Source organism: Ixodes scapularis, unplaced genomic scaffold (genome assembly GCF_016920785.2).
Source record: "Ixodes scapularis isolate PalLabHiFi unplaced genomic scaffold, ASM1692078v2 PGA_scaffold11__112_contigs__length_91849675, whole genome shotgun sequence".
Classification (NCBI taxonomy): Eukaryota; Metazoa; Arthropoda; class Arachnida; order Ixodida; family Ixodidae; genus Ixodes; species Ixodes scapularis.
The window spans coordinates 12,315,297-12,387,385 of NW_024609837.1; the positions used below are offsets into that span (position 1 = coordinate 12,315,297).

General features: G+C 46.4%; 2 protein-coding genes across 2 annotated transcripts; both read left to right on the forward strand.

Moving 5' to 3' along the window:
* Positions 1-308: 308 nt before the first annotated feature.
* LOC120838173 lies at positions 309-19,202 on the forward strand. The gene is made up of 5 exons (XM_040207961.2): positions 309-416; positions 5,584-5,741; positions 6,886-6,977; positions 16,902-16,979; positions 18,997-19,202. The coding sequence occupies exons 1-5, from the start codon at positions 309-311 to the stop codon at positions 19,128-19,130; spliced, it is 570 nt and encodes a 189-aa protein (XP_040063895.1). The 3' UTR covers positions 19,131-19,202.
* Positions 19,203-23,070: 3,868 nt separating this feature from the next.
* Positions 23,071-47,253, forward strand: LOC120838175. The gene is made up of 5 exons (XM_042289144.1): positions 23,071-23,130; positions 29,835-29,992; positions 32,015-32,106; positions 37,791-37,868; positions 47,050-47,253. Exons 1-5 carry the CDS (start codon positions 23,071-23,073, stop codon positions 47,181-47,183), a joined length of 522 nt encoding a protein of 173 aa, XP_042145078.1. The 3' UTR covers positions 47,184-47,253.
* The last annotated feature ends 24,836 nt before the right edge of the window (positions 47,254-72,089 follow it).

Sequence of the window (72,089 nt, forward strand, 5' to 3'; positions counted from 1 at the left end):
AAAATATGATCCGAACCATCATTGTAAGATTTGACGTGGAAACCCTTGTGTTCTATTCAAGTTTCAACAAACGTCCAACGAATTTAGAGCTTTTTCACAACAAAGCGCACATACAGAACAACAGATGTTATCTTGAACATGTACTCCTGTCGCTGAACTGCGACGCTGGGAATCTCGCAATACACGAGATAGCTATAACTTTTTTTTTTTATGAACTTATTTCCGGTTTCCATGAGGCTGCTGTATATATATGCATATGCAGAGCACCCCTTCGACCGGCGCTTTCAAGCTGCGCTTCCTTTGCAGAAATGTTGGCGACAGGCTGGAAAATAACTCCGCTGTTTGTCGGGTTTTGCATGGTATTAATTTGCAAGGCCGGTGATTCTTCTCCCAGTGCGACATATGATTTATCTAAGGTGTGTATTGTCCAGTGTTTATCGATGAAAACAAATTAACATATGATTATTGATGTTTATTTATTTTTAAACGCCGGCGTATTTCGGTGAGAGTAACTGAGGTTCATTATTTTGAAGAAGCTCAATGGGCACGTCAAATGTTGATCTTATTTTTTTATACGCAGCATTAACTTTAGTTTTAGGATCGGCGAAAATACGTACCGCTTCAATCTGTTTCTTAGTTCAGTTTTTGTTATCGTAACTTGAGTAAAGCCGTACGGAATCTGCGTTTTAATGGGGAAGGGGCAGGATTTCGAGAGCATCTTCTACGCTAGAACTACCATTATGGTAGTTCTAGCGAACCGAAGACAGGGTGACACCAAACCGAACCCGTAGCCCCGGAAACCCATCCCCAGAGCCGTATATAGGGAGAGTTTGGTCAATGGGAGGCGCGGGCAGAGCCAGGGCGTGCACCAGAGTCCAGACGCAGAAAGTGGGCTTGGCATGCTTTCTTGGCCAACCAGAAGCCGAAAAGATTCCCCTAGCGGTGGTAGCGAGAAACCAATTTGGTCGTTTTAATAAGCGAAAAAAGTTAAATGTAGTAACCCTTCGTGGCTGAAAATAGGGTTCACGTGATGTTTCCATCATGATCATGCAGACAGATCTAAGAAACGAATGCGCCACTCAACTCTGTTTTGCTTGCACAGAGTGTGACCGCTCGGAAAGCAGATTCCCGGCGCTCGGCGTACGGATTATGTCGATCATTCCGCTAGTCGCACCCTTCCACCATGATTTTGGATGACCGTGATTGAAACATAACGTGCACCGCATTTTCAGTCACCAAGAGTTACTCCGATCCACTTATCAAGTTTGTTTCTCACGACCACCGCCAGGGTATTATTTCCGGCTTCTGGTTAATCACATTTGAATTTTTGAAGACGCCCTGGAACGCGCCCAGCCCGCTTTCGGCCAATGGCGCCTCCTCATTTGTCTCCTATACTTCCCAACGAATGGCCAAACTCTCTGCCCATCCCCAGGCAAAGAGGCGCGTTCTGCAAGGTTCCTGCAGGGCCCTGGACCGCACTCATGTTGACAGTGTCTTCCAAGAACTACAGTGACCTCTGAATAGGCACTGCAAGACTGCAGGATCCACGAGATAACACGCTTGACGAACCTCTGCGAGAGAGGAGTTTCGAAGAAAATAGTAGTCACTAAGGCGGAACCATTCAACGGCTGGTGTTTTTCGCTTTTAATCAGGGCAGAAATATTCAAGCACCGGTGTGTTCCGGTTTTAACCGATTTTGTATTTTCGTCACCGGCAGATGTTTATCGGTGTTTTTCGCCTAAAACCGGAAAATGCGGAGCCTAGATATATCTGCGGTAAGGTTATGTTTACTGTTTTAGTACATTCTAATTTGTTGCACTTAAATGCCGACCAACAAGCAGAAAGAAGGAAACCCTCCCTCAATTTACTCTTTTCGTTCGAGAGCGAGGGAGATCCTGTTTCTTTCTGCGGTGAGCCCATCCCCAGGCAGAGATCATCCCCAGGCGGAGACCAACACCTCTTAAAAACTAGGGCCGTAGCGCACCGAGTCGTGACGTCACAGCGGCCGGAGAAGGGAGGCCACGTCGAGAAGAGGCGCCCACTCTGGTTCTCTTTACCCTGGCTGCGTCGTCTGCTCCCTCGGGTCACGTGGTTTGTTAGTACGCGTTTATCCGACAGTAACATACGTTTTAGAAGCGCAGTCTTGTATTATTTATTATATATATATTATAAACGTAATATACAACGCGTTACCAAGGTTGAAAGTACCAAATTTATATTTATGATTATCCCCGTAACCGCGGGACCACTGCAGTCCCGCAGTTCTCTAGACTTTTCGAATGAACGGGCTCGGTGCAACGTTTTCTTCCCTCATACGGGCTCCGATTTTGGTAAATTTACGTTGTGAGTGAGCTGCTGACTGACTGAAGAGGAACGCTGAGAGATTTCAGAAGGGAAGGGAACCGGAAAAAAAATCCAGTCATCGCCGCAGGGAGCGCACACGAGCAAGAGATGGGTCGACAACGTTAAGCCTTCGTCCCGCACTGGTGCCACTGCTCTCGTGTGGGGTTCTTTTGATCCTTCTTCACGTCGTTTTATTGTCGTCACCGCAGTCTCGGGTAGATTTTTTTTTTTGTTTGTGTGTTCGTTTGATATACTATGGCATTTACGCGGATTCACGGAACAAGTCCTGCTACGGTGTAAGTGACATGTGTGGCAACTAGTCAACTATGACACTGGTCGATTATCGATAGACCTCTCTCTCGACGAAGAGAGAGATTTCTTGAAGTTCGTGCTCAAATGTTTTCGTGACGAATATTGCGGGACGTATGGATACGATCGACAGGTGAGAAACAACTTATTTGCTGGCTTCCTTGGTCATGTAAGACGTAAATAGAGTGCTACGGTCTTTTTTCTTTTTTAAATCTTGTGATAGAACGGAATCTCGTTCTACGTCGTTACCTCTGTGCAGTTGCGTTGAGATTTGTAAATATGCGTGGTAATATTCTAGTTTTCACTGGAAAGTGAATAACAATTTTGTGTGATTATTGAAAGTGCGTTGTTTGTGCTGATGTGTTTATTTATACTAATGTTATTTTATTCCCTTTACCGCGTTTATACTATAATCTTGACTGTAATAATGTAATAGTATTATTGTATACAAAATAAGTTATATTTTATTCTGACGCAGCTCGAGCCCATAGGGAGAATATTAGTTGATTGTAAATAATCAGTTTAGTACCCCTGCGACACGGAAAAGTTAATATATTTTCATTAAATGATATGGGATTTAATCAGATCGCCGTCTTGAGTGATTATACGAGCGTCACAACCTAATTTGTCGACCTCATATGTCATTCTATTGAAATTACATTAATTTTGCCACGTGGCCGGGGTATACTGCAAGAATTCAGTGACTGCACGCGATAACATCGCTTACATAATCGTAAAGGAAACTTGTGTTGCCTTGTCCGCGTTGACTACGCCTACTTGGTTTTTAATTGCGATCTGTTTTGCTGTGTCCAATCACTGCGTGTCTGGCCATTTTGTCGAAGTATTTCTATATAAAATATGCATTTCTACAGCAATAATTGCGTGACTCAATGTTTTTTTACTTAAAACAATCACATTTTTCTATAGACGTCTTATACGCATACCTCGTGCCATTTTGTATCGATTATTTAGCGGTGTAATATTTTGCCCGTGTAATCAAATGTTTTATAGCCCCGTTAATACGTGCACGTTTCATTTTAGCTAATAAGACACGCGTATGTGATTAAAAGCACGTTACGACGGTCGATCCACGCGTGTTGCCTTCGCTTCGACGCGCGCCCCCGATGGCCTTCCTTTGCAACGTCACGAGAAGAGCACTACGGCCTTGTCTTCTAGGAGGTGTTGCGGAGACCCGCTCCTGTAGGGAAAGGAGGAGAGAAGACGGTGAGAAGGAAGTGAGAGAAGGAAACTGGGAACCGGTTTTCTGCCCGGCAGAGGGCGATTCTAATTAAAGGCAGTATACCATATTTAACTACCCAAATTGAACATATTTCTGGAATACTCAGGCCTTACTACTATCGGCATGCTCTTCGTTATCTCTGATTTCAAAATAGCTATTGTGAAAGCGGATGATTAAGGTGATGCAAAAACCACCGTTGAAATTTCCCGCGTTTTCCAGGGTGACGCAATATCACATAGAACACAAGTCCTGCGCGTTTAATACTCTAAACGTCCCATCGCCTGCTTCAGTGGTCATGCTCGAAATGAGCTTCCATTAATAGGCTGCTAAGACAATACCACCTAGAAGACAAGGCCTGCGCGTTTCCTAGTCTAAATTTCCCATCCCCTGCTTCAGTGGTCGTGCTCAAAATAAGCTCCCATTAATAGGCTGTAAGCCAATACCAGCTAGAAGACAAGACCTGCGCGTTTCTTCCTCTAAACGTCTCATCGGCTGCTTCAGTGGTCATGCTCAAAATGAGCTCCAATTAATAGGCTGTTAAGGCAGTACAACCTAGAAGACAAGGCCTGTGCGTTTCCTCCTCCAAACGTCCCAGCGCCTGCTTCACTGGTCATGCTAAAAATGAGCTTTCATAATAGGCTGCTAAGACAATACTACTTAGAATACAAGGCCTGCACGTTTCCTCCTCCAAACGTCCCCTCGCCTGCTTCAGTGGTCATGCTCAAAATGAGCTCACATTAATAGGCTGCTAAGACAATACTACTTAGAAGACAAGGCCTGCGCGTTTCCTCCTCTAAACGTCATCACTAGTAGCTGCCCCCAGCGACCCCTAGTTGTGACGTGGCCCATACTCTCGCTAAGCTTCAACCTGTTGGGCGCTTGGGGCGTGTCGGGAATCTACTAACGAAGCTTCACACGCAGGCCTTGTCTTCTAACTGTTATTTGGTGACGTCACATGCTGTTTAATTTGCAAGTTGAGCAGGCAGTCTATAAAACAGTAGTTCGCACATGTTTTTTTTATTTTTCTGGCGTGAACTTAACAAGAGTTTATTTCCCTGCATCGTACTTTTTGTAACCCGTGGTGAACACGTAAAATGCACCCATATTGCAGCCTCTGAGACCAAGTTTAGAACTTCACTTAAGTTGCGCGAAAAGAAAAAAAAAAAAAAAACCTGTTGTGACTGGCAATGTGAGTTACTAGTTCAGATGTGTCTATTAATCTGTTAAGCAATTTTGAGACAAATCAGTGACTAGCCAAGATTGATTGATTGGCATATTTTATTTTGACACCACTGTCAGGGCGACTGGGACAAAAGGTGAAGACCGTAAGGTGCTTGTCCAGATAGGGACAAGACGAGGCGGCAGTCGAACCCAGGAATGATCCCTGTGCTCTCCAACGCCGTTTTTTATTTTTTTTTATTGAGACAAAGCATTGAAGATACACGTTTTGAAACGTAATCTGAGGTGCCGTAAAACGTTTAATGGCCGAAAAATTAACCCGCTCAAAGAATGTACTCTCGAGCTTTATTTTTGTTCTCTTGATTGAGAAAAAAAAAAAAAAAAAAACACGGGGACATTGTTTTTTTTTAATTTTTTATTTGTATAAAGTCAAAACATAATCACGAAACCACTTTTAATCCTGCCAATTATGTGCTTTGATAAGATCAGTAAATTTGTGTTTCTTTTCACAGCTTTTACAACGTGCCACAAGCTATTTCCTCTACGAAGGTACATTTACGGAAGATAAAATCCTACCGGGAAAACCTCTACCTATATGCGGAAGATGGTTCATAGTAACTAGTGATCTATACGCGAAGAGGCTGTATGAACCTAGCGAAGAAGAGTATGCGTGAGTTTCTCAAAATCATTACCTCTTTTAACTAGATGCGATTAAATATGGGATGCAAACCATTTTAGACGGAGGTTGGCAATATACGCATGGCTCCACCTATACGTCTCATTACCACCTACCCTTTTTCACACAAAACTGCCACACACAGGGTGGTGTGTCGCTTATTGTCTAGATTATTCTATTGCAGCTTAATGCAATAGAATAATCTAGACAATAAGAAAAAAGCTAGCTTCAATTTGATGACAAAAACCGGGGGGCACAAAATCTGTTGAGCACGCACAAAGTGTGTGATATTTATGATAGCGCTGGAGAAAGTTCAAACCGTCGGTCATTAGGAATGACCCTGTGCGGTGTCTGTGCGTGATGGGGAGAGGGGTTGACGTAAGCGCGGTGCTATAGAGCAACCAAACATTTCATAGTGTATGGTAGCTCCACACACTCTGCGTCCCCCGGGGTTTCGCAGCGTGATCAAGCTAGTGTACACCCGCCGGCAATATGAAGGTGAACGCCTTACCTGGTTTCTTGCCTGTTTTACGGCTCCCTAAAGCTGTATTAACTCTCAGCGTCTCAAATGGTACGTGGCTTGGGGGTCTAAACTTTGCGTTCTAGCCCTCTTCTGGAACAGAGCTTGTTTCAAAACTTGCAGGAGCGTCCAAAACAACAAGAGGGCTGTTCACCTTCATATCGCCTCACGGGTGATTTTTGACCGTTTGGTAATAAATAACTTTTGTAATAATATGAGGAGTCCACCAATTTATTTAAAATAAATGTATATGTAACTGTAAGTTGCCCTAAATAATATTGTTTGTTAATTGCGTTACGCGTCTTTAATCAAACCTGTCAAACATGGCACCTTGTTGCAAACATGGCACAAGTTGAGTAAAAGGAGAGACTAACAGGTAATTTATTTCAGAGGCCCTAGCAATCTACATATTTATTGTTGCTGTTTGCGTAATGTCTCATATGCTTTAAATGCAGTTGTTGCTTCGTTGTGGGCGTTCTTCGCTGTGTTGCCTGTTTCCGGGAAACTAACTTAAACATACAAAGCCAAGTTTGATATCTCAATAAAAAAAAGGTGCTCTCCTACTATGCTACAATATTTAGTTCATTGTAACACTCGTCTTTTTTATTATTATTATAGGGTCGAGAAAAAGGTTCAACTAGTACTTGAAGGAACGCCAGGATCTTCTGTGAAAAGCTCGATGAAAGTTAATCATTATGATGGACCAAAAAGTAAGCCATGGCATGTTCTACTATAGGCTGATAAGTTTAGGTGTAGATAACAAACGACTACATATATATATATAATGGGAATGAGTGAAGATTGACAAGTGCAGCCGTAGTAATATATATATATTGGCTGCACTAGTATATATATATATATATATAGAGAGAGAGAGAGAGGGTGTCCCAGATGGCTTGCATTAAACTTTACAAAAAAAAAAAAAAAGAACGCAGCGCTCTGCGAGAGTGAACCCACGTGTATGTTGTTAGGAAGCGTTTTGGGAAACTGCACAATATTGTTAATGGGCCTAGTTATTTAGTTAATTAGCTATTTTAAATTACTTGTTAAATACCCGGTTTGTGCATTGGAAAGTTGTAGAGCTCATTGAGTTAAACAACCAATTAAGGTGTTTCCTTTATGATACACTTTGCGCGTTTCTTTTTATTAACCTAAAGAAAAAGCCCACGAAATATATATAAAAAAAAAAAAGATACACGTGACAACGCGCCCGTGCGTAGCGCTTGCAACGCTCTCAGACGTGTTCTGAAGGAACGAAGTCCACCTTATCGCTGGCGCGCTTTCCGAGACAGAGCTTCGTGTTGGGGTTAGTCCCCGTAGATAATAATAATAATAATGTTTATTTCCATCAAGCACAAGTACATGATGGAAGGGGACTGAGGAAAAAAGCTGCATTTGTGCAGCTTGACGAGTCCTAGCTGAGCCCCCTCCCCAATTGGCAACAACGGAAGGTCACAAAAGATATGCATCACTTTGTAAACAAAAAAACAAAACAAAAACAAAACACAAAAAAAACGCAGGTCAGTAAATCAATGTACAACATTTCAATGTAGCAGATAAATTAGCACTGCTAAACAAACGGTTTATGTGCAAATTTAAGGGTTCAAGATATTCAAGACAATCAAGATTCAAGATATATAGCACGAGTATGTAATACTATACTCATCCACTAAATTCATTCGAAACAAATATAAATGTAACATATAAATGAGGACATTCAGTGGAATATTCACTTGCTATGCAATTCACTCTACAAGAAAGAAAAATTCTCTGATATATTTTACTGTTGATGTTAAAGGATCAATATGATGAGTATTAAGGTAATTAAGTAGGGTCGGAAGCACGTTGGATAGCATTTGCTCACCATAGGTTGTTCTGCAACCGGGGACTTTCCAGTTGTCTAGGCTACGAGTGGGATATGTTGTCAATTTCAGCGATAAGGACGCTAGTTCACTAAGATTGATAGCATTATTTTTTATTTCAGACCTATAACTTAGACATAACCGATATTTATAGATATTGTAAATATGCATTAAATTTAACTTAGTGAACAGAGGTTTACTGGGGTAATCGTATGAAACAGTAGATATTATTCGCAGCATCTTTTTTTGTAGCATACGTATCTTGTCCAAATTCGCCATTGTATTTCCCCAGACGAGGTGACAGTAATGTATATGTGAAAGAAATAACGAGTTAAAGATTAACAATTTAGCATTTTTTGGAAAAATAGAGCGGTGACGATACATTATGCCAATCACATGTGACAGTTTTATCAAGATATGGTTTACATTTTCATCCCAAGTCATATGTTGCGTGAAAACAACTCCAAGAGTTTTAAAACTGGTCAAAACTTCTATTTTTCTTGAATTTAAAACGATATCTCTTGTAATAGCTGCATTTTTATTTTTCGGTTTAAACAAAATAGCCTTAGTCTTGTTCACGTTGATCTTTAAAGCGTTAGCTTGGCTCCAACTACTAAACTTCTGCAGAGTTTGATTCGCCTTATGTGCTAAGTCATCACAGCAAACACCTGTGAAAAACAAACTTGTATCGTCAGCATAGATGATATATTTGGTATTTTTATCTACGTTCGCGATGTCATTAATATATAAATTGAACAAAAAAGGGCCTAAAATACTGCCTTGTGGAACGCCAGATATGATATAGGTTGGATATCTGAGGAGTACCCGTTGATATGAACATATTGTTTACGATGAGCAAGATATGATGAAATGATAGCTGACGCTGGTCCGCGAAATCCGTACCTTTCAAGTTTTTTTTTATCATCAAGTCATGGTTTAAATAATCAAAGGCTTTCGTAAAATCAACGAAAATACCAAGAGTCATCTGTTTATCCTCAAAGCTACGCAAAATTCATTCCTTTTGTTCCAGAAGGGCCAGCTCTGTAGACCGGCCTTTACGAAATCCGTATTGCGATGAGGTGATTATATTATTTTTGTCCGCAAATGTTACCATAAGGGACAACAAAAGTTTTTCAAAACCCTTCGAAAAAACAGATAAAATTTAAATAGGCCTATAATTCCCGAAATCGTTTTTGTCACCCTTTTTGTACAAAACCGTTACCCTTGCGATTTGTATTCTCTGCGGGAAAACCCCGGCCTGCAAGCACAAATTAAAAATATACGTCATACAGGGAGATATGATGTCCAACACGTATTTTATTGGCCCTATTTGCATAAGCGCGAGCACCTCCTGCCGCAAAGCCCTGTCTCGGGCAGAGCGCCAGCGATAGGGCAGACTTCGTTCCTTCAGAACTCGTCTGACAGCGCTGCAAGCGCAATGCGCCGGCGCGTTGTCACGTGTATCTTTTTTTAATGTTCCGTGGACTTTCTTTTTAGGCTAATAAAAAGAAGCGCGCAATGTGTATCATGCAGGAAACGACTTAATTGAGTGCTTCCCAATGCGCTCTAGAACCTTCCAATTCCCACCTAGCTCTTAAACGAATAACTTAAAAAATTAGCTAATTAGTCTTAATTCACTAAATAACTGGGCGCACTAAATCAATTGTGCGTTTCCCAAAACCATTCCTAACAGCACAGAGTTTCTTTCACTCTCGCAGAGCATTCCGTTTGTTTGTAAAATATGGGGCTAGTTACCTGGGACACCATGTATGCAGGGGCAAATCCAGAGCTCCATTTTTTTTTTTTTTTTTTTTGGGGGGGGGGGGCGGAAAATTTGTAAGGAAATTTGTAAGTTTTGTAAGTATCTCCCTTTTTTTGTTGTGCGCCGGGGGGTGCACCAATGGCAAATTGCCCTCCGAGAGGGGGGGAGGGGGGGGGGCCGCCCCAGTCGCCCTTCCTCCCCCCCTTGAATCCGCCACTGCATGTATGTACATACACCGGGTTTTCTTTCTTTTTTTTTTTTACTTAACAGTTTTGTTTAAAAAAAGCCGCGAATGTTACACTTGTGCCGTTGGTTCAATTGAGTTATACGGCCAGGGGGACATAGTATAGGGGGCTAATCGTAACGACCAGTTGGCTAATTAAGTAAAATTTGTTAATTTTTAGTTAATGAAAATAGACACATGGTTCCAATTAGAAACTTGCTGAACGTCATCAAAAACCACTAAATCAGTCATTTTTAGAAAAACTTTGAGCGCGTGAGAAGCGTAGTAGTGCACTAAAGTTACCACTCGTGAAGAGCCTTACCGCAATCGCAAGAGCGGTTGCGGTAAGGCGCCCGCGCGATTTTTCCGTCTCTTATCTAGCCCCTGCCTTGTACCTGCTCCACAAGTGGTAACTTTAGTACTCTACTACGCTTCTCACGCGCTCAAAGTCTTTCTGAAAATTACTGATTTAGTGCTCTTCGATGACGCTGAGCAAGTATCTAATTGGAACTATATGTCTATTTTCATTAATTACGAAGTTAATTAAATAATTTTTATTAATTAGCCGACTCATCATTACGATTAGCCCCTATACTATGTCCCCCTGGCCATATTACTCACGTACACAAACCGCATAAGTGTAACTTTCACGGCTTTTTCAAATAAATATGTTAAGGAAAAAAAAACCCTGTATATATATAATACTGTTTTAGTCATTTTTCTTTTAAACGGTAAAAAAGTTTGGTGCTTTACAATAAACTCTGTAGCTGTCAAAAAGTGCCTCAAAATTTTAGATTAAAGCATAGTTGTACAGTAAATTTAGTATTGTCTTGTGCACTATAACTAGGGTTCTGCGTTTTCGGTTTCTATTTTTTCAAAATTCGGCGTACTTTTTTCGGTGTTTATTTTAAAATTAAATTTTCGGTTTCTTTCGGCGTATATTTATGCCCACAAAAGTTTATCGGCTATTCTCGGTGGATATCAAAGAAACACCAGCGGACACCGGATCAGATGATCCCTGTTGCTCTGATATTTGTGATTACTGAAAGTATAGTGGCACAGATACGTTGAAAAAGAAATGGACACTTTATTTGGAAAATGTGGGCAACTGTAAAAGAAACAAGAAAAACTTGAGAAGCACAAACAAGTCAGATATGAAGCCTATGCGCAAATAACATGAAACTTCACTTTCTGTAGATCAGGATTACGTTATCTTATTATATTTACACACATATGTACGTTCCCAGGTTCTCCTCGTTGATCCGCACTCTTTCTTTCCTGTTAATATGGCCCTGAGCTTTGAGAATGCCCTCTCAACACTAATACTGGACACTGGCAGGCTGAGGATATGAAGCGCTGCCTGAGCCAAAATCGGCCAATCAACCAATTGTGACCGCCAAACGAGAGACGGTGCGACTTTTTGAAGCTCAACACAACACGCAAAGCTTGCATCAAGTCAGTGTTCCTTACGACGAGTTTGAAAACACGCTCGTACATGACGAAGTTATGGGGCATTTCGGACTTCACGTTCCGATCGATGATGCACAGATTAAACCAGAACGTCGTGATGGCACCCGTGTATCCCATGCATTGGGACACGTTTCGATAAATACTGTCGTTCCACTTTTTTCGCCACGGCTCTGCGGTACGATTGGAAGGTCAAAGTGACCTTTTCCGGTTAAAACTGAATTTTAGAAAATAGATTCGACGTACTTTTATCGCTTTTTATCGATTAAAATAAAAGATGCCGCACCTAAAAACTGACCTTTTTCGGTTAAAACCGAATTTCCGAAAATGGATTCGGCGTACTTTTATCGGTTTTTATCGGTTTAAACCGAAAACTCCGAACCCTAACTATAACTTGTCGAATTGTAGGTTTTTGCTTAAATGTGAAAATAATTTGGAAGCTAATAAAACACTAACCGCGGCATAATATGAGTGGTCATTGCACATTGTAACAATCTAGTAACTATGTGCACGAGCATCTATGTGACGTGGTACCTATTGAGAACTACGACTGTTACTGGATGATGCTGGTCGTGTCTCTCATTCGCGTCTGATATATGGCGCAGTCGATATCGAACGCCGAAGGTTCTCAAGGAACCTACTCCCGTGTGTTATGGAAGATGGACAGTCTGAAACCACCGCCAAAACTACGTCTCACGGGGAACTTAGAAGGAAACTGGAGGAGATTCAGACAGCAGAGTTGCTGCATCCACAAGCAGCAAGAAAAAAAAAAAAACTGAGGAAGAGCGAGACAGAGATTTCTCGCGCCAGGACAGTCAACAGCTAGGAACGACAGAGTCACGAGCTCTTCGAACCGAACAATCACTGCGAGAGCAGCTGAACGCTACACTGCAGTATCCCGGCAGGGACTCCATCGGATAGGGGGGATCGGTGGTTGAGTGGGCTAAAGCGCACACCCAGCTCGACGCGCGTGGAGCGAAAGCTCGCGCTGCAGAACCCAGGGATCCTGGGTTCGAGCCCCACCCCTGCCCGTTTCGATCTGGATGAGCATCGTACCGGCGTGCGGTCGTGTATCGCTACTGCGTGGTGCACGTTAAAGACCCCAGGCTAGCGGTTGTACTGCACTGGCTAAATTTCTCATCTACAGCTGGGAGACTCGTCGCAACTTTAATGGCAGACCAACTACACGCTGTATAAATATCCCCACAACCCCAATTATTATTACTCCATCGGATGACTTTGACATCTTGCATGCAAGCGTCTGCTCACGAAAGAGTCACCAAGATCAAGAAGCGGCACCGCAGACCTTCAAGGTATGAAGGGCTCTCCTGACCTAAAATAAACACATCATATCATATATATCGCATCCGTGGTCCAAGGCTCCGGATCGCGTTCAGCCGTCAGGCTAATAAGGTGGACACCGGAACCCAGGCGAACCTGATTTCGTATTCGCTTTACCAGAAACTCTTTCGAACGAACAAGCTTCGCCCAATGCGCACGACATTACGAAACTACGACGGAGGCGTTATAAAACAGCTGGAACAAAAATCGGAAAAGATTTTGTTGGGAAAAATTGGCGCCAAACTCTAGGGCTACAATCATCGGAGGCCTTCGGACTGGTTACGCGCGTGGTAGGAGTGGAAATTGAGAACAACTACGTACCCCAAGAATTCGCTAGCGTCCTCTCAGGTACTGGTTGCGTGGGCCGCCGCTACCACATGGTCCTTCAAGAAAATGATCAACCGAGCGTGCAGCCGGTCAAGTGTGTACCTCTAGCCTTACGCGAACCTCTAAAGGACAAACTTCAAAGGATGGTAAAACACGGCATCAGATTGGGTAAGTCTGTTGGTTATAAGAAAGAAAAGAAAGAAGGAACTTTAAGGGTATGCCTAACCCCTCGACGCGCTAATGCACAGTTGAAAAGAGAACATTATCAATTGCGTCGAAAGAAGGATATTGAGGACGAGCTAGCAGGAGCTCAATTTTTCACAACATTAGATGTGAAGGTAGGGTTACACAAAATTCCCTTGAATGAGGATACGTAAAATGTATGTACGTTCGGAACACCATTTGGAAGGTACACATTTTCTAAGACTACTCTTTTGCATTGCATCCGCACAGGAGGGTATCGAGCTTAATCCGAGCCTTTTCAGCAGTCTAACTTTTATGACCGCACGTGAAGACAAAACAGCAGTCCTGCGCCTGCTGGGAGCAATAAACTATTTTGGTAAATATGTACCCAGCCTAACTCAGAAAACAACAACTTAAGAAGCTTAAAAAGACCATATTTACTTTTCAAATGGCTGCCACTTCATCAAAAAAATGAAAGACGTTTATAATCCCCTGTAACGCCGAATTAATGCGCAGCTCTTGAGGAGGAGGGGAATTAAGGTACGGAGAGGAGGGTATGCCCCTCCTCCTTATGAGAAAGTCAATGCAGTCATTCTGCCAGGGTTGAACAAATCTTCATTAATAGCGCAACATCCGTCAACTGTGCTTGAGGTCAATACCATTTGAAACCAATCTGAGCTCTTTGCGACGCCTAAAAAATACTGCCCAGGCCACAGTTTCCTCTAGAAGAACACAAAGATTTCCACCAAAACCACTTTCGCCAGTAACAACTAAAAACAAAATATCTAACCTTGAGTCGCATGTATTGGCGTGGAGCGGTCTACCGCTAAACGTACGGCTTCATGCGTATTCGCATCGAAAAAAAGAATTGAAAGTGTCCTCAGAGATGGAAAGCATGACGGCCTAGTCCTTTGTCCATGTTGGGTAACCGGAAGTCACAAAACAATAAAGTTTCCGTATCGCACTTAGCGGCAGAGCGTTCATGCCCTGGGAATGCTGAGAAACCGAAACTCAAAATACTTGACGCTGCCAAGATGGCCGCGTGCACAGTGCTGCCAGACCACCAGGCAGTTTTGCATATCGTCTACTGCATACTCGTCAAGGGTTTTAACAGAAGTCGAATCGCGCTATTCTCAAATAGAAAAAAAAGAGGGATTGGGAATAGTAGTTGGCTGTGAAACAATCCACCAGTTTGTCTATCGTATGAAAATAACGATCGAAACTGGTCGCCAGCCACTCATAGCTCTCTGTAAGAAATCCATAGGCGAGATGCCACCAAGTTTCAGAGATTTGTTATTCGTGTTCTAAAATACAATTTTACAGTGCAGTTCTCTTCAGGCAAGAAACTGTTAGTGGCTAATATGCTGTCAAGAGCACCCGTCAATAAAGGGTCGAAAAACGCCACTGCTGATGTCGCGGTTCATGCAACCAGTGTTCTGTGTGACTTAGTGTTAGCAGCGACTCTGACAAGGTTGTCCAAGGAAACCGCAAAAGATACACTATTGCAACAGGTAATTAAGGTAATTACCAAGAACCTGCCTGTCGAAAAAGTTTTCAAGTCATTTGAGTCGGATCTAACAGTAATAGAAGGAATTGTCTTCAAAGGAAATATAGTGGTATAGTACCACAAAGGCTTGCGTGTAGAAATGCTAACACGTTTGCATGACAGACATCAAGGAATGACAAAATGTAAAGCTAAAGTACGCACTTATCTTTTGGCCTGGGCTAACTTGCTCGACTTGCCAACGCCAAGATGCTCAACTTGCCAAGATGCTCAACTTGCTAACGCTATGCTTACGCACGAGAGCGTGAACCTTTTATGATGCGAGAAAACTTAGAACTTCAGCAGAGTCGTGTGGAAAGTTTATTTGAGTTTGCAGGAAAGTCGTATTCAATTGCATTTGATGCTTACTCCAATTATCCTGAAGTTGTAAAATGAGAAGACCTGACAGCCACGAAGTTTATTGAGAAACTTAAAGTTATATTCGCAAGATACAGCATACCGATGGTAGTCGCTTCTGACAATTATCCGAAGTTCTCTTCACACAAATTCAAAGCATTTGCGTCCTTCTATGAATTCGAACACAAAACTTCCAGTCCCAGATTCCCACGCTCAAATGGTCTAGCTGAAAAGGGTGTTCAAATTGTAAAGCGTATTTTTAAGAAAGCCAATAGCATCAATGAGAATGCAGGGATTGGTGTTCCACGTGCCATACGCATTCTGCATTCTCCTTGATGTTTGGGTAATATCGCAATAGGTCTATTCAGCTGGTAAAGAGAAGTGGCTAGGGCCCCTTCTATATGATGGATCGACACCTCTTGAGAATGGTCGCTCGCCGAGCGAACTATTTATGAATAGAAATTTAAGATGCGGGTTGCCCAACTTCTCTTGTATGGAAAAACACGTTATAAAGAAACATAAATTTAAGATGCGGATTGTCCAACTTCTCTTGTATGGAAAAAACACGTTATAAAGAAACATAAACAGCTAAGCAGCGGAACTCCTCTGAGTGAACATCACCATGGTGACATTGTAAGGATTAAGAATGCTGGAACTTGGGAGCCAAAAGCAAAGGTTGCACCGCGTTCTTTTGAAGTCTTACCTGAAAACAATCCTATATATCGTAGGAACAGGCAGCATCCCCGACGGACACAAGAGACGTTCCAACTAGATACTGACGCCACGGACAGCGAAATGGAAGACTTTCCCGATTCGAACACGGAGCAACACGCATTTTGCCAGCCCGACACCGCCAGTACAGCACCTGGAGGCTGGAGTTGCTAGTGCCACATCCGGCTCACAAGATGTCCCGCTAAAAAGAATTTCAAGACAACGCAGACCGCAAACCAAACTGGTGTACGACGAAAACTTTGAACAGAGTGTCTAACTTATTTGCTTTGCTTTGTCTCGACGTGTGTAGTGCGTGTTTTCTTTACCGTTTTGGTTGTGTTTTATCATTAGTTTCTTGTATATCAGTTTTTTTTCTTTTTCAAGAAAGGAAGACGCACCATGTAGAAGTCTGGCAACCATGTGTACCTGTATCTATAGTGACGTGGCACCGATAAAGATCAGAACTACGGTTTGACTTGTTGGTCGTGTCTCCTCTTCGCGTCTGATACAGTTATGCGCACCTTAAATTGTTAATTTTTACATGCCCCACACTTCAGTTTCTATTTTTAGTTCCTTAATGTGTACGGGTTTATTTTATGGGGGTCACATCAAACGACTCTACTGTACACTGCTTCTTTCGTTCCTTTGACCCGTGAAAAATCATCTCTCGGCTCGAGCTTTTAGCTTTTGCAGGTGGTACGCTGTCAGCATGACGTGTTGCTTGGATTTTGTTAGTGATTGCGTATGCCGGCATAAATTGCATTGTAAAGCGGTACCTCGCTAATTACGATGAGACACCTCAATTAGTCTTCTTTCTGCGCTCATCAATTCGTCATGTGCTGATGCTATCGTTTCTAGAGGGACAAACGATAGTGACCATGGATTTGAAGTACACGGACTACAAAAACTGCGCTCTGTTGTACTACAGGGGCTCAGGTAAATCAATGCACTTTACTATGATAGTCAGTGTCTGAATAGAATTTTCAACATAACACATAATTTTATGTTTTAACATTACAGGTTTTGACATAATTAATATAAAAAAAAGTCTGCGTATTGTGGTGCTTCGCTGGGGATTACGTCGAAATGCGAAAGCATTCCGACGTTTCTTCTGTGAAGACACCGCTACGTCGATTAAATTGAAACCAACCTCGTTCACTAACTCGGCTCTCGGTCGTAGCAGAACTAGCCCACCTTGCTTCTTTGTCCCCAGCCTAACGCTATCGTCTCTGTTCCGGCGCCTCATTGGCACAACGAACCTCAGTGGGCCACCGCTTCTGTTCAGACCCCTTCTTTCTCTTGCAAGCATTGTGAAAAACCAGAGCGATACCAGCAAGAATATTACTTCAATCATAGACCCCCTTCGAAACTGTGCAGTTTAGTTGCCGTGAAACCCCTGCACAATTGCAGACACGAGCGCGAGCTCCTTGCAGTTGCGTTCAATCACTGATCTCTCATGGAGATCAGTGCGTTCAATGGGCAATGTGCAAAATAGCAACGCCCCTAGCAGTTCAGGTCCACTCTGGAATCTGTCTGCAATCGTCTACGCACCGCGATTACTCACGTCATCGTGGATTGCTCTACACTTACGTGCGATGCACTCACAAGTACCCGTTTCTTCTCGTCGCTACAGATCAGACACAGCGAATAACGAAACAATTACGATTTCGCTGGCGCGGGGAGCGGGCGAAAACGCCGCAACGGCGAAGTTTAACGGAGATCGACGTAAGCCGATCGCCGTGCCATCACACTGCGTGCATTTGTCTGTAACATGGAGAACAGCAACTGAGACTAGTGCTCCAGCTTTATAACACGCTTGTTCCCGTGGTCAATTTTTCACAGCGACGTAGCAAGAGGTGCATGTTTGCGCTTGAACGCTTTGTCGTACAGCGAGTTTCGTCGTGTATCGCATTAGCCTGATTAAAAATAGCGATCGGCGGAGCATGCATGTGTTAAAACTGGAGTACTAGTCTCAGTGTCTGTTCCCGAGGTTGCAAACAAATGCACGCAGTAAGCTGGCGCGCCATTCGGCGTACGCTTTCACTTGACACCGCCGTTGGAATGCTTTCGCTCAGTCCCAGTGCCCGCAAAATCGCAATTGTTTCGTTATTCGCTGTGCTGCGTCTCATGTGTAGCCGCTGTAGCGCGTAAGTGTGGAGCAATCCACGACGACATGAGCTCCGCCATGGAGCGGAGACGACAGAAGACGACAGATGCACAACCTGGCGTAACCGAAACATAAACTTTACGTCGACAGCTCCTACTCCAACGGTGGACCTGAACCGCTAATGGCGCTGCTATTTTGCACATTGCGCAATGACGATCCCCTGTGCAGCAGGAAGACTCGCTTGCGCACTCTTTGGTGTCGGTGGGCGATAACAATGTAATTGCATTGCACAACCATCGCTTTACAAGTTACGCCCTTGACGACTGGTTGAGCGTCGGGCTCACAAGCTTGGGATCCTGAGTTCGATTTTTCTTTTGGGCACTCGCATATCGACAAATCGGCTCGCCATCTCGGCTCTGTGCGTGCCCATCAACGTACGCTGGTTCGCCCATTCATACCGAACGTCTTTCACATGCCCGTAAAACAGGGGCATTTTTTTTTTAAATGAGATGAGTTCAGTTTATTTTTCAACGAACATAGAAATTTTTATATCATATTGTCATTTAAACCTCGCAGCTCATAATAACCGAAATAATCACACTTCTTATCGTCGTTTCTTTTTCAGGTAATGGCCATAAAAATAGAGTAAATGATTGCAAATGCACATTTATACGGATACTGATTCCTTTTCGGAGCTACTTTCCGTTTTAAGAAGGGCAAATCTGGGAACCGTTAAAATGTTTTAAAAATGCATTTTCTGAGATCGGTATATGCAAGGCATATACCGATCTCAGTCAGCTGCCTGTCATGCCCTTATTTAAAATATTTTTTTATTATTTATTTCAGGTGACTATGAAGTATGGAACTATGCACTGAATCTCAAAAATAATACAGAATGCCATAAAAAACTCGCCGAACTACCCGGAAAAGATTTGACCGTATACTACAGGGACTGGTGCTACGCTGGTCTTCAAGGCTAAATTGAAATCTAAAAATACTACATAACGCATCTTCCGGTGCCTTTTCTGAGATCAGTTTGTCCTGCTTAGACGTCCATGTTTACGCGTCATCTAAAGCAATAAACCTAAATTTAATCGCGTTTTTTAGCCGACTGATCACTCCAAACTTCTCATCTTTCTTCGTTAATTATTTTCACGTACGCACGCACGCACGCACAGGCACACACATACACACAATTTGAGTGATCAATGTAAATGTAGTGACATTATGAAAAAAAGTTGAATCTGACAAAAAACTTTTTTTTTTTCATACTACGCAGATTGTGCGAAAACTTAGTGTAGCCTTAATTCACATATTAACGCTCGACGCTTGTGGAGATCTGGCTGCCCTTTCCCGCGCTGACCCTTCGGGCTCCAAATTCCAGTCACTTTAAGCTTCGGCAAATTCAGGGCCCCTTTAAGCTTCGGCACAAGCTTAAAGGGGCCCTGCAATGATATTTAAGCGTCTACTTTTTTTGCGGTTTCCACGTCTCTTGGGGTTCGGGCAAGCCAGCGGGCACGGAGAGAGTAACTAAATATCAGTGCGTCATATTTTAACCGGACGACGCGGAAACCTCCTCCACCGACGAGGGCGACCCGCGGTACCGAAAGCGCGCAAAATGTGACGTCTTTGGTCCTGGCCTTACACTGGTCAGAGCCGCTGAAAGCTTCTTTTTAGTCGAGATACAAAATATGAGTGGCGCCAACCGTTTCAAATATTTATAAAAGTAGTTTTTGTTCAGTAGTTTAGATCAGAAAAGAAAAGAATGCAGTTTATAAAGTGCGGAAACAAGAAATGACTCCACTTTTTAGACCACCTGAGACTGGGTGGAAGAAACACGACGACGTCTCAGACGTTGTCGTGATTCTTCCACCCAGTCTCAGGTGGTCTAAAAAATGGTAAACTTACACCAGCTCGCCTGCGCCCTAACTGTTTTTTTAAGAAATGACTCGTCGACATACCCGCCACCAAGCGGTGGAAAAGGCGGCGCATATTAGAAAGGAGTAATGGGATCAGGCGCCAACACGGAAAGGTCCCGGATGTACGCTGCGGCACTGCGGTCGAATGGATAAGAGTATGGACTTAATTTTGAGTGGGGCGGGGGACAAACCAGACCCCCCCCCCCCCCCAGGGCCGGTGGGCGGTGCCCTTGGTATCCCTTGGGCGCCGCCGGCCAGTGCTTGACTTCCCAGTGGCGGCTGTTCCAGGGGGGGGGGGGGGGGGGGGGAAGGAGGGGGGGCAAAACACATGCCTTGCCCCCCCAACTCTGAAGACTGGGGGGGGGGGGGGGCAAGCGCCCCCCCCCCCCTCAGTCCTCAGAGGCATTATCTAAGGGGGGAATGTACATAAACCTCCAGCTAAATGTCACGGACGACGAGGTGAAACAAAAAAAATAACTGGGGAAACTGAAACGTTTAATGGGGCGAACTTGTGCCCAAAAAATAAGAAAATAAAACCGAAGATAACAGCAGAGCGTCCCGGCCGTCGAAGTCGGCGTAACAGCAGAGTCGAACGCTGGGGCAAGACTGACTCCGCTCGCCATGCAGAGTCCTTTATGTACCCTCGTGGGTTTCTGGAACCTTCGGCGTGGAACTTTCGGCGCGTAGAACATTCGGAACTAGATCAGACGACAATGTTCTCGAACTTACGAGAACGCCTAATTGAAAGAATAAATAAAAGGACATTTCCAGTGGCTGGAATCGAACCTAGACCTACCGCGTGACAGTCAAGCGCGCTAACCATTCGGCCACGCACGCACGCGCTCGCTCGGCCACGCGCGTAACAATGTTTAATCTAAGTAGTTAAAACGCGATTCGTTGCGGAATACACGAGATTACAAAACCACACCCTTGCATATAAAAAAAAAATAAAAATAAGAAAAAAGGTTAATAAAATAATAAAAAATAGCTTGACGAGAGTTAAGAGGGTCAGTGGTGGTAACAATGTCGCCAGGAAGGCCGTTCCAGTCCAGAATGGCTGAAGAAAATAAATGGCGAGAAAATGAAACTGAAGTGCAATTAATCGGGGCAGTCTTACAAGAGTAATCGAGACGAGCATGGAGGGGCCCAAAAGGAATTCTCGGGAAGAGGGGAGTTCCTCCTTTCCCTCTTCTCTCGTCGTGGCCGGAGGCGAGACAATAACCGTCACTGCCTCTCAAGGTTCCTAGATGGGCATTACAAACGAGGCGTTAGCGACATCCACCAGGTGCTCTTTGCTAATCGTTTAACTCGTTTTAAAATTCCTTTTCTTAACTTTCTTAACAAGATATTGGTAGTCCGACGTGATACCGCTCGTTTGAACACATATAGACCATAAAATAAGCGCCGAAATTTCGTTGTAGTATCCCTTTAAGTTAAGATTACACAAATAATATTCCACATTTCGCGAATCCGAAGACGTAGAGCAGTTTAGTAGTGCTTTGTGAAATGGAATCACATGTAAGCCTAATTGTTTCGGAATTCAGCGGAGTTGCCCTTGAAGAAAAAATAACATATAAATATATCGAAAGATTAATTGGGATATACAGGGTGTCACAAAAGAAAATTTACACGGTCTTTTTTACCGCAAAAATAAACTAGGCATCGCCCAAAGGTAGAGCTAGAGGTCACAACCAGATGCCAAAGTTTTGGAGCCCATTTTTGCCCGTTTTCGGTTTCTGGTGCCATAGAGCCCCATGTGTTTGAGAACTCCGTCGGCCGCCATTTTCCCATTGAAATTTTCAGAAAATAACTTATAACTTTTGATTAAGTTATCGGATCGGGCTGAAACTTTGGCATCTGGTTGTGATTTCTAGCTCTACCTTTGGGCGGAGAATGAGCGTTCGGCGATGCCTAGTTTATTTTTCCGGTAAAAAAGACCGTGTAAATTTTCTTTCGTGACACCCTGTAGGTATAAGGTTGGTTTGGCACTTTTTTTACATCAAGGCCACTGTCCGCCAGTGCTACATGTACTCACCTGACTCACTGTTTTTTTTATCCAGTTCTTTCGCGCTGTGGGGTCTTGCGGAAATTTGAACTGCGAGAATCTTTCTCCACGCGATAGCTACTAACAACCCGGTACGAAGCACCCTCCCATAGCGCGAGTCTGCGAACAATATTTGGGATCTCAACCGATCGCCTGAAGTGCTTTTCTCGCGGGTGCAATGCGATCTTTTAGCAGACGATCATCTCGATCGACGCCCGGACTTTCGATAAACCATATTTTGCATCGAACCCCACTATGAATTCTTATAAGTGTCTGAAACTCATTATATTTCAAACAAATGCAATATCAGGATATCGTCTTTATTCACACGATTCAAACAACGGCGCCGGCTTGGCCGGCCGGAGTGTGGCAGACGGCACACTTCTTGTATTCGTCGTCTGCTGCTGGAATCTTGAGGACCGGAAGTTGCAGTCGTAAACATTTCAGAAACAGGCGATTACCGACACACTTCTGTCGAAACATATGACACTGAAGCTTTCTTTATCTGTGATTTTTAGAAGTTTAAATCCTACTTCTGATTTTTGAACGGTCGGGTTTCCGTAGCGAAACCTAGCCACATGTATTTGACCATAACAACGATTCTAGCAACGGTTTCTTACGGAGTCACGAAAATATTATTACAACAACAAACAGGAAGGTAGAAGATGGGTGGAAAAGGTCCAGAGAAGTGTGATATTACACGAACTTCGGGATTTATGCTTATTAACAAGGAACAGAATTTAGTGAAAAAATTTTTAAACTGATAAAAACTAGGCCAGGCGGCGCAAGCTGCCGCCCATTACAAAGGGAACAGCCAATGTTCATTTTTTTATCCATCCATCTATCCGACTTCCAAGCGCGCCAAATCAACGTTGCGCCAAACCACGCTTGTCACACTGCCATCCGCTATCAGTACGTTTAGGTACTTTCATCTGCTTAGAAAGCAATTTTCATGTCATGCCAAATGTTTGTATCGTCACAACGTGCCGCAACCAAACGATGAAGGCTGTGCGAAAGGTACGAAAGAGGCTGCGGTTTTTTGCATTGCCTGTGGAGGAGCCACGCAGAAGCGCATGGTTACGTTTCGCTGGGCGAGAAGACACCAAAAACCTGCCCCACACACCCCGTTTCTGTGCCGAACATTTCGAGCTACGTGCGTACCTAGGCAATGACCCGCGTACTTCACGTCTTCGTTGGAATGCTCAGCCGACGCTTCTCCCCGCCGTCGACGAGACTCTTGCATCTCCGCCAAAGCGCCGAAGAAACCAGGTGAGTGTTTCGTCAATTCAATGATTTTTAGGAGCATCGCGTTGCGGGATGGCTTGGCATGCTCTCTTGGCCTAGAGCACTATATAGCTCCTTCGGAGCAGAGTAGCGCAATCTAGAACGCCGTCTCTCGGCGACTAGCGGCGAACGCCCGGAGGTTCCAACTGCGGTCAGAAATGCATGGAGAACGTGAGAAAATCGTTGTTTCTTCAGTTTTGTGGGGATGTACGGAATGGCAATCATTTTTGACATAATAATGAAACATTTTAGAATAATTTGCGATAAGTTTTGTGCCATGCAAGGACGTAACTTTTTTTTAAAAATTGCCTGAGCGGCATCATGCAGCAGACGACACGGCGACGTCACACCATTCACGTGACCCGCTCCGGCCAACCCGAAAAGCCCATCTCCGCTGCGAGCAAAAATCGTCTGCTTCAAACGCCATTGCCCTGGAAATTGCCTTCTCAAAATTTGCACACGCATCCGATATTATTAAAACTTTGATAAAGTGTTTAGCGCCTTACTAACTTCACGACAGGCTAGTTTTGAAAAGTGTGAACTCGCCGTTATTTTTTTAATCAGCCGTGTTATGTCGATCTCCATGTATTCTCCCATAGGGCGGGCCGCCTCTTGGAACCCTGAGTACCACGTGACTCGCGCCTAGCTGCTCTGTCGGCCATGTTGTCGGCGAAACACGGGGTTCAAAGGATTGCGCTACTCTGCTCCGTAGGAGCTATATAGTGCTCTATCTTGGCCAACCAGAAGCCGAAAAGATTCCCCTAGCGGTGGTAGCGAGAAACAAATTTGGTCGTTTTAATAAGCGAAAAAAGTTAAATGTAGTAACCCTTCGTGGCTGAAAATAGGGTTCACGTGATGTTTCCATCATGATCATGCAGACAGATCTAAGAAACGAATGCGCCACTCAACTCTGTTTTGCTTGCACAGAGTGTGACCGCTCGGAAAGCAGATTCCCGGCGCTCGGCGTACGGATTATGTCGATCATTCCGCTAGTCGCACCCTTCCACCATGATTTTGGATGACCGTGATTGAAACATAACGTGCACTGTATTTTCAGTCACCAAGAGTTACTCCGATCCACTTATCAAGTTTGTTTCTCACGACCACCGCCAGGGTATTATTTCCGGCTTCTGGTTAATCACATTTGAATTTTTGAAGACGCCCTGGAACGCGCCCAGCCCGCTTTCGGCCAATGGCGCCTCCTCATTTGTCTCCTATACTTCCCAACGAATGGCCAAACTCTCTGCCCATCCCCAGGCAAAGAGGCGCGTTCTGCAAGGTTCCTGCAGGGCCCTGGACCGCACTCATGTTGACAGTGTCTTCCAAGAACTACAGCGACCTCTGAATAGGCACTGCAAGACTGCAGGATCCACGAGATAACACGCTTGACGAACCTCTGCGAGAGAGGAGTTTCGAAGAAAATAGTAGTCACTAAGGCGGAACCATTCAACGACTGGTGTTTTTCGCTTTTAAAGGGGCCCTGCAATCATATTTAAGCGTCTCCCTTTTTTGCGGTTTCCACGTCTCTTCGGGTTGGGGCAAGCCAGCGGGCACGGAGAGAGTAACTAAATATCAGTGCGTCATATTTAAACCAGACGACGCGGAGACCACCTCCACCGACGAGGGCGACCCGCGGTACCGAAAGCGCGCAAAATGTGACGTCTTTGGTCCTGGGCTTGCCACTGGTCAAAGCCGCTAAGAGCTTTTTTTTAGTCGAGATACAAAATATAAGTGTCCCGAACCGTTTCAATTATGTATGAAAGAAGTTTTTGTTCAGTATTTTAGATCAGAAAAGAAACAAATGCAGTTTAGAAAGTACGGAAACGAGAAATGACCCGTCGACATACCCGCCACCAAGCGGCGGAAAAAAAACGGCGCGTACTAGAAAAGGCTAGTAGGATGAGGCTACGACATACGAGGAGCGTAGAAAGGTCCCGGATGTACGCGGCGGCGCTGTGGTCGTATACCGGCTCAAGAATCCGACCGGTTCCGAGCGTTCCGAAGGCCTTCGGCGCGGGCCCTGCTGGCGATTTGGCCATTTGGCGGAGCGTCAGCGCGAAGTGGCTCCTGTTCTGAACTGATCTTTACCCTGTGTTTGCTGTCGTTTGTGGCCAATGAAATTTTATGCCGAATTAGTGTTTAGTCGCGCTGCAAATGCTATGCGAGCTGCCCTGCCCGCCCGCTTCATACAGCCTATCCAACACGTGCTTTAGTGGCGCCCTCTCGAGCCGTCGACACGGAGTGCGGCAGCCGTGTGCGCTCAATGAGCTCGCTACTCCTCCTCTAGTTCAAGGCCACTCAAGCCAGGACCTACGACGTCATGAAGGAGGTTATTTTTTGCTTGTTTTTGTAATTCTAATTTGCCTATAACTTTTAAAATAAAGCGAAATTTGAGAAAAGAAAAGTTGGATTAAGTTACTACGTTCAGTACGCCCAGGTTCAGTGCAAATTAAAAACCAGTCAAAAAGTCATTGCAGGGCCCCTTTAATCAGGGCAGAAAGATTCAAGCACCGGTGTGTTCCGGTTTTAACCAATTTTGTATTTTCGTCACCGGAAGATGTTTATCGGTGTTTTTCGCCTAAAACCGGAAAATGCGGAGCCTAGATATATCTGCGGTAAGGTTATGTTTACTGTTTTAGTTCATTCTAATTTGTTACACTTACATGCCGACCAACAAGCAGAAAGAAGGAAACTCTCCCTCAATTTACTCTTTTCGTTCGAGAGCGAGGGAGATCCTGTTTCTTTCTGCGGTGAGCCCATCCCCAGGCAGAGATCATCCCCAGGCGGAGACCAACACCTCTTAAAAACTAGGGCCGTAGCGCACCGAGTCGTGACGTCACAGCGGCCGGAGAAGGGAGGCCACGTCGAGAAGAGGCGCCCACTCTGGTTCTCTTTACCCTGGCTGCGTCGTCTGCTCCCTCGGGTCACGTGGTTTGTTAGTACGCGTTTATCCGACAGTAACATACGTTTTAGAAGCGCAGTCTTGTATTATTTATTATATATATATATTATAAACGTAATATATAACGCGTTACCAAGGTTGAAAGTACCAAATTTATATGTATGATTATCCCCGTAACCGCGGGACCACTGCAGTCCCGCAGTTCTCTAGACTTTTTGAATGAACGGGCTCGGTGCAACATTTTCTTCCCTCATACGGGCTCCGATTTTGGTAAATTTACGTTGTGAGTGAGCTGCTGACTGACTGAAAAGGAACGCTGAGAGATTTCAGAAGGGAAGGGAACCGGAAAAAAAATCCAGTCATCGCCGCAGGGAGCGCACACGAGCAAGAGATGGGTCGACAACGTTAAGCCTTCGTCCCACACTGCTGCCACTGCTCTCGTGTGGGGTTCTTTCGATCCTTCTTCACGTCGTTTTATTGTCGTCACCGCAGTCTCGGGTAGATTTTTTGTTTGTTTGTGTGTTCGTTTGATATACTATGGCATTTACGCGGATTCACGGAACAAGTCCTGCCACGGTGTAAGTGACATGTGTGGCAACTAGTCAACTGTGACACTGGTCGATTATCGATAGACCTCTCTCTCGACGAAGAGAGAGATTTCTTGGAGTTCGTGCTCAAATGTTTTCGTGACGAATATTGCGGGACGTATGGATACGATCGACAGGTGAGAAACAACTTATTTGCTGGCTTCCTTGGTCATGTAAGACGTAAATAGAGTGCTACAGTCTTTTTTTTTTTTAAATCTTGTGATAGAAGGAAATCTCGTTCTTCGTCGTTACCCCTGTGCAGTTGCGTTGAGATTTGTAAATATACGAGGTAATATTCTAGTTTTTACTGGAAGGTGAATAACAATTTTGTGTGATTATTGAAAGTGCGTTGTTTGTGCTGATGTGTTTATTTACACTAATGTTATTTTATTCCCTTTACCGCGTTTATACTAGAATCTTGACTGTAATAATGTAATAGTATTATTGTATACAAAATAAGTTATATTTTATTCTGACGCAGCTCGAGCCCACAGGGAGAATATTAGTTGATTGTAAATAATCAGTTTAGTACCCCTGCGACACGGAAAAGTTAATATATTTTCATTAAATGATATGGGATTTAATCAGATCGCCGTCTTGAGTGATTATACGAGCGTCACAACCTAATTTGTCGACCTCATATGTCATTCTATTGAAATTACATTAATTTTGCCACGTGGCCGGGGTATACTGCAAGAATTCAGTGACTGCACGCGATAACATCGCTTACATGATCGTAAAGGAAACTTGTCTTGCCTTGTCCGCGTTGACTACACCTACTTGGTTTTTAATTGCGATCTGTTTTGCTGTGTCCAATCACTGCGTGTCTGGCCATTTTGTCGAAGTATTTCTATATAAAATATGCATTTCTACAGCAATAATTGCGTGACTCAATGTTTTTTTACTTAAAACAATCACATTTTTCTATAGACGTCTTATACGCATACCTCGTGCCATTTTGTATCGATTATTTAGCGGTGTAATATTTTGCCCGTGTAATCAAATGTTTTATAGCCCCGTTAATACGTGCAGGTTTTATTTTAGCTAATAAGACACGCGTATGTGATTAAAAGCACGTTACGACGGTCGATCCACGCGTGTTGCCTTCGCTTCGACGCGCGCCCCCGATGGCCTTCCTTTGCGACGTCACGAGAAGAGCACTACGGCCTTGTCTTCTAGGAGGTGTTGCGGAGACCCGCTCCTGTGGGGAAAGGAGGAGAGAAGACGGCGAGAAGGAAGTGAGAGAAGGAAACTGGGAACCGGTTTTCTGCCCGGCAGAAGGCGATTCTAATTAAAGGCAGTATACCATTTTTAACTACCCAAATTGAACATATTTCTGGAATACTCAGGCGTTACTACTATCGGCATGCTCTTCGTTATCTCTGATTTCAAAATAGCTATTGTGAAAGCGGATGATTAAGGTGATGCAAAAACCACCGTTGAAACTTCCCGCGTTTTCCAGGGTGACGCAATATCACATAGAACACAAGGCCCTGCGCGTTTCCTACTCTAAAGGTCCCATCGCCTGCTTCAGTGGTCATGCTCGAAATGAGCTTCCATTAATAGGCTGCTAAGACAATACCACCTAGAAGACAAGCCCTGCGCGTTTCCTACTCTAAATTTCCCATCCCCTGCTTCAGTGGTCATGCTCAAAATAAGCTCCCATTAATAGGCTGTAAGCCAATACCAGCTAGAAGACAAGACCTGCGCGTTTCTTCCTCTAAACGTCTCATCGGCTGCTTCAGTGGTCATGCTCAAAATGAGCTCCAATTAATAAGCTGTTAAGGCAGTACAACCTAGAAGACAAGGCCTGTGCGTTTCCTCCTCCAAACGTCCCAGCGCCTGCTTCAGGGGTCATGCTAAAAATTAGCTTTCATAATAGGCTGCTAAGACAATACTACTCAAAATACAAGGCCTGCACGTTTCCTCTTCCAAACGTCCCCTCGCCTGCTTCAGTGGTCGTGCTCAAAATGAGCTCCCATTAATAGGCTGCTAAGGCAATACTACTTAGAAGACAAGGCCTGCGCGTTTCCTCCTCTAAACGTCACCACTAGTAGCTGCCCCCAGCGACCCCTAGTTGTGACGTGGCCCATACTCTCGCTAAGCTTCAACCTGTTGGGCGCTTGGGGCGTGTCGGGAATCTACTAACGAAGCTTCACGCGCAGGCCTTGTCTTCTAACTGTTATTTGGTGACGTCACATGCTGTTTAACTTGCAAGTTGAGCAGGCAGTCTAAAAAACAGTAGTTCGCACATGTTTTTTTTATTTTTCTGGCGTGAACTTAACAAGAGTTTATTTCCCTGCATCGTACTTTTTGTAACCCGTGGTGAACACGTAAAATGCACCCATATTGCAGCCTCTGAGACCAAGTTTAGAACTTCACTTAAGTTGCGCGAAAAGAAAAAAAAAAACCTGTTGTGACTGGCAATGTGAGTTACTAGTTCAGATGTGTCTATTAATCTGTTAAGCAATCTTGAGACAAATCAGTGACTAGCCAAGATTGATTGCCATTGGCATATTTTATTTTGACACCACTGTCAGGGCGACTGGGACAAAAAGTGAAGGCCGTAAGGTGCTTGTCCAGATAGGGACAAGGCGAGGCGGCAGTCGAACCCAGGAATGATCCCTGTGCTCTCCAACGCCGTTTTTTTTTATTTTTTTTTATTTTTTTTTATTGAGACAAAGCATTGAAGATACACGTTTTGAAACGTAATCTGAGGTGCCGTAAAACGTTTAATGGCCGAAAAATTAACCCGCTCAAAGAATGTACTCTCGAGCTTTATTTTTGTTCTCTTGATTGAGAAAAAAAAAAAAAACTAAAACACACGGGGACATTGTTTTTTTTTAATTTTTTATTTTTATAAAGTCAAAACATAATCACGAAACCACTTTTAATCCTGCCAATTATGTGCTTTGATAAGATCAGTAAATTTTTGTTTCTTTTCACAGCTTTTACGACGTGCCACAAACTATTTCCTCTACGAAGGTACATTTACGGAAGATAAAATCCTACCAGAAAAACCTCTACCTATATGCGGAAGATGGTTCATAGTAACTAGTGATCTATACGCCAAGAGGCTGTATGAACCTAGCAAAGAAGCGTATGCGTGAGTTTCTCAAAATCATTACCTCTTTTAACTAGATGCGATTAAATATGGGATAAAAATATCAGCACTATATGTTTGCGTTGCAAACCATTTTAGACGGAGGTTCGCAATATACGTCTCATTAGCACCTAGCCTTTTTCACACAAAACTGCCACACACAGGGTGGTGTGTCGCTTATTGTCTAGATTATTCTATTGCACCTTCATGCAATAGAATAATCTAGAACATAAGAAAAAAAAACTAGCTTCAATTTGATGACAAAAACCGGGGGGCACAAAATCTGTTGAGCACGCACAAAGTGTGTGATATTTATGATAGCGCTGGAGAAAGTTGAAACCGTCGGTCATTAGGAATGAGCCTGTGCGGTGTCTGTGCGTGATGGGGAGTGGGGTTGACGTAAGCGCGGTGCCAGAGCAACCACACACTTCATAGTGTATGGTAGCTCCACACACTCTGCGTCCCCCGGGGTTTCGCAGCGTGATCAAGCTAGTGTACACCCGCCGGCAATATGAAGGTGAACGCCTTACCTGGTTTCTTGCCTGTTTTACGGCTCCCTAAAGCTGTATTAACTCTCAGCGTCTCAAATGGTACGTGGCTTGGGGGTCTAAACTTTGCGTTCTAGCCCTCTTCTGGAACAGAGCTTGTTTCAAAACTTGCAGGAGCGTCAAAAACAACAAGAGGGCTGTTCACCTTCATATCGCCTCACGGGTGTACATGTTTGACTATATATAAACCTACTGTCAGCTGTCTCCACGCCCCCGCCATGCTTAACTAAAGAAAAAGAACTCTGCTTATCTTAATTAGCATAGTATCTGGCTGGGAATCAATAGGTCCCAAGTTCAACCGCAATTTGAAGTTCTCTTGCACTTTTTCTTTTTTAATAATGGCCTTTTTGGGCGTATCTGCTTTGTATAACTTAAACCTGTATGTAACGATCGAGCCCCGTAACAGTTTTTCCTAGAAAATAACTGGTGTAAGACAGTAAGACACTGTGTTCAAACTTTATCTTGCAGAATTTGTTATTCGAACAAATCAATAGCTTCATGCTTAAGATAACTTTGATAGGGTTTCACTCATAATGAGCCCTTCGCTTTGCCAATCAACTGCCGTGACCGCCGAGCATCGAAGTGGGTAGTGCAGTGGGAAGAGAGAACAACTTTGCTTTGCCAGCACTTTTGTACATATGTTTTTTTTTTGTAAGTAAAATAAAGACATTATTAATAATTCTTTCACAATAAAAGTGGTTCCGCAATGAGCCGGGTTTTCTTTTTCAAGCCGCGGCGCTACCGATTGTTCTCAGGGTGATTTTAGATAAGATGCAACTGCAGTGACTGGTCGAAATATACAATTCACTTGATATTTTTTTAATGTCATTGGCTATTTTATTGCGTATACTTTCGCCTATAAAGTAAATCTCGGGAAACAAAAGAAAATTGTAGATCATAAAGGGCTGAACAGGTGCATTTACGCGCACTGCTGGTGTGACCGCGTTTGGTAATAAATAACTTCAGTAATAATATAAGGAGTCCACTAATTTATTTTAAAAAAATGTATATGTAAGTGTAAGTTGCCCTAAATAATATTGTTTGTTATTTGCGTTACGTGTTTTTAACCAAACCTGTCAAACATGGCACCTTTATCGATGGTTTGCGAACATTGCATACCTTTAGTTATAGGATAGTCAATCACACCCGTGGCATGTTCATAGCATATTTTCCTGACATGCAGCTATAAATTTGTTCACGAGACAAGTTGAGTAAATGGAGACTAACAGGTAATTTATTTCAGAGGCCCTAGCAATCTACATATTTATTTTTGCTATTTGCGTAATGTCTCATATGCTCTAAATGCAGTTGTTGCTTCGTTGTGGGCGTTCTTCGCTGTGTTGCCTGTTTCCGGGAAACTCTAACTTAAACATACAAAGCCAAGTTTGATATCTTAATAAAACAAAAAAGGTGCTCTCCTTCTATGCTACAATATTCAGTTCATTGTAACACTCGTCTTTTTTTATTATTATTATAGGGTCGAGAAAAAGGTTAAACTAGTACTTGAAGAAACGCCAGGATCTTCTGTGAAAAGCTCGATGAAAGTTAATCATTATGATGGACCCCAAAGTAAGCCATGGCATGTTCTACCATAGGCTGATAAGTTTAGGTGTAGATAACAAACGACTACAATGGGCACCTGAAAACACAAACATATCTATATATATATATGGTGTCCCAGATGGCTTGCATTAAACTTTACAAAAAAGACGCAGCGCTCTGCGTGAGTGAACCCACCTGTATGTTGTTTCGAAGCGTTTTGGGAAACTGCACAATATTGTTAGTGCGCCTAGTTATTTAGTTACTTAGCTATTTTTAAATTACTTGTTTAATAACCGGACTGTGCATTGGAAAGTTGTAGAGCTCATTGAGAAACACCCAATTAAGGTGTTTCCTTTATGATACACTTTGCGCGTTTCTTTTTATTAACCTAAAAAAAAGCCCACGAAATATATATATAAAAAAAAAAAAGATACACGTGACAACGCGCCCGTGCGTAGCGCTTGCAGCGCTCTCAGACGTGTTCTGAAGGAACGAAGTCCACCTTATCGCTGGCGCGCTTTCCGAGACAGAGCTTCGTGTTGGGGTTAGTCCCCGTAGATAAGCGCGAGCACCTCCTGCCGCAAAGCCCTGTCTCGGGCAGAGCGCCAGCGATAAGGCAGACTTCGTTCCTTCAGAACACGTCTGAGAGCGCTGCAAACGCGACGCGCCGGCGCGTTGTCACGTGTATTTTTTTTTTTAATGTTCCGTGGACTTTCTTTTTAGGCTAATAAAAAGAAGCGCGCAATGTGTATCATGCAGGAAACGAGTTAATTGAGTGTTTCTCAATGGCGCTCTACAACCTTCCAATTCCACACCTCGGCTCTTCAACGAATAATTAAAAAAATTAGCTAATTAGTCTTAATTCTCTAAATAACTGGGCGCACTAAAACAATTGTGCGTTTCCCAAAACTATTCCTAACAGCACAGATGTTCTTTCACCCTCGCAGAGCGTTCCGTTTGTTCGTAAAATGTGGTGCTAGTTATGTGGGACACCATGTATGTAGGGGCGGATCCAGAACTCCATTTTGGGGGGAGGGGGGGGGGGGGCGGAAAATTTGTAAGAATACTATTCTCCTTTTTTTTTTTTTTTGCACCGGGGGTCCATTAGTGGCAAATTGCCCTCCGAGAAGGGGGGAGGGGGGGGGGGTCGAATTTGTTTGGGGGGGGGGGGGGGGGGGGGCGGCCGCCCCCGTCGGCCCCCCGCCCCTCCCTTGGATCCGTCACTGCCTGTATGTACATAAACCGGGTTTTCTTCTTTTTTTTTTTTACTTAAAAGTTTTGTTACACTTGTGCGGTTGGTGCAATTGAGTTATACGGCCAGGGGGACATAGTATTGGGGGCTAATCGTAACGACCAGTTGGCTAATTAAGTAAAATTTGTTAATTACTTTTTAGTTAATGAAAATAGACATATGGTTCCAATTAGAAACTTGCTGAACGTCATCAAAAACCACTAAATCAGTCATTTTTAGAAAGACTTTGAGCGCGTGAAAAGCGTAGTAGTGCACTAAAGTTACCACTCGTGGAGCGCCTTACTGCAATCGCAAGAGCGGTTTCAGTAATGCGCCCGCGCGATTTTTCCGTCTCTTATCTAGCCCTGCCTTGTACCTGCTCTACAAGTGGTAACTTTAGTACACTACTACGCTTCTCACGCGCTCAAAGTCTTTCTGAAAAGTACTGGTTTAGTGGTCTTCGATGACGCTGAGCAAGTATCTAATTGGAACCATATGTCTATTTTCATTATTTACAAAGTTAATTAAAGAATTTTTATTAATTAGCCGACTCATCATTACGATTAGTCCCCTATACTATGTCCCCCTGGCCGTTTTACTCACGTGCACAAACCTCATAAGTGTAACTTTCACGGCTTTTTTTAAACAAATCTGTTAAGAAAAAAAAAAAAAAAAACACCCTGTATATATTTTAACCGTTTTTCTTTTAAACGGTCAAAAAATTAGGTGCTTTACAATAAACTCTGTAGCTGTCAAAAATTGCCTCAAATTTTCTGATCAATACATAGTTATACAGTAAATTTAGTATTGCCTTGTTCACTATAACATGTCGAATTGTAGGTTTTTACTTAAATGTGAAAATAAATTGGAAGCTAATAAAACACTAACTGCGGCATAATATGAGTGGTCATTGCACATTGTAACAATCTAGTAACTACGTGCATGAGCATCTATAGTGACGTGGTACCTATTGAGAACTACGACTGTTACTGGACATGCTGGTCGTGTCTCTCATTCGCTTCTGATATGGCGCAGTCGATATCGAACGCCGAAGGTTCTCAAGGAACCTACTCCCGTGTGTTATGGAAGATGGACAGTCTGAAACCACCGCCAAAACTACGTCTCACGGGGAACCTAGAAGGAAACTGGAGGAGATTCAGACAGCAGAGTTGCTGCATCCACAAGCAGCAAGAAAAAAAAAAAAAAAAACTGAGGAAGAGCGAGACAGAGATTCCTCGCGCCAGGACAGTCAACAGCTTGGAACGACAGAGTCGCGACCTCTTCGAACCGAACAATCACTGCGAGAGCAGCTGAATGTTACACTGCAGTATCCCGGCAGGGACTCCTCGGATGACTTTGACATCTTGAGTGTAAGCGTCTGCTCACGAAAGAGCCACCAATATCAAGAAGCGGCACCGCAGACTTTCAAGGTATGAAGGGCTCTCCTGACCTAAAATAAACATATCATATCATATATATCGCATCCGAAGTCCAAGGCTCCGGATCGCGTTCAGCTGTCAGGCTAATAAGGTGGACACCGGAACCCAGGCGAACCTGATTTCGTATTCGCTTTACCAGAAACTCTTTCGAACGAACAAGCTTCGCCCAATGCGCACGACATTACGAAACTACGACGGAAGCGTTATAAAACAGCTGCCTAAACCCTCGACGCGCTAATGCACAATTGAAAAGAGAACATTATCAATTGCGTCGAAAGAAGGATATTGAGGACGAGCTAGCAGGAGCTCAATTTTTCACAACATTAGATGTGAAGGTAGGGTTACACAAAATTCCCTTGAATGAGGATACGTAAAATGTATGTACGTTCGGAACACCATTTGGAAGGTACACATTTCTAAGACTACTGTTTTGCATTGCATCCGCACAGGAGGGTATCGAGCCTAATCCGAGCCTTATCAGCAGTCTAACTTTTATGACCGCACGTGAAGACAAAACAGCAGTCCTGCGCCTGCTGGGAGCAATAAACTATTTTGGTAAATATGTATACCCAGCCTAACTCAGAAAGCAACAACTTAAGAAGCTTGAAAATACCATATGTACTTTTCAAATGGCTGCCACTTCATCAAAAAAATGAAAGACGTTTACAATCCCCTGTAACGCCGAATTAATGCGCAGCTCTTGAGGAGGAGGGGAATTAAGGTACGGAGAGGAGGGTATGCCCCTCCTCCTTATGAGAAAGTCAATGCAGTCATTCTGCCAGGGTTGAACAAATCTTCATTAATAGCGCAACATCCGTCAACTGTGTTGAGGTCAATACCATTTGAAACCAATCTGAGCTCTTTGCGACGCCTAAAAAATACTGCCCAGGCCACAGTTTCCTCCAGAAGAACACAGGGATTTCCACCAAAAAACACTTTCGCCAGTAACAACTAAAAACAAAATATCTAACCTTGAGTCGCATGTATTGGCGTGGAGCGGTCTACCGCTAAACGTACGGCTTCATGCGTATTCGCATCGAAAAAAGAATTGAAAGTGTCCTCAGAGATGGAAAGCATGACGGCCTAGTCCTTTGTCCATGTTGGGTGACCGGAAGTCACAAAACAATAAAGTTTCCGTATCGCACTTAGCGGCAGAGCGTTCATGCCCTGGGAATGCTGAGAAACCGAAACTCAAAATACTTGACGCTGCCAAGATGGCCGCGTGCACAGTGCTGCCAGACCACCAGGCAGTTTCGCATATCGTCTACTGCATACTCGTCAAGGGTTTTAACAGAAGTCGAATCGCGCTATTCTCAAATAGAAAAAAAGAGGCATTGGGAATAGTAGTTGGCTGTGAAAAATTCCACCAGTTTGTCTATCGTATAAAAATAACGATCGAAACTGGTCGCCAGCCACTCATAGCTCTCTGTAAGAAATCCATAGGCGAGATGCCACCAAGTTTCAGAGATTTGTTATTCGTGTTCTAAAATACAATTTTACAGTGCAGTTCTCTTCAGGCAAGAAACTGTTAGTGGCTAACATGCTGTCAAGAGCACCCGTCAATAAAGGGTCGAAAAACGCCACTGCTGATGTCGCGGTTCATGCAACCAGTGTTCTGTGTGACTTAGTGTTAGCAGCGACTCTGACGAGGTTGTCCGAAGATACCGCAAAAGATACACTATTGCAACAGGTAATTAAGGTAATTATCAAGAACCTGCCTGTCGAAAAAGTTTTCAAGTCATTTGAGTCGGATCTAACAGTAATAGAAGGAATTGTCTTCAAAGGAAATATAGTGGTATAGTACCACAAAGGCTTGCGTGTAGAAATGCTAACACGTTTGCATGACAGACATCAAGGAATGACAAAATGTAAAGCTAAAGTACGCAGACTTATCTTTTGGCCAGGGCTAACTTGCTCGACTTGCCAACGCCAAGATGCTCAACTTGCCAACGCTATGCTTACGCACGAGAACGTGAACCTTTTATGATCCGAGAAAACCTAGAACTTCAACTGAGTCGTGTGGAAACTTTATTTGAGTTTGCAGGAAAGTCGTATTCAATTGCATTTGATGCTTACTCCAATTATCCTGAAGTTGTAGAATGAGAAGACCTGACAGCCACGAAGTTTATTGAGAAACTTAAAGTTATATTCGCAAGATACAGCATACCGATGGTAGTCGCTTCTGACAATTATCCGAAGTTCTCTTCACACAAATTCAAAGCATTTGCGTCCTTCCATGAATTCGAACACAAAACCTCCAGTCCCAGATTCCCACGCTCAAATGGTCTAGCTGAAAAGGGTGTTCAAATTGTAAAGCGTATTTTTAAGAAAGCCAATAGCATCAATGAGAATGCAGGGATTGGTGTTCCACGTGCCATACGCGCATGACGAAGTAATAACCAAAATAAAGCCTTGACGAACGCGCGTGCAAGATGCCATTTGTTTTAGGTATTTGCTTTAGAAAAGTTACAACTGCTGACGCCAGCACGTGCGGCGCGTGGAAAACCAATTCCTGCATTCTCCTTGATGTTTGGGTAATATCGCAATAGGTCTATTCAGCTGGTAAAGAAAAGTGGCTAGGGCCCCTTCTATATGATGGATCGACACCTCTTGAGAATGGTCGCTCGCCGAGCGAACTATTTATGAATAGAAATTTAAGATGCGGGTTGCCCAACTTCTCTTGTATGGAAAAACACGTTATAAAGAAACATAAATTTAAGATGCGGATTGTCCAACTTCTCTTGTATGGAAAAAACACGTTATAAAGAAACATAAACAGCTAAGCAGCGGAACTCCTCTGAGTGAACTTCACCATGGTGACATTGTATACAAGGATCAAGAATGCTGGAACTTGGGAGCCAAAAGCAAAGGTTGCACCGCGTTCTTTTGAAGTCTTACCTGAAAACAATCCTATATTTCGTAGGAACAGGCAGCATCCCCGACGGACACAAGAGACGTTCCAACTGTTTACGATGAGACACCTCAAGTTGTCTTCTTTCAGCGCTCACCAATTCGTCATGTGCTGATTCTATCGTTTCTAGGGGGACAAACGATAGTGACCATGGATTTGAATTACACGGACTACGAAAACTGCGCTCTGTTGTACTACAGGGACTCAGGTAAATCAATGCACTTTACTATGATATTCAGTGTCTGAATAGGATGTTTCAACGTAACACATTATTTTATGTTTTAACATTACAGGTTTTCACATAATTAATATTAAAAAAAAAAAGTCTGCGTTTTGTGGTGCTTCGCTGCGGATTACGTCGAAATGCGAAAGCATTCCGACGTTTCTTCTGTACGACACCGCTCAGTCGATTAAATTGAAATCAACCTCGTTCTCTCACTCGGCTCTCGGTCGTGGCAGAACTAGACCACCTTGCTTCTTTGTCCCCAGCCTGACGCTATAGTCTCTGTTCCGGCGCCTCATTGGCCCAACGAACACATCGAACCTCAGTGGGCCACCGCTTCTGTTCAGTCCGCTTCTTTCTCTTGCAATCATTGTGAAAAACCAGAGTGATTCTAGCAAGAGTATTACTTCAATCATAGACCCCCTTCGAAACTGTGCAGTTTAGTTGCCGTGGAACCCCTGCACAATGAACCTTTTCCGAGAAGCGCTCTGCGCATGCGCGAGCGCCCGATGCCGAGCGGCGGAAGTCGGCACGAAAAATCGATGAAATTCGGAAGAAGGCTGTGTATCAGCGAGTCGAACACGTTATTGCAGCATATATATAATTGTGTTACACAAAAAAAAAAAGGTAGTGGAGGGTAAGAAAAACACGACGTTTGGGTGGACGCCACGGATACCCATATCTAAAGTCGCGTTGGGCACGCGTCGCAGCTCAGATAGCGAAGAAACTGGTGGCGTAGCTCCCGTTATAGATTGGTAGCATAGGTAGGGCTTTCCTCGATTTTTAGTTCGTGCAGCCACCCCTGATGCCGTCGGTATGTGGAAAAGGTCCATTGCAGACACGAGCGCGAGTTCCTTGCAATTGCGTTTAACCACTGATCTCTGGGTGATTCCACGTCAGTTCATGCAATGATGGTCCGGGTCATAATTTAGATATTTTTGTTAAAAATATATATGAAAGCCATGTTCTTGGGAGGAACATTCAGCTAGATATGAACGCCGTAACAATTTTTTTCGCTGAGATATAAAATAGAGAAGCTTGAGGCGTGGAAATTGAGAAGATTTCACAATGCTACTCTTTGCACAGTCGTCATTTCCTTATCGAACCTTTCACGGCACCATAACTTTTTTAATAGGTTTTACAAAAGTTATACAACACATACACAAACAATTAAAAATATCCATAAAATATTTCAATGCAAACAAAAATATCAAACATGGCACAAAAACGCGTTTTAGAGACATATTCACAATTTGTTTTGCAAATAAACGATCTTTCATAATACTTCACAAAACATATCAAAATGCGCGTATTTAAATATTCTTTACGAATATATAAAGATAATATGCCCACCCTTAAATATATTTTTGTTATCAACGCGGAAATGCGGCTGATTTCTCAAAATGTGGCAAGATTGGGCGTCGATATTTAAAAAAAACTCCATCTTTTATTTTCTTTAAACTCCCCTTGGCACTTTGCAGTGGCTTGAACTAACCTGTGATGGCAAAAGATTGAGTAACATATGACCTCCAAGCGGGAAAAGCTACGACAAACCTTCACTCGGAGCGAGCCGACGTCTTCGTCATAGCGGCTTTGCCGCACAGCACCAAACGTTTGGGCGTTAGTTATGGCATGTATTTTATATTATTAAAATTCTCTTTTTATAAGCGGTGAGTATTAGTGACGTGAAAAGGAACTTTGAGCTGGAATACCATTAATTAGCTTACAATTCACAGGAATAAAACGGCCCCACTCTGCAAATTCGCTACCTATGCATCATACATGAGCTTAAAACTCTCAGTTGCGCGAATGGCCATGTATACATCAGGCCTCTCGGCATATTATGACTTTCACAGATGAGTTTCCTGGATTCCTTTGACAGGTTTTACGGTGGTCCGCTTTGCTTGCTTCACCGCACGAAACTCTCGAACTCGAAGACAGTTGTGAGCACTGCGCAGAGTGGTTTGACGCGTTTTGCGAAGTGCTGAAGGCATGTAGTTCCCACCAGGAACGCAAGCGTTTGCACGTGCTTCTGCCACCAATCATCCTGAAGAAAAAAATATTGCGTCTGGTGTCGGGTGCGACTGCCTACATGATTGATGGTGTTTGGGCAACCCCTGATCCCTACATGGGGAAAAAGGCGAATGCCGAAGACGTGGGGGTTGCAATAGACTACTTCCATAAAGCCCTACATGCAACACGGCGCGCGTTGCACTCTGGGAACTAGTTGGCCAGCCAGGGAGGAGGGTGGCACGGTTTCGGTTTCGATCGACGCGTCGACAAGAGATTATACACAGAGCGTGGGCTATTAACGGCCGTTATCTCATGTTTTCTGGTCCCGAGAGCGTCATTTGTGGTCTCTAAACTAACCTAAATGACCAGACCTCGAAGCTTAGACAAGCCCGAGACGTATAGCTTGTCTTAACTCATGCTTGTTGTATTTTTGTACTTGAGCCTTTCTGTTAGCGTTCCAATCGAGGTATGTGGACGAGCCAGTGCTGGGAATCTCGACGCTGCGAAGCTCGGGGAGCTTGCTTGTGTACGAATCAACAAGCTGTAGCAACCAATAAGTATGCATACATCGAGCTCGGGCCTTTACTTTAGTGCTGTTGATCAGAAAGTTTGTTTGTTTCGTGCGTCCATAGACGAAATATCACTTTTTGCAATTACTGTTTTTCTTAATATACGCCTGAGTACGCGAGGTAAAACTCGGAGGCGCCATTGAAAAGCTCAATTTTAACACACTTCTTATCTCTTATCTGTACTGACCTGCAGCACTGCACGAAGTGAGGTCCCCACCCGCTTGGCATTCCTCTAATGTTCAACATGGCGTGTGCGCATAAAGTTATCCTGCAATCATATAGGCACATTCGCACATACAGACCATTTTTAGAAGGCAAAAGTCGAGCACTTTTGTGAAGAATGTCGTACCGTTCGCCGGGAGTGCGCCGGACGGGCATGAACCTAGCTCTATGCGGTGCGCCAAACGAACGAAATTATTCAAAGCGCGTTTGACAGTTGCTAATAGCCATAATATTTGTTATGTGTTTGCTTTCTTCCTGCCTGAGTACGTCGAGATAATTTCAGACACACCGTTCAGGCACAGATCTTGGGCGTCAGTAAAAGCTTGTCCAAAAAGGCTTAGCGAGGAGTAGGGGACGCTTGTTAGGGCCTCCGTCGTAGCTCGCCGATCTCAGCGTTTGCGAAAACTTAATCTTCTATCAGCATAAAATTTGAGTGGGAGATATATGATGACACGAGGAAGACATCATAGTAACTTTTGTGCAGTAGAGAGGTCGAATTTATTGCGTTTCCTTAAAAGTTCATGCGTCAACGCTGGGCTCAACTTTGATACTCCTGTGAGAATGCGGCTTGCTTTTTGCCCAATGAAGTAACAAGAAGCGGACGTTTGGCAATCAAAATAGGTGAAAGGCTCCAGATGAACAAATTTCAGTTGTTCACTGGTACTAGACGGGATTATTGAAATTGAACTGAAAGATGCACTCGTGGGGTGAGGTGACTAAGCCACGTCTTACTACTGTTGCATGCGCACTCATAATATCCGGTGTTTCGGGAACCAAGAAAAGTGCCCCGGTCTTCGTTTTGTATCGCTCGAGAATGAGTGTATTGTACGTTCGTGAAAAGTCAGATAATCGAAAACGCAAGCAGTGCCTTCGGTCGCGGCGTGATAGCATGAGATGAAGCTGCTCAGTCGAAACCGAAACTGAGCGGCCAACTAGTTCCCAGAGTGCACTGCGTGGTAGTTCGCCGCGATGGGGCGCGTCGGTTTTGGAAGAAGTCCATTGAGTACTACACACGCGACGACCTCGCATGCTCTGTTCAAAGCCCCAACAAAAAGGACGTCGTCAAAGCCATGATCAACGACATGTTCAAAGTCGTAAAAAGGTTTATGACCCGCTCTATTAAGGAAGCTTACCAGCTGTTTAGGAAGGACCATCCCCATCCCGAACTAGGCATCTCCAAATTTTATTCCCTACGACCAAAATGGGTAAAAAAAAAAGTCCCGAGCACGAGGTGTGCGCATGCATTTATTGCGTCAATTTTCAGTTGCTTTTAACGGCAATAACAAATGCCCCAAAGAAGACATTTACTGAAGACGACCTCAAGCGCATCTACCTCTTCTGCGCTCCACAGAACGATTGCTTTCTGCGCCGTTGCGAAAAGTGCCCAAAAACGCAGAGCATCTCGCTGCAGTCGCTTCATCTCGACGAAGACGAAGAGATCTGTTTCGCGTTATGGGACGCTGGCGAACTCGTCAAAAAGGTTATGGACACTTCTGCCTTCCTGCGGAAATAGGAGAGCGAAAGGTATATGAGGCATTCTTACATCCTTGACCTTGAACGAAGCCTCATACATGACACAAGAACCGCCTTACCACCCAAGGCAGTGATGTTCCACTTCGATTTTGCGGGAAAATGGACAGTACTCTTTCCAACCGAAGCGTAGAGTTTTCATTGAAAAAAAACTCAAGTGTCTCTCTCCACAAGTGTGGTTACGTCCACGCAAGGCACGCAAAGCTTTGCCGTTGTCACCGATGGTACACGACACATGACACAGCTCACGCTCTTCTAGCCACATAGGCCATAAAAAAGTATGTTAATGTTCATTTCCCAGTCTTTTTTTAAATAATTTTTGTATCAGACGGAGCGGCGGCGCATTTCAAGAATCGCTTCCAATTCCACGAATTGTATCGGAAGCCGCACTCTTCGGCAATATGGATCTTTTCAGCCACTGGACACGGAGAAAGCGCTTGTGATGAAGTAGGTGGAAGAACCAACGCTCACCAAGTTGAGATCTTCGCTCAACTCAACGATTGCCACCGCTAAAGACTTTGTGGAAGTGCTACGTAAAAAAGTAACAAATGTCTGCATGTTCCACCTGTCTGTAGAACGGGTTCGAGAGTTTCGTGCGGTAAAGCAAGCAGAGTGGACCACCATAAAACCTGTGAGAGGAATCCATGCTTCTCATCTGTGGAAGTCATCATATGCCGAGAGGCCGGATGTTTACATGGCCACTCGCATAACTGAGAGTTTTAAGCTTATCTATGCATAGTTAGCGAATTCGCACAGTGGGGCCGTTTTGTTCCTGTGAATTGTAAGCTAATTAATGGTATTCCAGCTCAAAGTCCATTTTCGCGTCACTAATACTCAGCCCTTATGAAAAAAAGAATTTTAATAATATAAAATACATGCCATAACTAACGCTCAAAACGTTTGGTGCTGTGCGGCAAAGCCGCCTTGACGAAGACGTCGGCTCGCTCCGAGTGAAGGTTTGTCGTAGCTTTTCCCGCTTGGAGGTCATACGTTACTCAATCTTTTGCCATCACAGGTTAGTTCAAGTCACTGTAAAGTGCCACGGGGAGTTAAAGAAAAATAAAAGATGGAGTTTTTTAAATATCGACGCCCAATCTTGCCACATTTTGAGAAATCAGCCGCATTTCCGCGTTAATAACAAGAAGACAATTAAGGGTGGGCATATAATTTTTACATATCCGTAAAGAATATTTAAATACCAGTATTTTGATATGTTTTCTGAAGTATTATGAAAAATGGTTTATTTGCAAAAAAATTGTGAATATGTCTCTAAAACGCGTTTTTATGCCATGCTTGATATTTTTGTTTGCATAGAAATATTTTATTGATATTTTTAATTTTTTATGTATGTGTTGTATAACCTTTGTAAAACCTACTAAAAAAGTTATGGTGCCGTGAAAGGTTCGATAAAGAAATGACGACTGTGCAAAGTAGCATTGTGAAATCTTCTCAATTTCCACGCCTCAAGCTTCTCTATTTTATATCTCAGCGAAAAAAATTGTTACGGCGTTCATATCTAGCTGAATGTCCTTCCCAAAAACATGGCTTTCATAAATATTTTTAACAAAAATATCTAAAATATGACCCGGACCATCATTGCATGAATTGACGTGGAATCACCCCTCTATGTCTGTTTGCTGGATCGCGTTTGACCAGCTCCGCTTATGTACGGGAAAGCGGTCACCACTTATCTTTTAGCGGCCACGGTCAGCCATCTTCTTGGTAGAGTTATATTATCTCTAGCCATCATAGTAATATGGCGGACAGCGCTATGGCGGCAGGCTGCCATTAAAATAACCGTGGGTCTAGTACAGTGTACCGTGAGTGATATTTAGTGCTTGATTGAAGTTCTTCGACGAAGCAGATTCTTGAAACCCGGCGAGAACGGTAGCCCCATTTTGGAGGACCCGGCGAGAGCTCTACGAAAGCGCAGCACCGGGGGAAAGCAGCGCAACTCGCATCGAAAGCAGGCTCTGTACTGGTATGGTGCCTGGAACGCGTCTCCAACTGGTGTGTTTACCGGGTTCAAAAAAGTGGTCCCTCGATTTCCGCCTGATGACGTCATAGAAGTGTCATGCTGTCGCCTGTTGCGACCCTGGCGGCGCCCCAACAGTTGTGGTATAAGTGGCAGACGCCTGTTCTGCTGCAGGTCGCTTTCCACTGTGACAGTTCACGGAAGCTGTAGCAGCCGGAAGTTGGGACGCCTAAAGGGACGCCGTGACGAAAGCGACACTCGCGTTCGCTCGTGTGCTTTTCGCCAGCATTTCTACGGCCAACCGCCAGGATCGCGACAGGCAACAGCATGACACTCGCGTCATTTGTTGCCACATCGGGACCACTTTTGATGTATGGGCGGGATAGGACGCTAAACACACCAGTCGAAGACGCGATCCAGGCACCATAGTACCGGCGTCTGCTTTCGATGCTTCTTTCGATGCGACTTTCGATGCGCGCTGTGCTGCTTTCCCCCAATGCTACGATTTCGTGAAACTTTCACCGGGTCCTCAAAAATCGGGCTACCGTTCACGCCGGGTTTCAAAAATGTGTTTCGTCGAACAATTTCAATCAAGCACGAAATATCACCCACGCTATATTGATGGCAGCCTGCCACACAACTGCCACAACGCAGTCTGCCATGGATGTATGATAGTGGCTGCAGCAGCTGTACATTGGCCATACTCCATCTCACCTTATGACATACCGCACGAAAGCCTACAAGTGCGAGCTCCTTGCTCTGGGACAGATATCGGCGGCACAATTGGCTCTTGTGCATTAAGGGCAGCTGCCAACGCTATGAGCTCGCACTTCTAGCCTTCACTGCGGTACAACTTAAGGTGAAACGGAGTATAGAGGTAATATAACTCTACCAAAAAGGTGGCCGCCAGTAACCGCATTTGCGGAGCGGGCAAACGCGATCCAGCAATGGACCTTTTCCACATACCGACGGCACCAGGCGGTGGCTGCACGAACTAAAAATCGAGGAAGTGACCTACCTGCGCTACCAATCGATAATGGGAGCTACGCTACCAGTTTCTTCGCTTTCTGAGCAGCGGCGCCTGTCCAACGTGACCTTAAAGAGGGGCATTCGTGGCGTCCACCCAAACGTCGTGTTTTCCTTTCCGTCGATGTTCTTTTTTTTGTGTAACACAATTATATATATGCTGCAGTTACGTGTTCTACTCGCTGATATACAGCCTCCTTCCGAATTTCCTCGATTTTTCGTTCCGACTTCCGCCGCTTGGCATCGGGCGCTCGCGCGTGCGCAGAACGCTTCTCGGAAAAGGTCCATTGTCATAGAGATCAGGGAGATCAGTGCGTTCAATAGGCAATGTGCAAAATAGCAGCGCCCCTAGCAGTTCAGTTCCACTAAAAACTGTCAACGGAGAGTTTTGGTTTCGCCGGGTTGTGCATCTGTTGTCTGCTATCGTATACGCACCGCATTACTCACATCGTCGTGGATTGCTCTACACTTACGTGCGATGCACTCACTAAGTACCCTTTTCTTCTCGTCGCTACAGATCAGACACAGCGAATAACGAAACAATTACGATTTCGCTGGCGCGGGGAGCGAGCGAAAACGCCGCAACGGCGAAGTTTAACGCAGATCGACGTAAGCCGATCGCCGTGCCAGCACACTGCGTGCATTCGTCTGTAACATGGAGAACAGCAACTGAGTGCTCCAGTTTTATAACACCCTTGTTCCCATGGCCAATTTTTTCGCAGCGACGAGGTGCATCTTTGCGCTTGAACGCATTCTCGTACAGCGAGTTTTGTCATGTATAGCATTAGCCTGATTAAAAATAGCGATCGGCGAAGCATGCATGTTTTAAAACTGGAGTACTATAGTCTCAGTGTCTGTTCCCGAGGTTGCAAACAAATGCACGCAGTAAGCTGGCGCGCCATTCGGCGGACGCTTTCACTTGACATCGCCGTTGGAATGCTTTCGCTCAGTCCCAGTGCCCGCAAAATCGCAATTGTTTCGTTATTCGCTGTGCTGCGTCTCATGTGTAGCCGCTGTAGCGCGTAAGTGTGGAGCAATCCACGACGACATGAGCTCCGCCATGGAGCGGAGACGACAGAAGACGACAGATTCACAACCTGGCGTAACCGAAACATAAACTTTACGTCGACAGCTCCTACTCCAAGGGTGGACCTGAACCGCTAATGGCGCTGCTATTTTGCACATTGCGCAATGACGATCCCCTGTGCAGTAGGAAGACTCGCTTGCGCACTCTTTGGTGTCGGTGGGCGATAACAATGTAATTGCATTTCACTACCATCGCTTTACAAGTTACCCCCTTGACGACTGGTTGAGCGTCGGGCTCACAAGCTTGGGATCCTGAGTTCGATTTTTCTTTTGGGCACTCGCATATCGACAAATCGGCTCGCCATCTCGGCTCTGTGCGTGCCCATCCACGTACGCTGGTTCGCCCATTCATACCGAACGTCTTTCACGTGCCCGTAAAACAGGGGCATTTTTTTTTAAATGAGATGAGTTCACTTTATTTTTCAACGAACATAGAAATTTTTATATCATATTGTCATTTAAACCTCGCAGCTCATAATAACCGAAATAATCACACTTCTTATCGTCGTTTCTTTTTCAGGTAATGGCCATAAAAATAGAGTAAATGATTGCAAATGCACATTTATACGGATATTGATTCCTTTTCGGAGCTATATACTTTCCGTTTTAAGAAGAGCAAATCTGGGAACCGTTAAAATGTTTTAAAAATGTATTTTCTGAGATCGGTATATGCAAGGCATATACCGATCTCAGTCAGCTGCCTGTCATGCCCTTATTTAAAATATTTTTTTATTATTTATTTCAGGTGACTATGAAGTATGGAACTATGCACTGAATCTCAAAAATAATACAGAATGCCATAAAAAACTCGCCGAACTACCCGGAAAAGATTTGACCGTATACTACAGGGACTGGTGCTACGCTGGTCTTCAAGGCTAAATTGAAATCTAAAAATACTACATAACGCATCTTCCGGTGCCTTTTCTGAGATCAGTTTGTCCTGCTTAGACGTCCATGTTTACGCGTCATCTAAAGCAATAAACCTAAATTTAATCGCGTTTTTTAGCCGACTGATCACTCCAAACTTCTCATCTTTCTTCGTTAATTATTTTCACGTACGCACGCACGCACGCACAGGCACACACATACACACAATTTGAGTGATCAATGTAAATGTAGTGACATTATGAAAAAAAGTTGAATCTGACAAAAAACTTTTTTTTTTTTTTTCATACTACGCAGATTGTGCGAAAACTTAGTGTAGCCTTAATTCACATATTAACGCTCGAAGCTTGTGGAGATCTGGCTGCCCTTTCCCGCGCTGACCCTTCGGGCTCCAAATTCCAGCCACTTTAAGCTTCGGCAAATTCAGGGCCCCTTTAAGCTTCGGCACAAGCTTAAAGGGGCCCTGCAATCATATTTAAGCGTCTACCTTTTTTGCGGTTTCCACGTCTCTTGTGGTTCGGGCAACCCAGCAGGCACGGAGAGAGTAACTAAATATCAGTGCGTCATATTTTAACCGGACGACGCGGAAACCTCCTCCACCGACGAGGGCGACCCGCGGTAACGAAAGAGCGCAAAATGTGACGTCTTTGGTCCTGGCCTTACACTGGTCAGAGCCGCTGAAAGCTTCTTTTTAGTCGAAATGCAAAATATAAGTGGCGCGAACCTTTTCAAATATTTATAAAAGTAGTTTTTGTTCAGTAGTTTAGATCAGAAAAGAAAAGAATGCAGTTTATAAAGTGCGGAAACAAGAAATAACTCCATTTTTTACACCACCTGAGACTGGGTGGAAGAAACACGACGACGTCTCAGACGTCGTCGTGTTTCTTCCACCCAGTCTCAGGTGGTCTAAAAAATGGTAAGCTTACACCAGCTCGCCTGCGCCCTAACTGTTTTTTTTAAAGAAATGACTCGTCGACATACCCGCCACCAAGCGGTGGAAAAGGCGGCGCATATTAGAAAGGAGTAATGGGATCAGGCGCCGACACGGAAAGGTCCCGGATGTACGCTGCGGCGCTGCGGTCGTATGGACAAGAGTATGGACTTAATTTTGAGTGTGTGAGGGGGGGGCAAACCAGACCCCCCAGGGCCGGTGGGCGGTGCCCTTGGTATCCCTTAGGCGCCGCCGGCCAGTGCTTAACTGCCCAGTGGCGGCTCTTCCAGGGGCGGGCACAACACATGCCTTGCCCCCCCCCCCCCCCCCCCAGTCCTAAGAGGCATTATCTAAGGGGGGAATGTACATAAACCTCTAGCTAAATGTCACGAATGACGAAGTAAAACAAAACAAAAAAAAAATAACTGGGGAAACTGAAACGTTCAACTTGTGCCCAAAAAATAAAAAAATAAAACCGAAGATAACAGCAGAGCGTCCCGGCCGTCGAAGTCGGCGTAACAGCAGAGTCGAACGCTGGGGCAAGACTGACTCCGCTCGCCATGCAGAGGTCCTTATGTACCCTCGTGGGTTTCTGGAACCTTCGGCGTGGAACTTTCGGCGCGTAGAACATTCAGAACTAGATCAGACGACAATGTTCTCGAACTTACGAGAACGCCAAATTGAAAGAATAAATAAAACATTTCCAGAGGCTGGAATCGAACCTAGACCTACCGCGTGACAGTCAGGCGCGCTAACCATTCGGCCACGCACGCACGCGCTCGCTCGGCCACGCGCGTGGCAATGTTTAATCTAAGTAGTTAAAACGCGATTCGTTGCGGAATACACGAGAAAACAAAACCACACCCTTGCATATAAAAAGAAATAAAAATAAGAAAAAAGGTTAATAAAATAATAAAAAATAGCTTGACGAGAGTTAAGAGGGTCAGTGGTGGTAACAATGTCGCCAGGAAGGCCGTTCCAGTCCAGAATGGCTGAAGAAAATAAATGGCGAGAAAATGAAACTGAAGTGCAATTAATCGGGGCAGTCTTACAAGAGTAATCGAGACGAGCATGGAGGCGACGTCTGGGACGCCCAAAAGGAATTCTCGGGAAGAGGGGAGTTCCTCCTTTCCCTCTTCTCTCGTCGTGGCCGGAGGCGAGACAATAACCGTCACTGCCTCTCAAGGTTCCTAGATGGGCATTACAAACGAGGCGTTAGCGACATCCACCAGGTGCTCTTTGCTAATCGTTTAATTCGTTTTAAAATTCATTTTCTTAACTTTCTTAACAAGATATTGGTAGTCCGACGTGATACCGCTCGTTTGAACACATATAGACCATAAAATAAGCGCCGAAATTTCGTTGTAGTATCCCTTTAAGTTAAGATTACACAAATAATATTCCACATTTCGCGAATCCGAAGACGTAGAGCAGTTTAGTAGTGCTTTGTGAAATGGAATCACATGTAAGCCTAATTTTTTCGGAATTCAGCGGAGTTGCCCTTGAAGAAAAAATAACATATAAATATATCGAAAGATTAATTGGGATATACAGGGTGTCACAAAAGAAAATTTACACGGTCTTTTTTACCGCAAAAATAAACTAGGCATCGCCGAACGCTAATTCTCCACCCAAAGGTAGAGCTAGAGGTCACAACCAGATGCCAAAGTTTTGGAGCCCATTTTTGCCCGTTTTCGGTTTCTGGTGCCATAGCCCCATGTGTTTGAGAACTCCGTCGGCCGCCATTTTCCCATTGAAATTTTCAGAAAATAACTTATAACTTTTGATTAAGTTATCGGATCGGGCTGAAACTTTGGCATCTGGTTGTGATTTCTAGCTCTACCTTTGGGCGGAGAATGAGCGTTCGGCGATGCCTAGTTTATTTTTCCGGTAAAAAAGACCGTGTAAATTTTCTTTCGTGACACCCTGTAGGTATAAGGTTGGTTTGGCACTTTTTTTTACATCAAGGCCACTGTCCGCCAGTGCTACATGTACTCACCTGACTCACTGTTTTTTTATCCAGTTCTTTCGCGCTGTGGGGTCTTGCGGAAATTTGAACTGCGAGAATCTTTCTCCACGCGATAGCTACAAACAACCCGGTACGAAGCACCCTCCCATAGCGCGAGTCTGCGAACAATATTTGGGATCTCAACCGATCGCCTGAAGTGCTTTTCTCGCGGGTGCAATGCAATCTTTTAGCAGACGATCATCTCGATCGACGCCCGGACTTTCGATAAACCATATTTTGCATCGAACCCCACTATGAATTCTTATAAGTGTCTGAAACTCATTATATTTCAAGCAAATGCAATATCAGGATATCGTCTTTATTCACACGATTCAAACAACGGCGCCGGCTTGGCCGGCCGGCGTGTGGCAGACGGCACACTTCTTGTATTCGTCGTCTGCTGCTGGAATCTTGAGGACCGGAAGTTGTAGTCGTAAATATTTCAGAAACAAGCGATTACCGACACACTTCTGTCGAAACATATGACACTCAAGCTTTCTGTATCTGTGATTTTTACAAGTTTAAATCCTACTTCTGATTTTTGAACGGTCGGGTTTCCGTAGCGAAACCTAGCCACATGTATTTGTCCATAACAACGACCCTAGCAACGGTTTGTTTGGACCCATGACGTCACACTTACGGAGTCACGAAAATATTATTACAACAACAAACAGAAAGGTAGAAGATGGGTGGAAAAGGTCCAGAGAAGTGTGATATTACACGAACTTCGGGATTTATGCTTATTAACAAGGAACAAAATTTAGTGAAAAATTTTTAAACTGATATAAACTAGGCTAGGCGGCGCAAGCTGCCGCCCATTACAAAGGGAACAGCCAATGTTCATTGTTTTATCCATCCATCTATCTGACTTCCACGCGCGCCAAATCAACGTTGCGTCAAACCACGCTTGTCACGCTGCCATCCGCTATCAGTACGTTTAGGTACTTTCATCTGCTTAGAAAGCAATTTTCATGTCATGCCGAATGTTTGTATCGTCACAACGTGCCGCAACCAAACGATGAAGGCTGTGCGAAAGAGGTTGCGGTTTTTTGCATTGCCTGTGGAGGAGCCACGCAGAAGCGCATGGTTACGTTTCGCCGGGCGAGAGGACACCAAAAACCTGCCCCACACACCCCGTTTCTGTGCCGAACATTTCGAGCTACGTGCGTACCTAGGCAATGACCCGCGTACTTCACGTCTTCGTTGGAATGCTCAGCCGACGCTTCTCCCCGCCGTCGACGAGACTCTTGCATCTCCGCCAAAGCGCCGAAGAAACCAGGTGAGTGTTTCGTCAATTCAATGATTTTTAGGAGCATCGCGTTGCGGGATACGGATGCTATCTTTGTACCCAGGGGGGTAAAGGTGGGTGAGGAGGAGTGGCAAATCCCGTGCGCCGACATCCTGGGTCCCGAGTGAACGAACGCAAAAGAGAGCGACAGAACACGAGAGAAAGAAAGCAACGTTGCCATGGTAACGCGAAGAGTGAAAACTCTCAGCAATATTGAGGAGTTTCAGCGAATATAGGGGGCGCTCCGGTCGATCCAACATGGCGGACAAGAGGGGGATAGATTTGCGACGCCCGTAGACCGGTAGCGTATAAATTAAACAAAGCGTGTAGTTCTCTGTTTGTTGCCGTGTGCGAGACGATCATCGTTTCAACCAAGACCTACCGTGATGCTACAGATGAAGTGTTCAAGCCAATCGAAGGCAAGAAATCTTGCCATAGTCAAGATACGTGTGCAAGTGTTCGACGTGAGCTCTCACGCTGGTGCAGCTGTCATCAAGTTGAACCGAATGTACGCGGGTCCAAAGAAAGGTACATATCAACAATGTTCGCGCGTTGAAACTATGACGCGTACTATCGGAAACAATATGAGCGCGAACGCGCCTCCGCGGCGACAAGCGCAAGCGCGTTCACGCTCATATTGTTTCCGAGTGCGGCTAAAACATTTTCGTTGAAGTTGCTTAGATGATGTAACCATTCAGGCCTCGCATTAAAAGGTGTTGCGAACTCTTCTATCCTTGGTGTTATATTGCGATCAGCTGGTCGCCGATCGTCCTGTTTTTACGCATAATGTAAACAAGCCCCGAAAGCGCCAATCTCATTTCGATGTGCTTGTGCACCCCTACAAGCCTCGTTTTGGCTCTTGTGGAAAGCTTTATTGTAATAGCAATAGTCGCATCGATCATTCGAGTTGTATGTGCCACGGTGATATCCGCTGACAAACATGTCTGTATTAAATGCGAGGAGAACGAAGGTAAAGCTTTTTCAAATGTTTTCTTTTTACAGAACAGCGTGCTTTTTACAGAACAGTGTGCTCAAGAATGAATGCCCAAGGTGCTTATGCTAAGTGGTAGATGTACGCAGTTGATTTTCTGTTTGCCTCTGCATTGTAAATTCGAAGATATGTATCAGCAGAAGACACGTGTCCTTTTGAAAATGTCTTTTATTAGGGCAAAATAGGTTTTCATACACAACCAAAGAGTTCGCAACACCATTTAATGCGAGGCCTGAACGGTTACATCATCTAAGCAACGTCAACGAAAATGTTTCTAGCCGCAGACCGATAAATTTAGGTTTAGATAAGTATGCGTTATAGTTTCAGCCTCAAACACGCAACACTGTTGATATCTACCTTTCTTGATAACTGCACCAACGTGAGAGAGCCCACGTCGTCGAACACTTGCACACATATTTTGACTATGGTATGGCAAGATTTCTTGCTTGAAGTGAATATCATCTCGCTACGACTAGCTACGACCACCCGCCGCAGCGATGCAGGCGTCGAAGGGGCGGAAAGCAGTCAGTCGCCGTCACCCGACGCTGCTCGTTTGGCATTCACGGCTTTCTGCCCAGGTGCTTCATTTGTACTTGGCACAGAGTGTTATTTTCTGTGCTTGTGTGTGCTCAGTGGCTAGATATGGGCCTCAAGAGCAGTTCTTCAGGCTCAATAGCGTTCGCCGAAGAACTTCTGAAGAAAATGCTACCCAGGAAAAAAAGCTCGAAGACACAACGCACCAGCTTGGCGGACTATGCACTGGGCACGGAAATCGGGCCCTGCGGATTGTACACCAAATGCAAACTATCTAAACAAAACAAAAACATTTTTAAGCTCAATTGGCTTCTGCAGACTATACGCCTGGACACTGGTGCCTGTTATTATGCATTGTATATTCAGTGCTGTTTGTTGCGGCTTGTGACTGCCTTCCTGTAATGATGCAGAGGGGTCCACTGAACCTTGAAATAAAGATATTTAGGCATATCTAGATGGCAATGCCCCTTGAAGCCAGATGGTCAGGGAAAAGGTGTGCCACTACCTTATTTGCCAACAGCACACTAATGGTCACGATCAAAACTCACCGAGTCAATGGGCAGTTTTTCACCACAATATTTATTGCCGTGTAATCACCAATTTGGTTCATTAAAAATCTTGAGGCTGCAGCCTATAGCACACGCATTCTGAATCTGCAAAGCTTATGCTGTCAACATGCATCATCAAATGGGCATGGTTCTTATCAATCTTAAACGTAAAACGCTAGTTATGCCACGAAATTCCCATATCATCACATTTTTAGCAAAATGAATGGTCCCACCTGTCACACTGTTAGCTTTGGAAGTAAACCAATTCCCAATACCACCAGTGGCATACATCGTGCCAAGCATTAGTGCCGCATGTGGCACAAGAATGTCCTAACTAGGGAAGCAAACTTAATCGATCGTGTTGATTAAAGCACTTAAGTACGGGAGAAATTATCAATCAGAAGGTCACTCGAAAGGGAAGTTTTCTCGCTGAACGAATATGACTTTTTATTGGGCTTTCCGCAATGTAAGGCCGAAGACATTCACTCCGTGATCGGTACAGAAGCATTTGCTTAGCAGTCGGTCGTGCGTGCTAAAAACAACAAAAACAAAGGTGGATTAGAAACGCGATAGATTCGCCTTTGCACGGAGTACTTACACTCAAAATCGTGTCAACATAAAGCGACTATGGCCCACCTTGCTAGCAGCAATCTTAAAATTTATCCGTGCCGTCGTCGCACCCGTGCACCAACCGAAAGCGTTGCTGCAAGCCCCTCCGCCGTCAACTTTGAGTCGCTGTTGAGTCTGAAGAACTGCTTTATGAGGTCCATATCCAGCCACTGAGCACATACACAAGCACAGGAAATAATACTCGGTTCCAAGTACAAGCGAAGAACCCGGGGCGGAAAGCCCTGCCAAACGACCTGCGTCGGGCGACGGTGACTGACTGCGTAGTACACAGGTTGCGCTCCTTCGACGCCTGCATCGCTGCGGCGGGTGGTCGTAGGGAGTCGTAGCAGATCGTGTCACCTCTGTTGCTCGTACCGAAACACTAGAGCCGCGTAATATTCTTGTTGCCGAAGTTTATAAGCCTACGTTCGCGGCCAACGCACGTACACAAAGCCAACGCCCAGCGAAACTATCCCCCTCGTTCTCTTTCGGCGACCGGCCGCCAGGGCGGTGACACCGTCGCTGAAACTCCTCAATAAACAGTGATAATTTAACGTTGTAAACTAAATTATGAGCTATTCTAACGCTTATAAAAAGCAATAAACTCATTACGCTGCATTAACTTCCCTTCTGTCGAAATCTCGGAAATCTGGTGGTTGCGCAGTATCGTATTCCTCAACCGCGCCCAGCCGCGCCCCACCGGCGAAGCCGGGTATATGGTTTAGTTTAGCGTTAACGCGAGGCCGTACATCTGCGCGCTTTTCAAAAAGAAAGCTTCGAAAGGAACCTGAATATCTTTCCACCGGTAAGTTCGTGAATTGTTGAAGTTCACGAAACTGCTCTGATGATGTAACCGTGTTTGGGACCCAGAGTGTCTGCCTGCATGATCCGCCGCTTGCGGCAGCCAGAATGTATGGGAAAATGGCGGACCTTTTCCTCTAGAGTTAGTATGTATGATCTCTATGTTTGTACCCAAACACTACTCCATAAGCGCCCGTGACCGCGGAGGAGCATCGGAAACAGGTTCACGACGTCGTGCACCTCGACCGGAAATTGCTATACGCACGGCGCGAAGCGCTCTAGTGCCTCTAGTGGCTCCAGTGGCTCCATGCCACTGATCTCCACTAGAGGGGGCTGGATGGCGCATTGAGCAAACACACTGATCTCTATGTCTATTTGCTGGATCGCGTTTGACCAGCTCCTCCTATGGACCGGAATGCGGTCACTGGCGGCCATCTTTAGGTAGAGTTCGTAGAGTTATATCATCTCTAGCCATCATAGTAATATGGCGGACAGCGCAATGGCGGCAGGCTGCCATTAGAGCACTATATAGCTCCTACGGAGCAGAGTAGCGCAATCCTTTGAACTCCGTGTTTTGCCGACAACATGGCCGACAGAGCGGCTCGGCGCGAGTCACGTGGTACTCAGGGTTCCAGGAGGCGGCCCGCCCTATGGGAGAATACATGGAGATCGATACAACACGGCTGATTAAAAAATGAACGGCGAGTTCACACTTTTGAAAACTAGCCTGTCGTGAAGTTAGTAAAGCACTAAACACTTTATCAAAGTTTTAATAATATCGGATGCATGTGCAAATTTTGAGAAGGCAATTTCCAAGGCAATGGCGTTTGAAGCAGACGATTTTTGCTCGCAGCGGAGATGGGCTTTTCGGGTTGGCCAGAGCGGGTCACGTGAATGGTGTGACGTCGCCGTGTCGTCTGCTGCATGATGCCGCTCAAGCAATTTTTTAAAAAAAGTCAGGTCCTTTCGGGGCACAAAACTTAGCGCAAATTATTCTAAAATGTTCCATTATTATGTCAAAAACGATTGCCATTCCGTACATTCCCACATTACTGAAGAAACAACGATTTTCTCACGTTCTCCATGCATTTCTGACCGCAGTTGGAACCTCCGGGCGTTCGCCGCTAGTCGCCGAGAGGCGGCGTTCTAGATTGCGCTACTCTGCTCCGAAGGAGCTATATAGTGCTCTAGCTGCCATAAAAATAGCCGTAGACCTAGTACACTGTACCGTGGGTGACATTTCGTGCTTGATTGAAGTTGTTCGACGAAGCAGATTCTTGAAACCCGGCGTGAACGGTAGCCTCATCTTTGAGGACCCGGCAAAAGTTCTACGAAAGCGCAGCACCGGGGGAAAGCAGCGCAGCTCGCCTCAAAAGCAGACTCCGTACCGTCGTCTGCTTTCGATGCTTCTTTCGATGCGACTTTCGATACCTGCTGTGCTGCTTTTCTCCCGGTGCTGCGATTTCGTGAAACTTTTACCAGGTTCTCAAAAACCAGACTACTGTTCACGCCGGGTTTCAAAAACATGTTTCGTCAAATAATTTTAATCAAGCACGCAATATTGTCACGAGTGGTGACCAAACAAAAAACAGGAAGTAAACAGAAAGAAATAAACGTTTAATGTGGCGAACTTGTGCCAAAAAAATAAAGAAGGAAACAGAAGAAAGCAGAGCGTCGCGGGCGTCGAAGTCGGCGTGTCAGCAGAATCGAGCGCTGGGGCGAGACTGACTCGACAAGGTCGCGGGCGGCCTCTTATCTAGAGTGCTCCGCTATCTCGAAGATTCGGCGAAAGCGGCTCGAGCGTCGCGTGATCGGGGTGAGAATGAACACGCACTTTCTAGAAAACAAAAGCAGGGATAAATGATAGAAGTTACGTGCGGTACATGAATAAACGGGAACTTTCTGGAGGACCGTGACCGAGCGTTGCTTTCTCAGCCTTGCGCGCGGCATTACTCCCCCCTTTAAAAGTGCATCGCCCCGATGCAGTGTAAAACAAATCAAAATAAAAAAGAACGATAAACTAAAGAGTCTTTTGGAGCACAAAAGGTCCACAGTCCTATCGAGCGTAGTACGGCTTCAGGCGCACGACGTGGACGACCTCAGGTCGTGGTGGGCGGCGTGACGATGTTCGTGTTCCGTCGGGCATCACCTCGTAGTTCAGATCCCCGAGTCGACGAAGCACTTTGTAGGGTCCAAAGTATCGTTTCAGCAATTTCTCACTGAGGCCGCGGCGACGGATGGGCGTCCATACCCACACCCTATCTCCGGGCTGGAAGTGGACGTCCCTGCGACGAAGGTTGTAGCGGCCGGCGTCGACGCGTTGCTGGTCTTGAATTAGGAGTCGGGCGAGCTGGCGAACTTCTTCGGCGCGTTGAGCAACCGCCTGGGCGTCGTCGCTCTCGTTGTCAGATGGCTCATGGGGCAGCATGGCGTCCAGCATGGTCGTTACCTTCCGACCATGTACCAGCTGGAAAGGGGTGAATCCAGTGGTCTCTTGAACCGCCGTATTGTAGGCGAACGTGACGTAGGGCAGCACCTCGTCCCACGTCTTGTGCTCTACGTCGACGTACATAGAGATCATATCGGCGATTGTCTTGTTGAGTCGCTCGGTCAGTCCGTTGGTCTGCGGGTGGTATGCAGTGGTTCGACGATGGCCGGTGCCACTGAGACGAAGGATCTCTTGCGTCAGCTGGGCCATGAACGAAGATCCGCGATCTGTAATCAGAACCTCGGGAGCGCCGTGCCGGAGGACGATGGACTCGATGAAAAACTTGGCGACTTCCACAGCAGTCCCTGAAGGAAGAGCTTTCGTTTCGGCGTACCGCGTGAGATAATCTGTGGCGACGATGATCCAGCGGTTCCCCGACGTCGAAGGCGGAAAAGGACCAAGTAGATCCATTCCGATCTGCTGGAAGGGTGTAGTTGGAGGAGAAATGGGCTGCAGAAGTCCGGCCGGCCTCGTCGGCGGTTTCTTGCGTCGCTGGCACTCGTGGCATGATCGTGTGTATAGGTGGACGGTCTTGGGGAGCTTCGGCCAGTAATACTTTTCACGAATACGGGCCAGTGTCCGGCTGTAACCAAGGTGTCCGGATGTCGGGTCGTCGTGGCAGGCTTGGAAGATCTCCTCTCGAAGGTCACTCGGGATTACCAGCAACCAAGGTGTGTTGTTGTTGCCGAAGTTCTCTTTGTAGAGTACACCTTGTCGGATGGCGAAGGTCGGCAGTACTCGTGAGAAGACACGTGGCACGGTACTCCTGCCCCCTTCCAGGTGCTCGATTAATGCGCGCAGCTCAGGATCGTCCCGTTGACGTCGTGCCATATCGTCGGTGTTCACTGCTCCTAGAAAGCACTCGTCGTCATTGTCGTCGCTGCAGCCGGAAGGGGTTTCGACGGGGGCTCTGGACAGGCAGTCGGCGTCGCTGTGCTTGCGGCCTGACTTATAAACCACTGTCATGTTGAACTCTTGTAGTCGAAGACTCCATCGAGCGAGGCGTCCTGACGGGTCCTTCAGCTTCGCAAGCCAGCAGAGCGAGTGGTGGTCCGTGACTACACGGAACGGGCTGCCGTACAAGTACGGACGAAACTTCGTTATTGCCCAGACGACCGCAAGGCATTCTTTCTCAGTTGTGGAGTAATTTTTCTCCGCCTTGGACAATGTCCGACTTGCGTAGGCGATGACTCGCTCGATGCCTTCTTGCACTTGGACTAGTACTGCGCCCAGTCCCGCGTTACTTGCGTCCGTGTGAATTTCTGTTTCCGCATCCTGGTCGAAATGTCCAAGCACAGGAGGAGTCTGGAGTCGTCGTTTCAGTTCGTCGAATGCCTGCTGTTGCTCCTCGGCCCATTCGAACTTCTTGGCGTCCTTCGTGAGATTCGTAAGTGGTGCGGAAATCCTTGCGAAATCCCGAACGAAGCGTCGATAATAGGCACAAAGTCCAAGGAATCTTCGCACGGCCTTCTTATCTGTCGGCGCTGGAAATGCCGCGACGGCGCGAGTCTTCTCGGGGTCTGGGCGGACGCCTTCGTTACTAACCACGTGGCCAAGGAACTTCAGTTCGTCATAGGCGAACCGGCACTTTGACGGCTTGAGTGTGAGTCCGGCGGTCTGAATAGCTTGAAGAACAGCTCGGAGTCGTCTCAAGTGCTCGTCGAAGTCAGCTGAAAATACTACGACGTCGTCAAGGTAGACGAGACAACTCTGCCACTTCAGCCCTGCCAGTACGGTGTCCATGACACGCTGGAAAGTTGCTGGCGCTGTGCATAGTCCGAAGGGCATCACCTTGAACTCGTACAGTCCATCCGGCGTGACGAAGGCTGTCTTCTCTCGGTCCCGTTCGTCGACCTCGATTTGCCAGTAGCCGCTCTTCAGGTCCATCGATGAAAAGTATCGAGAGTGGCGCAGCCGGTCTAGAGTGTCGTCGATGCGGGGGAGTGGGTAGACGTCTTTCTTCGTAACCGTGTTTAGCTGCCGGTAGTCCACGCAGAACCGAAGAGTTCCGTCCTTCTTCTTAACCAGCACGACTGGAGAGGCCCATGGACTGCTTGAAGGTTGGATTATGTCGTCATTCAGCATCTCTTGAACTTGCTGATGGATCACCTCCCTTTCCTTAGCGGAGACTCTGTACGGCGATCGATGCACAGGGCGCGCGTCGTCCTCAGTAACAATGCGGTGCTTGGCAACCGCGGTCTGGCACACCTTCGACGACGTCGCAAAGCAGTCGCGGTATTCGGCGAGGAGGTTAACCAGCTGACGCCGTTCAGGGTCCGGAAGCTTAGGGTCAATGTCGAGCTGCGCTGGCGACGTACTGTCTTGCTGGGGCGGCGAGGATTCGTCAGTGATCGCAGTGATTTCGGCGGGGTTTCGGAGTTTCTCGACGTGGCCCACGGCTGCACCTTTCGTGAGGTGTTGCGTTTCGTTTCGGAAGTTCGTCACGAGGGCCACAGTCCGCCCATCCTGAAGTTCAGCTACTCCCCTTGCGACGCCTATGCCTCTTCCCAGGAGCAATTGGAGGCTTCCCTCGAGAAGAACTTCGCCACAGGAAGCTTCATCGATCCCGACAAGTACGAAAACACTCGACCGCGGTGGTAGGTTTACGTGGTTTGCGAGGACTCGGACCGTGGGTGACGTCGCTTCGGGTTCCTCCGCTGGTGGAGCAGGTTTTCGTAGCGTCAGCCGGTTTGTTCCGAGGTCGATGACGGCGCCATACTCGCAGAGAAAGTCCATTCCGAGGATAACGTCCCTCGAACAGTCTTGCAGAACGACGAACTTGACAGGGCACGTTTCACCGTGGATCTCGACGCGAGCAGTGCATCTCCCGACTGGTGTGATGAGATGACCTCCGGCGGTTCGTATTTGGGGTCCTTCCCACGGCGTCATGACTTTTCGAAGGCGGCGGGAGAGCCTCCCACTCAAGACTGAGTAGTCTGCTCCGGTGTCCACGAGTGCCGATGCGTCGTGACCGTCGATGACGACGTTTAGGTTGTTGGACACCGTTGCAGGGGCGTCGTAGCGATGCGTGGCGTCGGGAGAGTGGGAGCGCTCCGGCGTTCTTGGAGGCTCTTTACGTCGGTCGTCTTCGGCAACTCCACCTCCAGGGGTTGCCGCGCCTAGTTTCCCCGGCGAGGAGCGAGGGGCGACAGGCTTTCACGTCGGGGTCGGTGCATCGGCGAAGCTGGACGTCGTGGCGATGGCGACCGGAACTCTCGGCGGGACGCAGGCTCGGGGGACTGAGGTCGTCGCAGGTACTCGTCGATCTCGATAGGGCGTTCACCATGACGGGGGCGCGGGTCGTTCGGGTGGAACCCGCGTAGCCCGAGTCGTCGGTATGGGCATCGGCGGTAGGTGTGGTCCGCTTCCCCGCAATGAAAGCACAGAGGGCGTCGGTCGGGCGTTCGCCACACGTCGGTCTTGCGGGGTGCGCGAGGCTCCGGGCAGGCGTACTGGACCTGGTCGTTGTGGCGTCGGTCGTGCTGCGGCGCAGGAGACTGACGTCGGGGCGGCGTGACATAGGTGCGACGAGGAGGCGGTGGCCGTCGGGCCACTGCGGCGTAACTCAACGTCGGTGGTTCCGGAGCGGTGCTGACGACAACCTCAGGCTGCAGCGCTTGCTGGACTTCTTCCCTGACAATCTCGGCGATTGAGGGCGAGGCTGGGCTTGCGGCGGCAGGTAGAAGTTTCTTGATCTCTTCCCGGACGACGTCTCGGATCATCTCGCGGATGTCCGCGGTGTTGCAGCCGGAAGGCGAAAAGGAACCGACGCCGGGAACTCGGTGATAGTGGGTGGCTCGTGCTAGAAGGGCACGTTCGATGTTGGTGGCCTCCGTCATGAAGCCTTCGACGGTGGTAGGCGGGCTCCGCACAAGACCACCGAAAATGCTTTCCTTGACGCCACGCATCAAGACTCTGAGCTTCTTTGCTTCGGATGCTTCGGGATCGGCGCGGTTGCTCAGTCGCAGGACATCTTCCACGAAGCTAACGATGCTCTCGTTAGGGCCTTGAATCCTCGCTTGAAGAAGCTCTTCCGCGCGTTCTCTTCGGTGTTCGCTCATGAACGTTCTTCGCAACTCAGCCTTGAGTTGCTCCCAGGAAGTGATCGAAGCTTCGTGGTTCTCGAACCAGTTCCGGGCGGTGGCTTCCAAGGCGAAGTAAGCGTTTTGCAGACACTGTTCCGGTGTCCATCCGTTATGACGGGCCACTCGTTCGTACTGTTGTACCCAGTCGTCGATGTCTTCGTGGCTTTCGCCGTGGAATGGAGCCGGTGTCCGAGGAGCGACGGGTAGGTAGACGACGGCAGGAGCGGTGGGGGCCTGCGACTGGTTGTCCATCGTCGTCTTCTTCGGCTTGGGTTTGTCCAGCAGCAAACCGTACTCCGGATCCTCTCCCTTGGTGCGGCGGCTGGTCCGAGTTTCAGGTTCCGCGCTGAGTGGTCTTCTCAGCGAGCTTGGAGTCGGGCTTGCACTGCGGGTCCTGGGAGGGGAACGCTGCAAGGGCATGCGGTACCCCGCACCTCCACCAAATGTCACGAGTGGTGACCAAACAAAAAACAGGAAGTAAACAGAAAGAAATAAACGTTTAATGTGGCGAACTTGTGCCAAAAAAATAAAGAAGGAAACAGAAGAAAGCAGAGCGTCGCGGGCGTCGAAGTCGGCGTGTCAGCAGAATCGAGCGCTGGGGCGAGACTGACTCGACAAGGTCGCGGGCGGCCTCTTATCTAGAGTGCTCCGCTATCTCGAAGATTCGGCGAAAGCGGCTCGAGCGTCGCGTGATCGGGGTGAGAATGAACACGCACTTTCTAGAAAACAAAAGCAGGGATAAATGATAGAAGTTACGTGCGGTACATGAATAAACGGGAACTTTCTGGAGGACCGTGACCGAGCGTTGCTTTCTCAGCCTTGCGCGCGGCAATATCACCCACGCTATTTTGACCGCAGCCTGCCAACCCACCTGCCAGAACGCTATCTGCCATGGATGGATGATAGCGGCTGCAGAGCCGTGCGGCTGCAGCCGCTGCAGCAGCTTACATTGGCTAGAGGTGATATAACTCTACCTAAAGATGGCCGCCAGTGACCGCATTCGCGGCATTCGCGGAGCGGGCCAGGGGGGGGAAGGAGGGAAAGGGAACGCGGCGCAAAGCGGAGGCTGCCATATTAAAACCGCTTACGTTGCCAGCATAGGTTTTGCAGCGGAGAAGTTGCTGCCATATACGGCGGACTGAGTTTTACTTTCTTTTTCGTTTTGGAAAGAGAATGCATTGTTGTGTTACATAAGTCCTCCTGCATACAGACAACGACGTTTAATTATATTTGTCTTGTTTACTTGGTTTGAAACCCTAAAAACGGGTTTTCGACGACTTATTGCTTTCATCATTTTGGAGTACGCAAGGCAGTTATCTCGCTGTTCTGGTTTCGGTTACGAAAGCAAGGCAAAACGCTCGTAGTTCCCGCCCTCAATACACGTTGGACACCCTCCAGACTTTGACACCGGATAACTGGATGAACAAGGATTTACATTTACTTCAGAGGTAACTTTCGCCGCTTCCTCACCGTCGAGCATCCGGATCAGTTGGCGGCAAGCCGGGGATGAAAGGCTTGAGCATCAACAGCTTAGACCCACTTCCACAGCCCAAGTACACTCAGTGCCGTTGCGGGCGACGCGGACTTCTGTCAACCCAGGGGCGGACCGAAGGGGGGGGGGGGGGGGGGGGGGGGGGGGGGGGGGGGGACGGCCGCCCCCCCCACCGAACAGTCCACACCCTCCCCCCCCCCCCCCCCCCTGCCCCCTTCTCGAAGGCCGATTTGACATGGGTGGATTCACCGAAATAAAACCAACTACCGGCCTGCCAGGAGGCTCGGTCGCTAGGTACTCAAGGACGAGGGTTCGAAACAGGGTAGGTCGCACCCCAGCAGGCACACTTGCACTCTGAACTTGGAGAACCACTCCGTCGCTTCAACCGAGACTGAAGTCCGCGGCGGCGGTTTCAAAGCACGGCTTAGAACCAAAAGTCGGCGCAGCGGCGCACATCTAAGGGCCGTCGGCGCAGTGTGGTTATGCGGCGGTTAAAACAAAAGGCGCAACCCGAGTCCTGTTTGTCTTGCTTTAGATTTCCCCCCTCCCCCCCCCCCAAAAAAAAAATGGAGTTTTGGACCCGCCCCTGGGTCAACCGGTAGCCCAGCACAATCCGTGAATGCTCCAGCTCTTCGCCATGACACGGCGTTGCAGAAAGCAGGGTAAAATACAACTACACGGACCACCGAATCAAATGCACTGTTATCGTAAATATTGGCTTGTGATTGCGCCTTTGTAGATAATCTTATTCGTTTTGCTGGAAAGACGCAACCGACGGGCATAACAAAATCGTTTGCGTATTCCGCATACCCCCCAAAAACACTTACCCAGTCACCTTGCGAAAAGCGCGAAACACGGAGTCCGCACCGCCCTGACTTAATAGTCTTTTACCTGCTTTAGAGCAGTTTGTACCTGCTAGTAGGTATGTCTACTAGTCTGCAACTGCAACTTGAAACTAGGGGCAATGCCAGAGAGAAAAGAGACAAAGTTGGGAAAGCATGCCCGCTCTCTCCAATTTCTGAACTCTCAAGTGATTGTACCATGATAAATTCCCCAACACCTCTTTCCAAAATAACGAAAAAACGCTATGTTCACTACGTAAAAAATGGTCTCAGTTCATGCATCCGCAGGAAACGTTGCCGTAATTTATTCACATCGCATGACGAGCGCAACAAAGTCACACGAGATTTACAAGAAAATATCGGTGGTGACTTAAGTTTCCCTGAAATTCTGTATGACCGGTCGTTTGCAGGACCGAATCACCTACTCGGGCGGTGTGCGTCGCTGTGCAAACGCCAGCAACACGAGGCATAAAAACGGCAGGTCTAAAACAACAATCCGGAGTCCACTGTTCAATTGAAACGACATAATTTTGTTGAAAACGCCCGCAGCTTTTTACTCACGGTATGCGTCGAGAATGTTGCACATTTTGAAACGGAACGAAGGAAGATTTACTTTTGAAAGCGCTCGCTGCGTCCTCCCGGACCAGCTGGACCGGATCAGCTGACGACGACGAGACTGAACCCGTTGAATTTCAACCCCACAATAACCAATTTGCGCTTCGTGTTAGTATCGGCTTCTACCTCCAAGCACCGCACCACACACCACGAACGTTTCAACTCTTTGTCGCATCGCCGTGTTGCACCAAACCTATCTCTATGCACCAAACAGAACGAGATCGCCAATTCAACGGAGCGCTGTCGTGAACCTTGCTTGTGGTTGCGCACTCGTGGACCCTGTGACTCTCTTCGCTTTCAAAGCTCACCCGACGATTACGAATGATACTTTCCGTCTTCCGGGACCATCACAGGAGCACTTCTCCGGTCACATCTTCGCTACATGTGCTCGTAAACCGCGTCAAACGGGGTCAAACCGAAGCTACCGAAGCAATCCCGGCGCCATGTTGAACGTGCGTTGTTGCCAGATTTTCTCCCACCAAACAAAAACAACGAAAGCAAACCGGCTCTAGCTTCCAGCGTACATCGGCATTGCGCCGTGGCCAGATTTTCTCCGTTAGCTCTAACTGAAAGATGACCTACAGATGCAGCAACACTGGTATCAAGTTTTAACATGGCGGCCCCCACGGAGCGCCGTAAATTCTGAGGAGGGTGCATTGGAAGCGGCGGCATCTTCCCCCCCCTGGAGCGGGCAAACGCGATCCAGCAATTGTCATAGAGATCAGTGAGCAAACAGGTATGAAGCCACCGGAAGTAAGCGGCTTGTCCCGGAAGTGAGCGCTTGGCAGGCTTTGTAACCCTTCCAAGGGCTGGTTCGAAAACGTCCAGGGCGCTGGATTTTCGCTTGTTCCCTCAAGAGAGCCTGCTTGTTGCGCAGCAAGAGCGCATGCGGACCCGAGAAGTATCGTGGGAAGCCATTCAATGTAAACATTTTGAGATTCTAGTTAATCAAGTTGTGAATATGTCCCAAGTTCAAATGCCTCATTCTCGGGATTTAATGCAGAACGGGAGTATTAAAACCCAATCAAAGACAAAAAAGCATGGTCCAAAATATCGACTGAATGCACTAGGAAGCCCAGCGCACGCCCGACTTCCGGGACAAGCATCGAACTTCCGGTGGCTTCACTTGCGCCAGGCTCGGAGAGCAGCTAAGGTAGGGGTGTCGCGAACTTTTGTCGAACCAGATTTTTTGGTCGAACTTTCGGGGTTCGACTGGGTCGAACCGGTTCGACGAACCTTCGAACTTTTCACCAGATTCGACCGGTTCGACTTTGTGGACAGTGCGGCCAGACGTTGATACAAGCATGTCTAGGTTTGGAGAATTTCTTTTTTTATGCAAAGGGTTATTTTATTGTGTGAACAGCTGCAATTAAAAGAAACTAATTCTATTCACTGAAGAAGTTCATAACTTAAATTTTAGTACTGTATTGACTGAAATAGCCGATCAGCGCTGCACTTAATTCATCTCTTAGCCATTACCATCCAATCCGAAGCCAACTGGCCAGCCTCTCGCGCATGCGCACACGAGTCGAACCTGAATACAAGGTTCGACGAACTTTCCACTAAAAGTTCGAAAAAGTCGAACCTGGTCGAACTCGAACCGCGGCCGGTTCGCGACACCCCTAGCTAATAGCGAGTTCGTTTCACACGCTCTGGCACCGTTCGAGTTCTCTCCCAGGATGCATCGCACTCACAGAGTGTTGCACGGAAAACTGGACTCAAACGAACTCGCCAAATGCACCGAATGCAGAAGACTGATGCTGCCGCTATCTATGTTGTAGTAAAGGCACCGACTTCAAACCGAAACTAGCGCCTTTCTGTTCGGAGTGATGCGTGGGAATGCGAGAATGCAGTCGCTACCAACGTTTATCTACAAACTTTGGTCGCTGCAACCTGTAGTTTATAGTTGCGATGACTTCAAGCAGCTAGGCTGCCGTAGAGATAATTACAGACGGCGTAAATTTCCGCAACCAGCTGTCTACAAAGCAGCTGGTTGCGATCTTTCAATTCTTATAACCGTTTACACTGAAGAAAACTGATGATGCTGTCCGAGCAGAAGCTTGATCCGTTTGAGCATAGTATTACGCGTGAACCACTGAAAGGGTACGGCTTAAAACTAGCCTGTTGGAATATCCAGCAGAACTGAGACTTTCGATTTGGATCGGCATTATAGGTGGATTAGATATTAGCCTTGGTGAGGGCGTCGAGAACGAGAGCTTTCTCGAACAAAATACGACGGGGCAAGTTAACTGACGTAGGTAAATGTTAAACATGATGATGTTGCCCAATCCTGGGGTAAAGTCTCCATCTTTAGATTTCTCTGATGCTTATTTGGCAGTCAGAGGTTTCTGCTGGGGGAGTTTTGTCGACAAATGTTAAATTTTTCACCCGCACACGGATGGTGATGGACATCTCGGGGGCCGCTGTAGCGTTTGTTCTGGGCATTTCTTTACACACTGGTATATTTCAGCGTTTGTACGGCAACAGAGCGATTTAAAACCTGCAAATAAATCACGGTTTGTCAATTGCTTCCTTCGTGAAATAGCAGACGCTCACAATTCAAGCTCGCGTTGGATTTCGTTGCCCGCGGGACGCGATTTCTATCAGAAAATCTACTCTTTTTTTTCCGTTCGGTTCCGCGACACATCGTAGCCGCTCCCGCTCCTCGCCGGCCCCACCGGAGCGAGGCATGGCGGGATTGCATTTTGGCGCACTCCCGATTTTCTCGGTGCAGCGAGTGCATGCACGCGTGGGGTGTTAGCGCTGAAACAAACTCGGAGAGTGCAAACACTCGTGGAGTGCCGCCCGAAACGAACCGGTTCCACGCTGCGAGTGGGCACGCGTGGGGCGTGGGCACGAGTGCCGTGAAACGAACTGCTCCAGGCACCATACTTTAGCTCATCAAAATATTTGTTTCACCTTAGCAAGGTAAATTTTTAAAATCTGAAAACAGCAACAATAATTTGTGTCTCGTCTCATCCTATTAAATCGATTTTCCGGCGAAAAGTTCAGAATGGAAACCGAACGAATAAAAGATGGCGCTCAAACAGCTCACCGGAAGTCGATCGGAGATTCCGGGAAATGTGATTCCGATTTCCGATCGTTGGTTTGCTGTTTGCCGGGTTTGCTTTGAAGAGTTGAAGACCTGTGGACGAACACTGACCGCGGGTCCGTCTGTTCCGTTCTTCGGTCTGCCACGCCGATCTCGACGCGCAGTCCTCTATGCCACCCGGCCGTAAGCGCAGGGGGTCGTCGCCCCTGCACGTACAACAAAAGCGCCAACGCAAAGCCCAAGCGGACCGACTACGCCGTTTGCACGAACCCGCCGACGTCCGGGAGAGAAGACTAGCTCTCCGAAGACAGCAGTATGCGGACCGCACGCGTCGATTGAAAGAAGCAGCGGTGACTGCGGCCGAAACCGCCGAGGCCCGGGAGAAAAGACTGGCCCTCCGAAGGCAACAGTATGCGGACCGTCAGCGGCGAGCGAGGGAAGGTGGGTTGGCTGCACTCGAAGCTCCCGAAACCGCCGAAGCACACGAAAAAAGACTGGCCCTCCGAAGACAGCGGTACGCGGACCGCAAGCGGCGAGCGAGGGAAGGTGTGCTGGGTGCGTCCGAGAGCGCCGACGCCCGGGAGAACGGACTGGCTCTCCGAAGACGTCCGGACCGTAGGCGGCGATCGAGGGAACTTGTGGTAAGGCTCATCTCGTTTCACGCGCCCAGGTCCTCCATGCACATGCTCGCTGACCTGATGTGCAAGCACAGGGCGGTTCGCGGTTGGGCGGTCTTGCCAGTGCCTCCTATATAAGTTACACTATGCCTGTCGGCTCCGAGCACTGGCGAGCGGGAGGGAGAGGGCAAATGGTACGTGTGGCTGCCGTGCGGTGGAGCCACCTAGGCGTACAAACCTGCCGTGTAGTGAAGCCAATCATCTCTTCCGTAGGAGGTACAATGATGTCGCCCCAGCAGCACCGACAGCAAGAAATCTAAATGTCCGCGACCTACAGCTTGGGACCAGCTCCCCGTTTTCAACGGAATATTGCCCCAGCCCAAACTATTTCTATGTACGCGATTCAAGGTGACCGCCAAAGCCCCAAACTGCCACCAAAGCAGACGGTCAAGCAGCCAAGCGTTCTCCGCGTTCGTGCTGCAAAAGCGCAGCCTGGCCGTGCTTGTTTCGTAGTTTCGTATTTTGTCTCGGCGAAACTCGTTTGAATCGGGGTGGTCACATCCAGAAAAGTGTTCCACATGTTAAAAAACATATGTATAATATATCTTCAATAATAATGTAAGTACAACATGCTAGACAAATATAAAAAAACGAACGTCCACCAGGCAGTTCCACCTAGCCGTACGTGTGTGCTGTGAGGTGCAGCATCGGGCCTGGACACCTCTTGGAGAGAAGCTGACAGGCATAGTGTAACTTATATAGGAGGCACTGTCTCTGTGCATAGTAGAGCATCACAGATGCGATTGTAATTAAAGTTTTGGTTAGAAGACGCAAGTCGTTGCTTAGTTATTAGGGTTCGGCCTCATCCAACCGTGCCGTGGCTACCGAGGCCGTCGCCACTCATAATCCACTCTAACCCGCTCCCCTCTCTTTCTTCACCAGCAGCGAGTCATGTGAGGAAGATACGTCGGCGCTTTCTTGGGGCTCGGTTGGCTTAAGGGGATACTGAATCCAAACTTGAAATGTACAGAAAACGTCAAGAAATAACTCGAATAGAATCGGCTAAATCTGTAGATAACCGCATCGTTGTATTTTAAGCGGAGAACGTGGGATGCATGATGCAAGTTATTCAGGACGTGCAAGCGTAACAGGCCAGTCTGATGGCACAGTTAGCACGGCTAAATCAAGCGTATGCGACTCGAGCCGTCGCAACGCTAGTCTCCGCTCGCCATGGCCACACGCAGCAACAGCAATCGCCCCCCGCAACCGGGCAGTGGCGTGTCGGCGCCCCCCGACATCCTGCAATGGAACTGCCACTCTCTAGGGCAGTGCGCGGCCTATCTCACCGAGGTATTTCATTGCATTGGTAACCCCGCTGCACTCCTGCCGCAGGAAACGAGTGGTGACTGCCTGGGCCTGTCAGGCTACACCAACTCTTTCCAACCTACGGTAGAACACAGACACGCCAGGGACCCGCCCAAGCCGCGGTTTTCGTACGAAAAGGCCTGCCACAAACACAGATTGACATGATGCAGTACTGCGACAAATTTTGGGAAGTTCTCGTGGTGCGTATGACAAAGGGAACAGACACACGATTCTCGTCTCCTACTATGCAAGACCACCATCGAGCTACTTCTGACGAGGCTACGACAGGTGCACTGGATGCCATTGGATGTGGGACCTCCGAAGACAATACCCCAAAGGTTGCACGTTAGTAACGAGCAATATCAACGCACACCAGCCAGAATGGGGCCATCCCAGCGCAGGCGCGAGAGGAACTCTACTTCGAGAAACTGCCGAAGCTGCCTGCCTCGCACTTGTCAACGATCTCGACTATCCGACCAGGCATGGACTCGACATGAGAAACACCAGCACATGCATACGTCCTTCACAGGCAATTGACTGGGACGTCTTCAGATCCACCGTTGTAATGTGCAAGGCAACGTTGCCCATCTTTGAGAAGCTGCGAAGAGCCAAGCAAGACTTTACGATGGAGATCGAGGTGCTCAAGGGCGGGCCCGTTCGTGATAAGCATCTGTTCAATCTATGGAAAATGCGTCGGCAACTGCACGACCACTACCTTCGCAACGGCAGGTGGTTCAAAGACTTCCTGAAGGTGAGGAACAGGACGGCACAAGCATGCCACTATGCCAGACGCCTATCAAGATTGCGGTGGTTTAGCCACTGCGTGTCCTTCAATAAGACGGGAGCAAGGAAACTATATGGCACCTACCGAGTGATGATGTGGCCAACGCAACTCGCAGCATCCTGCTCACGACTGATTTCTCCTCGCGGGACTTGGATGGGGAAGCGACCCGCACGTTCTTCTTACAACCTGTTGCACTTCCAGACCCAAACATGTACTTGCTGCTCAGGTTTGAAGATGACCAAGTACAGAACTCCCCATTTACACTGCAGGAACTCACGCTGGCCCTACAATCGGTCAACGTGGGCAGCACACCGGGAAGGACGATGTTATGTGGTGTATGCTACGTAATCTATTAGGAAGGTGAACTCCAGGTCCTACACAAACTCAACACATTGCAGATGTCGGGCGACCTCCCTGCGGAATGGAAGCACTTGATGTTCCCCCCGATTCGAAAACCTGGTAAGAAGCCTGTCCGCATACAGAACTTCAGACCTGTTTCTTTGACTTTGATGTTCTGCAAACCACTCGAGATGGTCCTCACCCGACTGACTTACCTCTGGGGGACACCAAAGGCGAGCCATACAATGACGATGCTACAACTGGGTTTCGTCCTGGGCTGTGCATGCACGATAGCTTATACCTCCTTTGCGACCTGATCAGCAGCTCCACCTAGGCTGCGAGCCTAGGTGGAAACAGCAACTGCACATCATTAAGTGAATCGGCAACCGCTTCGGTGGCGCTGGAATGTGCATGCTTTGCATTCTTACTTGAGCCGTCCTCGCATCCAAGGTTTGCCACGGAGCCGTGTGTTTCCACTAGGGATGCCGCGAACCTCCCCAAAGTTTGGGTTCAAAAGGGTTTCAAATGTTCGAACCTTGCTAAGGATCGAATTTGAGAAGTTCGTAACTTTAGAACCCTGCTGAGGCTCGAATTAGAACAATTAGAAAATGTTATGCTCTCTAAAAGTTTGAGCTCGAAGATATCGAAATTTTTTTCATAAATCGAAAAATTCCGACATGTTAAATTTATTTGAGATTTATGTTAAAAAAATTGAATATTTAGATTGGAGGTACAAGTTCAAAAAGTTAGAAAGTTTTTATTTTAAGTTTCCTGAATTTCGGGGTTGGAAATCGAATTCTGCAGTTTCAAACTAAGTTTTCACGAATTCATCTATAAAAACAAAATCATGAAATGTGCTGCAAATTTTACTGAAAACGTCGCCCATTTCTCTTACACCGTAAATATACTCCTTCCTTCTCAGTGCTGTGGTACTGATGGTACTACCTGTATTGTTATTTGTCGTAACTTATGATACAAGCATTGAACTGGCTGAACGGTTCATCGAAAAGCCCCGAGGCGGTCAGGTGAACATGCTTCCTACTTATTTGCCGAGTAGTAGCAATCCAATCAAACGTCGTCTAAATGCAATGCTGGCATAAGACAACTAAATATACAAGACAACACATTCACAATCTAAATGCCGGGATTTTGGCGAGCGCTTCAAAATCAGCAATTGAAGAGCGCGATGCATCTACGGAGATACAGCACGGCCTTGAAGTTGTCATGTCATGCGGGGCCAAGCGTACTGTAGTTATTAGCGTGTTCACTTGAAGGTGTCAACGCGTTACGATCTCGCTTAGTCAAAGTACCCGAGGGCTGTAGCATATCGCGGAGCCGGCTGAGCTGCCTCGTGGCAGATTGACGGGAATGGAAGGTGTGATGACGTTAATGAGGGCAAAGACACTGCCACATCACTAGCGGCCACGATGGCCGAGAAGCGATTTGGCCCAGAGTCGTATTTGTATGACCCGTCTGCCTTCTTCGTTGTCCACAACAGGTAACGGAGCTTA

Bases quoted from the DNA above. Each gene is read 5' to 3' on its own strand.
- LOC120838173 (XM_040207961.2), top strand. From the start codon at position 309: ATGTTGGCGACAGGCTGGAAAATAACTCCGCTGTTTGTCGGGTTTTGC. The intron at 417-5,583 runs GTGTGTATTGTC...TTCTTTTCACAG, and splicing joins CGACATATGATTTATCTAAG to CTTTTACAACGTGCCACAAG. The intron at 16,980-18,996 runs GTAAATCAATGC...TATTTATTTCAG, and splicing joins GTTGTACTACAGGGGCTCAG to GTGACTATGAAGTATGGAAC.
- LOC120838175 (XM_042289144.1), top strand. From the start codon at position 23,071: ATGCCAAATGTTTGTATCGTCACAACGTGCCGCAACCAAACGATGAAG. The intron at 23,131-29,834 runs GTACGAAAGAGG...TTCTTTTCACAG, and splicing joins CGATGAAGGCTGTGCGAAAG to CTTTTACGACGTGCCACAAA. The intron at 32,107-37,790 runs GTAAGCCATGGC...TATCGTTTCTAG, and splicing joins TCATTATGATGGACCCCAAA to GGGGACAAACGATAGTGACC.